The sequence below is a fragment of the Diadema antillarum genome, unplaced genomic scaffold (genome assembly GCF_040938485.1).
Source record: "Diadema antillarum isolate AM-2024a unplaced genomic scaffold, OU_Dant_1.0 seq00002159_RagTag, whole genome shotgun sequence".
In the NCBI taxonomy this organism is placed as follows: domain Eukaryota; kingdom Metazoa; phylum Echinodermata; class Echinoidea; order Diadematoida; family Diadematidae; genus Diadema; species Diadema antillarum.
In genome coordinates this window covers 167,954-240,042 of record NW_027272798.1, presented here as the reverse complement: position 1 = coordinate 240,042, position 72,089 = coordinate 167,954, and the positions used below count along the sequence as shown (strand labels likewise).

General features: G+C 37.0%; 2 protein-coding genes across 2 annotated transcripts; both read right to left on the bottom strand.

Annotated features, from left to right (window-relative positions):
• Positions 1–19,870: 19,870 nt before the first annotated feature.
• On the bottom strand, positions 19,871–37,033 carry LOC139714100 (enteropeptidase-like). The gene is given in 17 exon segments (XM_071625812.1): positions 19,871–22,080; positions 23,000–23,136; positions 25,482–25,747; positions 26,720–26,915; positions 27,997–28,335; positions 29,291–29,398; positions 30,026–30,379; positions 30,968–31,064; positions 31,066–31,100; positions 32,513–32,738; positions 33,222–33,349; positions 33,592–33,699; positions 34,449–34,550; positions 34,893–35,003; positions 35,573–35,799; positions 36,258–36,384; positions 36,921–37,033. Coding segments are annotated over 17 exon segments (2,790 nt in total). The 5' UTR covers positions 36,988–37,033; the 3' UTR covers positions 19,871–21,918.
• A 2,179-nt stretch (positions 37,034–39,212) lies between these two features.
• LOC139714099 (uncharacterized) lies at positions 39,213–69,891 on the bottom strand. Its single transcript, XM_071625811.1, has 12 exons — positions 69,850–69,891; positions 48,969–49,061; positions 47,049–47,520; positions 46,566–46,607; positions 46,005–46,085; positions 45,364–45,473; positions 44,333–44,400; positions 43,622–43,833; positions 42,857–42,955; positions 40,680–40,796; positions 40,197–40,318; positions 39,213–39,281 (listed from the first exon to the last, which is right to left on the bottom strand). The coding sequence occupies exons 1-12, from the start codon at positions 69,889–69,891 to the stop codon at positions 39,213–39,215; spliced, it is 1,527 nt and encodes a 508-aa protein (XP_071481912.1).
• Positions 69,892–72,089: the final 2,198 nt, after the last annotated feature.

Genomic DNA, 72,089 nt, shown 5'->3' with positions numbered 1-72,089 from the left:
CAGGATGTTGAACACTGGAGCAATAACAATGAAGGGATTTTTATATTAAGTTGAAACTGAGCATGCTTTATTAACATATTCTGTACATGATTAATACCAACTTTCAATGCAGTAGCATCATTTTCTCTAAAGTTATTGGAGTTGAAAGAGAGGTGTATAGACAGGGTTTTTTAAAAAAGGGAAGAGGGTTCCTTGAGAAACAACTAATCACACTATTCCCCCCGAAAAAAAACGTCAGAGAAACACTGCTCAAAACGCAAGTTCCTGTTTGTTTAATGGTCCCAAACTTTAATATGATATAGAAAAAGACTTGCTCTTTCAGAAAATATGAGGAACCCAAAATTGGTTAGGTTGACCCATTTCACCATTTCTCAGTCCTCACACAAAATCACTCATGAGTGCGACTTTTGGTTCGTTTTGTGGTGCACGGTCACATATGATTCAAAGAACGACCCAAGTCCATAATGATTCAAAGAACGACCCAAGTCCATCATACAAAATGGCCTCTCGATAATCAATGTAAATGTTAATTGTTATAATACTATATGGTCTAATTTGTATATACAATGTTGCCTTCCCATCACAGTTAAATAGAATATTATTGGACAAATAAAAAAGATATGACGGTTTTTTTTTAGTTTTTTTTTTTTTTTTTTTGTAGGTTTACTCGAAATGGTCCTCCATGGACTTTGGTCGTTCTTATATTCAGATACTCAATTAGCCACCAGGATCTGAATCCTACGTGTGCAATCCCATTCATAACCAGGATGATTTAACATTGCGTCATTAAGGATTAAAACAATTTTCTATCCATTTTCCTATAAAAATTGAAAAATAGTAAGTATATGTAGTGTTTTGCGCAATAATGAACCAAGATTTAAAAAAAAACCGACAACAACAATCTTTTTCTTTATAACATTTAAGTTGAGAAAATTTGTCAAATCAACCAAAAATGGTATCCAAATTGCTGTCCCAATGGTAATCTATACAGGTTATTGATATCCCAATGATGTATGTCTTTTGATGTTTTCGAGCACATTGATATTAACGTCCTTTCTAGAAGATGTAAAAGTCTCACACGAACATAGATGACTGATATTAAACTTCATTTTGCCAGAAACAAACGGATACAAACAAACAAGGGGGTTTGACATTGCCACCAATAAATGGTAAGAATCTCCATCACCATAACTCTTCACGTTTCATAAACCATTTAACCATTAACACATCACAATCCCGGGCAGCCCATGTTGATAAACATCGTTTCAAGAAACAGAGTTCAAGTTCAAATTTTATTCGTTTTTTCCACAATAATGAATAATAAATACAAACGTAAATCTCACTTTCTTGAGTGACAGAACAATGCATGTAAATTTGTACAGAGAAAACAACAATAATAAAAAAAAACTAACAGTATCCATACATTGCAATAGTTGCTGAGGTAACGAAAGTGAAATTAATTGTCAATATGCACTGTGTAAAAGAAAACAACAACGAAGGGACCCACTAAAAAGGCAATGCCTGTAGAGTGTGGGCCCCTCTTGTATTTAAAAGCTCGATGCAAAAAAAGAAAGAATGATTGAAAATAGCAACAAAGTAGCACAAAAAGTTTGCCACAAAAAGTTTGGCAGCCCACTAAGAGACAGACGGACAAACAGTTATATACAAAACAACAAACAAACAAAATAATGAGCATGAGACAAGACTGGAACAGCAACAAGACTGCTTGTAAAAAAAAAAATGACTTGACTCGAGAGGAAACAAGACTATAGCGTGACAAAGAGGTAACAGAATAGACAGGAATATGCAACAGATACAACGATCCTCGGAGGTTTGAGGAAGAAAGAGAAGAAAAAAGAATCATTGTACAACAAACACTTCAACTGCGAAGTATAGTTAAAGAAGATCTATCATAGTCAAAGCTCGGGTCAATAGTAACAATAATAAAAAAATGGCAATGCAGATTTTGCGGAGGGGTATCAAAATAAGCCTATCAACTAATCTGATTCTGGGGTCGTCATTATAAGATTGTAAAAGAAAAAAAAAAATCTCCACTTTAATGAGTATATAGAAGGAGCAGATTTTATATCGTGGTTCAGGAAATTCCAATAAGTTGATCCAGTGTAAATAAGTGTATTCTTTGCTAGAATCGATCGAAGAAGTAGTAAGTGAAACTTGTTAGAGCGTCGGGTGGGGTTACATTATGGAATGATTGAATTTTTGAAACATATGATCAAAGATAGGTGGGAGTAAACTGTTATCATACAAGTACATAAATTGACCTACATTGTAAGTTAAATAAAAAAAATTCGTTGATTCTTAATAGCTTATTGCATTCAAACAATGCAGTTGAATGTGAACGTGTAGGAGAATTGGAAATGATACGGAGGGCTTTCTTTTGCAGTAATAACACTCTATTAAGCAGCGTCTGATGAGTATTGCCCCAAGCTAAAATGCCATAATGAGGTAAGGAAGTATCAAGGAGGAGTATGAAGCACATGTAATGTCTTTTAAGGAATGTACAATTTCACTCTGTTCATAATAACTATATTGCGAGAAATAATTTTGCAGATATGATCAATATGTATTTTCCAAGAAAGTTTATTATCTACAAATATACCAAGAAATTTTGAATATGTCACACTTTTTAAAATGACAATCATCCAGAACTATTTCTGAATTCAAAGAATCAACAGCATTGCTGAAGAGCATGTATTTTGGTTTTTGAACATTCAATGATAACTTGTTAGCTCTAACCCAGTTGGTTACTTTTTTTTTAAATTCTGTATTAACTTGTTGAACAAGAACATCGATATCGTTATGGGCAAGAAAAACACTGGTGTGGTCAGCAAAGTGTATGAAGGAAAGTACCTCTGAAACGGATGAAAAATCATTGATATATATATGTTATGAATAAGAGCGGCCCTAAAAGACTTCCCTGTGGAACGCCACATTTAACATCTCTTATACCTGAATTATTATCTTTAACTGAAACAAACTGTTTTCTTTAAGCTAAATAAATCTTGAACCACTCCAAGGCCTTCCCGCGTATTCCATACTGCGATAACTTGTAGAGTGAAATGTTGTGATTAATTGTATCGAAGGCCTTGGAGAAGTCCAAGACTATACTAATTAAATCAATGGTTGTCAGTTGCATTAACAACTTTATCAATAAAATGAAGAACTGCGTGGATGGTACTATGCTTTTCTCGGAAACCAAATTTTTGAATGATTTGTGTAAATTAAAACAATCAATAATTATGGTGTATATCAATTTTCTAAAACTTTCGACAATGAAGATAATAAAGAGATTGGACGATGATTATTGACATCCAGGTTATTACCTTTTTAAAATATTGGAATTACTTTAGCCAATTTCATTTTATCAGGAAACATACCATTAGAAATTGACAAGTTAAAAATGTGCGCAGAACGCAGAAGTCTAAGTCTTGGAACAATCTCATTTTGGAATGAGGCTATGATCAAAAGGCCCTGTATGGCATAATCAGCCAACTTCTTCATCAGAAAACTCCAGCAACAAAGAAACTGCCACAAGATATACCTGATGCTGACCTTGCCATTGATTTCTCTCACTTCTTCACTGGAAAGATCGACAAAATCCGGGAGTATATGCTGACATATCGACCATTAGATTATGAACAGCATGCCCATAAGTTTATCACATAGCTTGACATTATCATCAGGTAGTATTGATGCTCAAATGTCTGTGATGCCTTAAACTTGGGCAAGTCAAGCGAATAATTCGCAAGACTCATGCAAAGACATGTCCACTTGACCCAATGCCTACAGTTATTGTTAAGCAACATTGTGATCTCCTATATAGCCATACCTATCACTGGTCTGATAAATGCATCATTGCGTGATGGAATAGTCCCAGACAGCCTGAAGGTTGACTATGTTACGCCAGTTTTGAAGAAATCAACACTTGACAACAATGACCTGGATATCTATTGCCCAGTTCAAACCTACTATTCCTTGCCAAGGTGATGGAGAAGAAAAAAAAAATTGCAGCTAGTCGCCTGACAGCTTATCTGCAAGGTAATGATCTCTCTTGAATGCCTTCAGTCAGCACACAGGAAGAATCACAGCGTTGAGCATGTATTTGTTGAGACAGCACTTTTGAAGGGCTCAGATGCCATCCTTACATCAATTGACGACAGGAAAGCAGTTGCCCCTGTTTTACTTGACATGACAGCTGCCTTTGATAAAGTTGGTCATACTATCCTTCGAGAGACTGAGGAAAGATTTTAGAATTGATGCAGCTGCACTCCAGTGACTCAGGTCAAACCTCAACAACAGAAGACAAGCAGTAGTCATCAATAGAAAGCTGTCCCCTCAGACCACCCTTTGTTATGGAGTTCCGTAGGGTTCGGTCCTTGGTCCGTTGCTCTCCACATTTTGGTACATATTACCCATCTTGGCTCTATCGTAGAACAACATGGCCTTGGTACACATTTCTATACGCTGACGACACCCAGCTTTACCGTTGATGAATGTGCATGCTGCTGTTGGGGCTGCTATAGAAGAGATTCGCTGTTGGATGAACAGCATTTTCTTGAAGCCCAATGACAAGAAAACATCAGAGTATCTATTGCTCTCATCTCCACGTATGAGGAATAGTATCACTGGAGCTCCAGTTCTAGTCGGTGAAGAAGCTATATCTCCCAACAACGAGGCTAGAAACATTGGTGGAGTCGTTGACAGAACTGTTACAATGAGTATGGAGAAACACATATCATATGTTTGTCAGTCACCATACTACCAACTACGCCGGATTGCTGAGATCAGACACTGTCTTACACGAGGTGCTGCAGAAAATATCATTCATGCTCCGATATCATCTAGACTGCATTTCTGCAAGTGTCTCCTTGCTGGACTGCCATTGTCATTAATCAAACGCCTCCAGACTATACAGAATGCTGCTGCACGCCTTCTTACAGGCACCACGAATTTTGACCATACATCACCAATACTTCGTGAGCTTCATTAGCTGCCTGGGTAACATATAAGACCTTACTGCTTACTTATAAGGCTCCCCACAACTTGTCTCTTGGCTACGTGTTTGCGCTTATCAGTGTACGTCGGCCACGCGACCAGGACTACTATACGTTGTACTGGACTTACTCTCTATGTTCCAAATACCCGCCAAAAAAAAAAAAAAAAATGTATGGGGATAGAGCCTTCCCTTCTCTTGCGCCAAGTCTGTGGAACTCTCCGCTTCGGAATTGCAGCAGCCTCAATATCTTCAAATCTGAACTGAAGACTTATATTTGCCAGCAACTTTTGAATGATGTGTGACACATTGTGGGAGCTTTGCGCCTTATTTTTTTTTTTTTACAGATAAATGGCGCTATAAATACTGTTTCATCATCATCATCATCATCATTATCAATTGCTTTTCTAGTGAATTTCATTTCTGAACACGAATGAACCACCACCACAACAACAAAGCAAAATGTTTTGCCTCTATGTTTATATATGACCATTTTCCCAACAAACACAAGTACACACACACACACACACACACACGCACATTCTTCTCGAAGTGGTAGCTTGGGTGGGTCGATGACTCTATCCGTCCAGCCATAATCAATTTGGGAATCTCTTATTCAGCCATCTCATCTATCGGATCTGATCTTGACGGTAGTGAGCTATGGACACCGCCAGAATTGTCAGCAACACGGTTAGAATATCGGCCACAGCGCAGAGATTGAACGGAAGGTTGTATGATCCACTGGCGTCAAAAACTGCACCTAATTGGTGAAGAAAATAAAACACAAAACATTGAGCATTGGGTGACTCATAATTTCCTGTAGCTGAATGTGTTTCCATAATTCATCATTTCAATGTTGGCCATGTTTCTTCTTCAGTAGTGATATCAATTGTTGGAAAAAATAGGATTAAATCAAATAACTGGTATCTATAGTAATCATCAAATAATAATAAAATGATAATGAGCATAATAGTGATTATAATGATAATAATAAATATAATCATAGTAATATTAATACTAATAATAATGATAGTAATAAAATAAAAAGGTTACACGGTTTAGTTCGATTAAAATTCATTATTTTTTCATGTTCGGATGGTACTTTGTTGACAATAGAATTGTACACTTCACTTTTTTGTATAAACGGAATAATGTGCACGATTCGTTGTGAGATAAACAGAGTATGAACATAGCGAAACATACAATCGAAACCTTTATTGCAAAATGAGCTAAGCGCCATTTTTAAGCATTTCAAAGTAATTCCATCATCAGATAGAACAAATTTAAACATTTCCAGTAATATCTCACTTGTGACATAACAAGGAATATCTTAGAAGTTATCATTGCAAATATCCCGTATTTTCCTATCATTCCATTCTTTACTTTCCAGCTTTAATTACACATATCTCAACTTAACAAGAATGGACTTTGCTAGTTTTGCGTTTAAACTCTTCAATTATTGCGAAACATTGTAAATGGTCACCCAAATAACATTATGTTTATTACATGTATAAAAAAAAATCTTATTTCTTTTCAAAACTGCATCACAGCATGACATTTCAAAAAGATAATTCTAAGAAAACCTCAATTTTATGTGATAATGTGTATTCGTCTCGAGGTTAGATAAGAGCAAAATTGTACACGAGAATACATTGGGAAGAATAGTGTTTTAACTCACTTGTCATGCTTGTAGTTTTTTTGGGGGTAAATGCGTCATTTTTGTATTTTTAAGTAATTCATACTCATACTTCATCACCGTGCTTCATACCATGTCGATATATAATCACTTACTGTTACATGTTTTCCTGTAACCATATATTTCTTAGCAGGGGGAATTATATCGTAATACCTGTCATTACTCCGGCGAACATTTCCCCTAATCCGAAAGTTAAGTACGCAACAGCCAGAGCCTTCACCTCGTATTCCTCGGACACGAAACCCTTCGTTATGACACATTTCAAGACGGTGGACGCCCCAATAGTAAAACCATTTGCAATGGACAGCACGGCCAGTCCTGCGAAAGAGTCTGTCACAATGTTGAACAAAAACGCAACGGCCGAACACAGGTGAACCACACAAAATATCCAATAATCGGGAAGTATATGAGCACGGGAGATAAAGCCACTCAGCAATCTTCCCCCGATGTTCGCACAGCCGCCAAAAGTCGCAAGCAGCACCGCATGTTGTGGAACAATTCCTTTCGACAGAGCATTTGGGATAACAAAAATAATCCACGAACTGTAAGGAATGGTGCAGACAAGTAAGGTGATTCCCACCACTATAAAAGCTGGATATCGTTGAAAAAGATCCGTGTGAATGAATGATTGCATACATTCCTTTCCTTTTCTCAAACATCTTGTCTCCTCCACGTTGTCTTCATGGTGATTTATAGGATGAGTTGATCTGTCCTCATCAATTCTCTTTGGATCCGGATCCTGGTGTGGAGAATAATTAGAAATCAGAGAGGAAGTTTGATGCCATGGACTCTACCACCTTCACAAAAAAAAGAAGAAGTAAGCAGACAACTGTGAAATGGCCTAAGAACACATCATGGACATTATGCATTTACCCCCCCCCCCCAAAAAAAAAAAATAAATAAATAAATAAATAAAATAAGTAAATAAAAAATATGTATATATATATATATATATATATATATATATGAGGAGTTTGTTTGCAAAAATTGATCAGTCCATATTTGTCAAATGGAGATATTTGCCATTAAAGGTCAAGAAAAACAAAGAGAATAATAAGAAAAATTTTTGCTTTTTTGACCATAACTTCAAAAATATAACTTTATAATGAAGTGACCAATATATCATCAAAAGGTATTATTTTGTACTTTATGACAAAGACCGTACTTCAAAATGTTCAAAAATGGACTTATCGGTTTTTGCAAACAAACTCTTCATATATATATAATATGATATTACATGAAACACAAAAATGCATATATAGTATGGCTTTAGTAAAGAACTAAGGGAAGAAAACATACAATGCCGTGTACATGTATCTCATTGGGCAAGATTTCGGAAGCTATAAGTATAAAGGCTTCTGAACAGTACCCTCCATTTCCGACATCTTTTCCTTGATACGATACCGTTACAGCTTGCTTATGCATTTCCAGAAACTACGTCTTACTTTTTGTCAAAAAAAAGAATATAATAATCTGCATTAATTTCGCATGAAGATGGAAAGGTGGCAGGTCACATTATGATTATACTCTAGATTTTTTAAGTCACCGCCTCAAAGGATCGCCAGAGGCATTTTGTTTTCGGGTTGTCCCTCCTTCCGGCCGTCTGTAAAGATTTTGTGGCCAGCGTAACTAAACCCGTTTGAGGTATCCTATATAAATGAGACTTGGTATGTTTATGCATGAGTGGACGAAGTTGTGCCTTTCATTTTTTTGGTGCACATGCTCAAGGTAAAAGGTCAAAGGTCAAGGTGAAATGCTCAAAATTTCACCCTTTACCCCATATCTATGCAATATGCCTGAAGGAATTTTCTTGAAACTAGATTTGGCGAGCATTCTTGACTGGTCAGATGTACTATTTGTAATAAACTATGTTCGTACACAGAATGTGATTATGGTAGCAAAATAGCAAATAACTAGGACGTATTAAACACGGCGTTTGAAGGCAGACAACGCTCTCACTTGTACAAGTTCGTTTCCGAGTGGCCTAAAGAGGGCGCAACAAGGAAGGAGGTGTAATTCAAAGCCACCCAGGACGAGCATGGCTCCCCTCCATCCGTACGTCAAACGGAGCTCCTCGGCCGCTACTGGGAGTGTCATCATACCTAGACCTCCAGCAGTCAACATCACGCTTGTTGCCACATCAAACATGTCGGGAAAATAGCTTAACAAGCTGGCATGTGCGAGGTAAAGTACGAGCGACATCCCAATTCCTAATTTGACATGATAGGTAAGGAAAAAAAAGAAACACATATTCTTTAATATAAGATATATCAAAAGCTATTTGAAAATCTTGTGCATTGCTTTGTTTTGAAAATATAATGTGCAAAATAGATGATCTACAGATGATCTACATAGTGATGACATTATTTGACATAATAGGTAAGAGAAAAAAAAAACAGGAACACATATTCTTTTCATAAAAAAAAATATATATTTTAAAAGTTATCTAAAAAACCTGTGCAATGTTTTTCTTTTGTTTGTTTGTTTGTGGTTTTTTTTGGAGAAAATTATTATGTGCAAAATAATTTGGAATTAGGACAAGGTGATCTACATAGTGATGACATTATTTGACTTTTGTGATAAAGTAGCAAAAACCATGTGAGAAGAAAAACAAATATAGACATATTTTTAGACCCCTACAGGCATTAATAGAGTATTCAGTCATAGTATTCTTTCAGACAAATATATAAGCATGTACTATGGTATCAGAGGGATTACCTTAGTCTGGACTTCAGAATTCAGAATCTTTAGAATTGCATGCAAGTGTGCATGGTATGATAAGTGTTAATTGACATTCCTCTGAGTCGTTTACCGTCTATCCATCCTGTGTACCTCTGGACTCAGTAATAGGCTCCTTTGCTTTTTATATTGTATTTTTGCGATCTGTCATTTTCCAGTAAAAAAGTACAAGACATTTCTGACCCGTTACAACAAAAGGATACGCCAACAACAGAAATTTGGTGATGTTGACCGATATTGATGATTGACTTCAAACTCGATTTTGCTCGGTTAAGCTGTCAGCGACTTTCGGATCCTTTTGTTGTGGCGGGTCATATCTTTCATTTTGCAAATAACTGCAATGTGTTTTATTGTTTTTTGTAAATGTTATTCTACAAACGCATTTTTTCGCCTTTACATTATTATTATTATTATTATTATTATTATTATTATTATTATTATAATTATTATTATTATCATTTATCATCATGTATTATGGTTATCATACAGCTATTTCCTCGCCTTGGCTTTTGTCATCTGAACCTTTTGTACCCTATAACGTTTTCTGTTTACTTTGTAATGTGTGTCGTGTCTGTGAATATGAGTTGGCTATGAGTGGTTCTTTTGAACAAGTCATGCCAACGTACATGTGATTATCTATTAGGTGTGCATTTACAAGCGATAAGAAAATAAAAATACCCGTGCAGCAGATTTTGAAATACGTTCTAATATGATAAAGTAAGAATATTGCGTGAGCTATAATACTGGCAGCAGGACAATACAGCATGCTTGTTTGTCATATCAATTCGTGCTTTACTCACCAGTAATAATCATGCTCAATAAAAAGTAGACTCCGTTTGTCGACATCGATGCTGCAAGATAACCTGCCACTGAAAGGGAACTACCAATCAAAGTCAGCTTCCTCAGAGTCAGAAACCGAAGCAACACTGGACACAAAGTAACTAAAATCATTCAGGAAGAGAGGAAGACAGAGAAGGATTTCACAAATAAAGTTTGAGAAGTCATTACTATATTCGTTTTATATTTCTTTGTCTCTATCATAGTATATTACATAATCTCACAAAATGACGTACAACGTGCTTATTACTTTGTATACGTGGCAATAATGACAGATAAAGTGATATTAATCGGCTGATAGAAATGTGTCATCTTGGGAGTTTTTGAAGAACTATTGTTTATCAGTGTGTTTCTAGCTTAGAAAAGCAATCTGAGCTATATGCTTCCATACCAGTACATCAGATATCTTGTAAATATAAGTCTGAACTATTATTTTGTGTATGTGTGTCTTCTTGAGCGATTGCAAAAAGTTCACAAAAATGAAATATCTGCTTAGTATATCCCTTCATTGTATCTTTGCTAGTAAGGAGTTACTTGAATATTTGAGAAAAAAAAAACGCAGATAAGTATTTCAATTGTTTGTACCAAAGAAATGGCTTTATATCGTGTTGAAGTAATAATTATGTATTTCATCCATCTTCTGTATAATTATGTTGCGTCGAGAAATCAATAAGTTCTATCATTTGAAAAAAAACCCAAACATCTGCTCGATGCTGGATTGCCACACATTTATATCTTTTATTCTTTTTTTTTAGTCTTGGTCAAAGAGCAACTAACGCCGAGGACAGCCATTTCTCAATAGTGGATAACTACATCAGTAGTAATAGCTTGGCAGCATATAATATAAATTTCAAACACTTTCCGGTTTGAACATTTCCTTTATCCATTTGGTTATTTTCTTTTTCCATCAGCGTGTTATTCTTGTGAATTAACTGATGCTCACGTGGTTCTCTTCCTGTCGCGAAATATCAACATACAATCACGCGAGACATTTTTGCTCTAAAACATTGTAAAAAGTCAGGGTAAGGGCAGGTTGCCTATATCGTCAACGAGACTGTTACACAGAGGGTGGGGAAATAGTGTCCCTCCAATCTCTTCAAACACGTACATCAATTTCCTTTTCAAAGAGATTTGAATTTAATGCTGTAGGTCTATCGATTTTTTTTTTAGACATAATGATCAATTTATTATACTTTTATAGAGATAAATACATTAATAGTATTATCATTATCATCGCCATCATTATTTTCAAAATTACTATTATGATTGTTATTGTTATTGTCATCATAATCATTATTATGATCATTATTTGGCATTTCAACATGAAATACAAATAGAGTCATTGATAAAGATCTAAGTTATTCCACATAATATTAAAAAAAATGCAGATAAAGATATGTATATAACTCACAGACAATAGCAACTCCGTGGGAGAGAGCAAATGCTAATCCAACTATTGTGGTAGATGCCTGAAGATCTCGCAAAATATTATCAAGGAACACTCCAGATGCCTGAAACCATGACCGTAAGCAATATCATGGTTGAAGTTGTCAGACTGCAATGCATACAGATGATATACAAACCAAATCATATGCAAGTGCATATATTACTATGTTTGTCTCCCCGGTAGTTCACCACTCGCTGTCATTCTATTCTTTCACGATGATTTCTTTATAGATCATAATTATGCAAAGTAGCTCTGATTACACGAAGCATCAATTCACATGTTTTCTTAAGTGACTTGTTGGTTTGTACCATACAGAAACAATCAAATCTGTGGCGTTAATCGCTCATCATTCAATCCTTAAAAGGGGAATTCTGCCAAAATACATTTTGATTGAGTCAATGAAATAGCATCAATAGAACACACATATGAATCGAGTTTCAGGAAAAATAGACTGTCAATCCAAGTGTGGTATTATGAATTTACATTTTCCCAGAAGTTTCGATGTCTCCATCGCCGGATAGGAAGACTTAAACAGTTTTTGACGTCACTGCAGAATAACAATGCAAACACAACTTAAAGGACAAGTTCACCTTCATAGACATATAGGTTGTGTGGATGCAGCAATATTAGTAGAACACATCAATGAGAGTTTGAGGAAAATCGGACAATCCGTTCAAAAGTTAGGAATTTTTGATGTTTCTGCTCAGTCACGGCTGGATGAGAAGACTACTATATCTTATGATGTCACTGTCATGTGTACAACGATATAAAGAAAGTACATGTACACAGAAAATTCAACGTATTTTCACTTTTCTCGCATAACAAAAGAAAATTCCACTTCTCTCTTCCAGAAGGCAGGGTAACAAGTAGAAGAAATGTGCGCTTTATTCAAAAAGTAAAGTTTTGTGAAATTATCTTTTTATTTTCCTTATATCGTTGTACGCATGTGCATGGCACCATACACTGTAATAGTGTTCTCATCCAGCAGTGATTGCGCAGATACTTTGAAAATTCATAACTTTTTAACGGATTGCCTGGTTTTCCCCAAATTTTCACGGATGTGTTCCACTAATATTGTTGCATTCACTCAGTTCACATGTATAGGAAGGTGGACTTGTTCTTAAAGATGATTCAGCTAATCTTTATTTTCTAGCATTATGAGAGAGGGCTTGACTTTCCTCTTTCTGAAAGCAGGCATACTGATACTAACCTTAACATATTATATCAGTATGTCAGACTTAGTGCTTTGGACATTATTTGCTATAAACAGCAATAGTTATACAGTAAAAAAGTAATAATAAAGAATAATGCTATCGATTTTTATTTATTTTTGTAATATGTATTTAAACAGGAAAGGGAAAACTGACCAGAAACAAATAAAGAATAGTGAAAACTTTGAGGTCAGAAGGTATAGTGTGTGTAATGGTGCCACACACATACACACACACACACACACACACACACACACACACACACACACATTAACCTGACGTAAATCTAAAGGATGTAACTTTGGTATAAATGCGAGGGATCGCCGAAGCGATGCAGCTTTTTTTTTGTAATATAATGTTGAAACAAGAAAAGACAAACTGACCAGAAACAAATAACAGATTGTTTCAATACATACTTAATATATAAATATATATATATATATATATATATATATATATATATATGTGACCCTGCACCTCAAAACAAACAAAAAGTCGCCAGACATGAATTTTTAGTTAAGACCATATTCTGAAAGAACAGACTTTAAGCTTTAAAATGATGTATAACTCAAATCAAATGGACTCTCCTAACCTATCTAAATATTGGAAAGAAAGCACAAACTCAGGAAAAGTGTGAACTGAGAAAAGAGGCTCTGAAGTACAGTGTCTATTCAAGCGCTTAATCTTTACCAAACCGTGCTGGCTGTGCAATGAATGGGACAAAAAACAGGAAGTAAACCACCAGAGTAACAACAATGAAGAGATTCTCAGATTACACTGAAATCAAGCATGCCTCATTAACACATTCTGTCCATAATTAATGCCAACTTTCAAAGCAGTAGCACTATCCTTTCAAAAGTTATTAGAGTTGAAAGTGAAGAGTGTGGACAAGGTTTTTCAGAATGAAAAAGGGATTCTAAAGACACACCTAATCACACTATTCTACCAAAAATGTTCGAGATGAACTGCTAAAAAAACACACTTTCCTGCCCGTTTTATGATCCCAAATTTCAACATAATGTAAAAGAAGACCCGCTCTTTCAGAAAATATGAAAAAGTCAAGTTCGGCTTGGTTGACCCATTTCACTTATTTTTCAGTCCTCACGCAAAATCAGTGTGTGCGATTTTATGTTCGTTTTGAGGTGCACGATCATATATATATATATATATATATATATATATATATATATATATACTATACATATGTGTGTGTGACTCTGCTTCACAAAACAAACAGAAAGTCGCCAGACATTAAATTTGAGATAAGAGCATAATATTCCGAAGGAGCACACCTTAAGCTTTAAAATGATGTATAACTCAAATCAAATGGACTTTCCTAACCTATCTAAATATTGGAAAGAAAGCACACACTCAGGAAAAGTGTGAACTCAGAAAAGAGGCTCTGAAGTACAGGGTCTATTCAAAGTGTTTAAACTTTACTAAGCCGTGCTGGCTGTGCGATGAATGGGTCAAAAAGCAGGATGTAAACCACCGGAGTAACAACAATGAAGGGATTATCAGATTAAAATGAAATTGCGCATGTCTCATAAACTCACTCTGTCAATGATCGATGCCAACTTTCTAAGCAGTGGCATCATCCCTTCAAAAGTTATTAGAGTTGAAAGTGAAGAGTGTGTAATTTTTATTAAGAAATGAAAAGGGGACTCTAAAGACACACCTAATCACACTACTCTACAAAAAAAAAAAAAAATGTTCGAGATAAAATACTAAAAAAATGCTTTCCTGCCCGTTTTATTATCACAAATTTTAGCACAATGTAGAAGAAGACTACTCTTGCTCTTTCAGGAAGTATAAAAAAGTTAAGATCGGGTAGGTTGATTCATTTCACCTTTTTTCAGTCCTTGCACAAAATCAGTTTGTGCGACTTTCTGTTGGTTTTGTGATGCACGGTCACATATATACGTATGTTTTATCATTTATATATATATATATATATATATTTTTTTTTTTTGGGGGGGGGGTGGGGTAGCTCTTCATACCTTGAGAAGTCCCATTTCTAAGAAGGAGACTGTCGAACAACCAAGCAGTATGAACCATCTGAATCTTCCCTCCAAGAAATTTCGATCCATTTTCTGTTAAAGGACTTAAAATGAGCAAACGTCTTTCACTTGTGCAGATTCATAATAAAATCAATAATCGTGTAATCATTTTGTCATCATTGACGATCAAAATGGTCAAATTTCGAAGGCTGCAAAGTCAAACACTTACAGAAAATAACAACAAAAACTCTTTCAACCTAATGATCAGGTCGATGGCATTTGAACTCTACCAATACGAGTTTACTATCCACATGCTTTGTAAATACCTCAGTAGTATCATGCAAAAACAAAATAACAAGAACAAAAAATGGATACTTTACCCGATATTCTGTAAGTGAATGCTGACCAGCAGCCTGTGAATGAGTACTTGGCTGTGGAGCTGTTGAAAGATGGTATCATCACATCACAAGAATTAAAGCTTCACCCGAACTTATTAACACGACAGATAAGCCCGTTTGTTGTGATCCAAGGTGCAATAATGGCGACCCTTGCAGATTTTATACACTACACTTGGGCATGCAACGAATCAGTTCTTGTTAAAACGCTGGATTAGGACTAACAAACGCTTGAACCACGGGAGGTCCACCTCCCTGCTTGAACTCGACCCGAAAACCCGGTAAAAAGTCTCTTACCTCCCAGGTCTCTTATATGTACTGACATCGTTTGTAGTTGTGCATTGGGGCCTTGCCTTCGCAGACTGAGAGACCTTTGAAGCACAATTTGCTTCTATACAAATGCGTTTATACCAGGCCTGAGAGGATCTGGCGTATGCACTTATGGGCTTGAGTTGACATCAATACTTCTCTTTTCTGACGGGAGCAGCCCTGAAGAAAACAGTGCTATCAAAATCACCCAAGGCATTTTTTTTTTTGAATAACCAGAACCTCGAACAATGGCCTGGTATATTTGCTTTGTATCCCTCCCAATGAATGTTAAGGGTAACAACAAAGAAAAGTGAGTAATTGTGCCGATCTAGACTTCTCTGATTTCGACACACGAAATTGCAAGTACAAGTGTGTGCATTACTGACTTTTCTTTATTGGCTTTAGACGCCGTGCGTGTGGTGGAAAAATCTAGAGTTCTATGACAACACACGTTGTGAGAAGAGTGGTGCACAAGTGCTTTGCAATTATGGCTAAGCCAGCTGGATTTATTTTTCATCATTTTTAGCTTTTTTTCAGGATAGTTGGACTAATCAAAGAACGGATTAAGAACTTTGTGCTGGATATGGAAAGGCAATGTTTCGTAGCAAAGACTGTACCAGACAATTATGATAATAAAAACATGATAATTTACGAGAGTAACAAAAGTAAACATTTATGAGAATAATGATAACAACAGCAAAAATAATAATAGCCTCATATAAAGCGCTATTTCTACCTGAAGAATAAAAGCCATACTGTGGAATAGATATTACTTATGTTACGTTACAAAAACTCTAATTATACTAGATACAGAATGAGAACAATAAGCAATTAATCAATCAAACAATATACACATCATTGATAACCATATACATTTAAGTGGTTGTCAAGGCAAATTGATTTAAACGTTAGGTTTTGAAGTATGAGGTTTGTGTTTTGATTTTGTTAGTATCGACAGGAGTGCTTGTCGTAGAGATATTGGAAGGTTGTTCAAACGTTATGACCCCGTGCATTCACGGGGATGTTCTCTCCCCATGCCCTAAAGCTAGCTGCCCTTGTTCCAAAGAGAATTCTGCCAACAAGGAAACAGTAACTTTTCAGTTCTACACTTTCAAAAAAGAAAAGCAATTACGTACTCTAACCTCCTTCATGCGTATTAGTTATTTTCCTGGAAAATTGTGCTTTGGAATCCACAAATTGTTCTTTTTTATAATGTATTATTTCAAGGTTTTATTCATCTATTTTTTTTTTTTGATTGGCATTATTTTTTTTTTACAAAGGCAGGAACGACAAAATGTTTTATTTATCACACTGCAAGAAAACAATAGATGTCATAGACGGGAGTCTTTAAGAAACGATTTTATACTTTAATCATGTAAGTATTCAGGGCTACGAGGAGATGAAGACTCACCATTGAGTAAATATCAGTAGGTGCATTGTGGTGTATAAAAAGAAGTCATTGTACGAAACGCTGATAAGGCCCTGCCATTATCATTACCCCAGCAATGCCTGGTGCCCATTTATACACCCGGGTCGAAAGGGACACAGTGGGTAAAAACATCCTGTCCAGAGCACCGGGCGGGAATCGAACACGGGTCCTCCGATCGCGAGTCAAGAGTATTATCCAGCGTTTCAGAATTTATTGTAATTGGGTTGCGGAATGATATGTTTTTCAAAATTTACAACACCTTGCAATGAACAAGGAGGGTGACATGGTAACCTCACCGTAAGAATGCATGAGTTGGGGCTCAAGGAATCAGAACAAAAAAGATGGGATGCATACATTCTACATAGGTGAATTTGTTAAGCAAGTGGTATTGTAATGGGATTACACTGCTACTTTACTGAAACATGTGAGGCTCCTATGTCATCAACACTGTTCAGTGTAATTTGTTTAAGATTTTCAGAGTATTGTTTCTCTGCTCAGGAACCACAATAAATTCCACAAATCTGTACATGGAGCTCTTGATTTATGTACTAAACCATATGGAATTATGAATATCGTCTGGAATTCCCCTTTAATTTTTCTTTTGCCTTTATATAAACACAACAGAACGAAGACCAACTCCACAACTGCAGGAGTCTGCTTCCCATGATAACATGTAACTGAACACTCCACAAATTCGCATATCCAAGGATATTTTATGAGAACACCCAAACACCAGTTATCATTATTTTTCGTTATCTTTGGATATTCTAACTTCTCACTGCAGATGGGAGATTGATATGCATGTATTTATTAAACGGTGATTGTGAGCACGACAACGTCTGATAACTTCTGATAACTTTCAGTCGTGTGGGCTGCAGTCTGCAATTCTATTGTCCACTACATGCTGACAAAAAGATGAGTCATCGAGGTAATCAGAGGCACATTGACACCGACTATATTTTTTGCTTTGTATAATGCTTTCTTTATTACAAATAGGCACCTTTCAAAGAAAAGCAACACATTGAAGGGATATGTAGGACCGTGATCTGCCACAGTAATAACGTCAACTGACGCCTGATGATAACACATTATAGCGTCTCTATACTTTGATCATTCACATACTATTACCTTTGTCAGTGCATCACACTCTTCACTTTGTCTTAGTTTGCATGATTTCAATCCACCTTTACAAAATAAATAAATATAATGACCTATAATATGATATAATATATTCTTTTGATTATAATTTTGTCACATCGCTGCTATTCTTTCCTGTGCTTATAACTAACCAACAAGAGTGGACAAAAACATTTTTTTTTTCAACTTTCAACGTGGCAGCGTCCAATACCAGCGAAGATCGATTTACATAATTTTGTGAAACATCAATGTTCTATCATTTTACATCAAAGGAATAGCGAATATCCAACGAAATAGTAAGGCACAAATATTGTTCACACTTTCTTTACGTAGTTGAGATAGTAATATAAAGTTTTCATTGCTCTTCAGAGGAAAGACTAGAGTATACATGAATCACACAGGTGAAAGACGAAGCGAAAGACAAGGAAAATATGAGATTTTAAATCTCCATGAACTGTATAAAATACTTGTGTCTCAATTGTAGGAATTATGTACAACACTCTGAAAAAAAATATTTGAACAGATCGTACGACCAGTTGAATACATTTCTTTCTTTCTTTTTTTTTGAATCCATCAAGCTCTTAGACAAAGGCCTCCCTTCTCGTATAATCAGAGCTAATAATATGAAATAACATCACATACTTACAAGATATTCTATTTTTATCGTCAAATTTACAGGGTAGGTATACCATACAGCTAGGAGCCTATATACTTGTGTAAAAAGGTTTATTACAAGAGGAAAGAGTATAAGAGAAAATGGAAAGCTAGGAATTACCATGCAAATTATAGCTTTTTTTTCAGTTTCTTCAGCTCCTATACCTTTTTTTTTAGGCTTAAGCTCACGATATGTATTCACATTGTAATTTATGCCTGTTGTGTTAAAAATAACAACATCAACAGAAAACTGTAATTCCAAATATTTACAACTATACGGTGAAATATCTTTAGAAAAAAAAAACCAAACAAACAACAAACATACAAACATGTAGCGATATATGGCACGGTATACAAAATCCTTACATTATTCCCCAGAGCTTCAGAACCTCTTTTCATACTACAAACTTTTGTATATGACATGAGTTGAGAATAAACAATCAATCTGATGCAGTACAGTGAGTTATTCTTGGGCATAAAAAAAAGACTTTTCCAAGAAATAGGAAGACACGTAAGGCGTAAGACACGGTCTGGGTAACTAGTTTTGTGTTTCCGATACTTCGGAGGGCTACCAAACGTATACTATACTTATGTTTACTGCATACATAACCAGGTATCATGTAACCAGTTATTGATCAACTTTCTAAACAAACAAGTATTATGTACAATGTAAAAATTACAAAATTATATGGACGTAAGAAGGAATATGCAAAGTTCTAAGAAAAAATTCCATAATTATTATCATCATCATCTAAATGGTTTCGAAAGAGAATAGTATGTATTGCACTAGAAAAATGAACATAATTTAGCTACATTAAAAAAAAGTAAATAGAACCAAAATAAAAAACCATAATGTAAAAACAAGAAGATTGAGTTTTTATTATAAACAAAAACAACAAATCATTGTAATAATTGCGTAAGAATCCAATGGGCCAGCCATGTTTCTTTTGTACACATTTTTTTTTTAAATTATAAATGTATTACACCACATGATTACAGGTATAGAGGTGTTTCATTTTTCCCCATTTTTTTTTTTCAGATTGAAAGAAACCCCAACAACTTGCAAATATGGCGAAACCTTATAGGGAGGTGTACATTTGCATACCTGAAGTACGATCCGAAATTTAAATGTTATGAACTTAAAATTATTGTTTTGCCTTGAATCAACATGAAACTGAAAATGCATATTACTCGAGAGATACAGATTTTATAAATACAATATGTGTTCTATGGAAATAGACATTTTTTCTACGAGTTAGAAGAAACAAATAAACACGTCAAAAAATTCACTATTCTCCCCTGAGCAGAAACCCACTAGTAATCTGCTTGCTTTGCCGTTACATTGTTACCATAGTTTATTTGAACTCCGATTTACATTCTGCAAAAGAGCTACATGAACACACAGTTGGGCTTGCACGGCTTCAATATTTACTTAATTTCTTGCCAATAATATCATTGCTTCCAGTGGGTCCAACATTATTTAACAGAGCTCAGAATCTTTTTGTAAAAGCAAGTTAAATGGCGAAGGGCCTACAGTGTTTTTTGTACTGTGTGCATCAATTGGATAGATTAAGTCTGTGTTCTAGATCTGCAGTTTTTAATAGGCGTTGCAATACATTGTACAGAAAAGACATCAATGCAGATAGAGACAGACACAATGTTAGTCACAAAGGCTGATTTGGCAATTCGCATTTCGTTTCACATCAAAACGAGTGGCATAGTCATAAGAATACTCAGCAGTAGATTGACAAAATTCGACAATCTCATACATAGCACCAGCCGGTGCGAACATGTAGTACCGGTGAGACTTTAAAAACGTTTCTACGGCAAACAAGACAAAAGCCTGAAGGTTCCTGCCCACTACATCAAACTTGTTTGAAAATAACTATCCGTCAAAACTTGCACTGCAGCAAGGGAACATGTTTTCATTCATGAATAAAAGGCAACGTTTGTAGAGGGTCTTCGATAAAATGCCTTTTTCTTTTTCTCCTATTCCCTATAAGTCATCTACCTTATCTGATCAATAGTACGATAGTTCTAATATTGAAAATAGACTAAGAAATGCCACGACAGCATGTTATACAAAGATGTGATTGTCATTGTTGGCGGTACATTTGCCTATTCTATTTAACTACATCAAAGAGTTAGATATGTTCATTTGTCGCACATCATAAAACCACTCTTGATGGACATAGCACAAACAAAATAGTTGTCACATAAAAACAGGTCAATAGATATTTAGAAAAAGGAACATACATAGAGAAGATAGTATAAACGTACAATTCATATGTAAGCTGTGCCAGTTCTAGATTGTCTCTTCTAACACTGCCTTAATGTCCTTGTGTGTAAAACCATCCATCACATGATTGAATGATAGGAAGTCCAAGTACAAATCGTACTATGATAACTGAAATGCACATTACTAAGTATTTTTGAACTCTCACGTTAAACACTAATTTTGACGAATAGGGTGCTTTAACTTGAATCACGTCCAGGCAACATTGGATCAACATATTGCCATCACACTAAGAGTTGACGTTCGTAGGTTGCCGCTTTGAAATTAGCCATTAGATCATTGTACAGCAGTATTTGAGTTGAAGTACGTGTGATGCGCACGGAAAAAATGACTCTTCTTGTTTAAGATTGATTTCAGTAAATACATTTTCGAATAAAGAGAGAAAAAGAGAGAAAGAGACAAAGAAAGAAAGAAAGAAAGAAAGAAAGAAAGAAAGAAAGAAAGAGAGTGATGGAGGGTAGGGGATAAGAAAAACACTGAACAAAACCTCCATCTCAAAAACAAGCACACTTTATATTAAATCAAATAAACTTATGTATGTCATTGTGACATCATAACGGAGGTACGTCTAGATTTAAAGAGAGCTCAGAGTGTCCATGTATAACTTTGTCTGGTAAAGTGGTGGTAGTAGGAGCACTCGCGGTGCACCTGTAAAATCCCGTTCACCGTGTTATCAATCCACATGATTTCACACAAATTCGTCAAATAGGGCGCTGTCTATGAAAATAAAGTCACTATGTTGCTTGCTTGTCTTTTAGCTGATGGACTGCTGGATGAAACCCAGGTAGGACGAAACCCTGGTGTACACGCCGGGGTAGCCCGGGTCGCCGCACCCTTGGTTTCCGTAACTTGTGATCCCTACCAGGTGCCATCGACCGTCATCTCCTTCGCACGCCAACGGACCACCGCTGTCACCCTGGGTGGATCAAAATATTTAGCAAAGGCAAACAAAATGAGATGATAAATACAGATAGATACAGATATAAATAAATAGCTTGACTGGTAGATTGGAAAATAGATAGATAGATGGATGGGTAGTTAGATGGATGGCTGGATAAATACATGGGAGAGAGAAATAAGGGATGGTAGATAGACAAATTAGTATGTCAGACAAAGGGAGAATGCGTATATATGAATGGGTGCACGTATTGTGTTCGTGTGTGTGTGGGCAAGGTAAGGAGATATTGAAGGAGAAATAGATGTATCATAGTTTTATGACTTTGATAAGGAATATAGCTATGTAATGATGGTCATAATCTATTTTTTATATTGATTCATAAATTTTCAATCATTTCACTTATATCATTGTTCTAAAAATCGTTTTGACCATTTCAACTAAACGCAGCGAGCTGTCCTAGCTCAGCAGATATGAACAATTATTCGTTCCCTGGCAGCAGCAGGTGTTTTCGTAGAAAAGGCGCTTCATCGTCATTGACTAATCCTTCTTTTCAGATAAAGGCCTCAAGTCCCGTAGCTGGTTTGTTTTCAAGAATTAATTGCTTTATAATCAATTACTTGAAACAAATTATAATCCACTCCTTTTTAACATTAACATCCCCTTCATCATCATCATCATCACTACCATAATCATCATCTTCATCACCGCTGGAGCAATCATCATCCTCATCAGCACAACCATAATTATTATTATTATCATCATCATCATCATCATCATCTCAACCATCGTTATCATTAATACCATCATCCTAACATTATCACCTTTTTCACCTTCACCACCGTCACCACAATCAAAGACACCATCATCACAATCGTCATCATCAAACAGGGTCAACATTATTTTTTTTTTCAAGCAGCGATGGTTTCCGCAGCCATACCTGACATGCATCGTAGCCGCCGCCCCGGTAACCGGCGCAAATCTTGGATGGGATGATGTTCTCATAGTTTCGGCTACATTCATCGTTCTCCATGAGTGGTAGTAGGACTTTGAGCAGTTCGTTGTTCGTCGTGCCAGCTGTTGTGAAAGACAACCAGAGTCATAACTTAGGGGGGAATTATAGTGAATTCTACCTAATTCGCTTGGAGTTAATAGGGATATGCAAATAAGCAATCAATATTTCCAAGTTTTCGCCTAGACAGCTAGAGACAGCTGTTCTTCTTCATGACAAGCTACAGAATACTATCTGACTATGTTCGTCTGTATGAAAAGCATAGCAAGTTACGGTGTAGAAAAGCAAGTGGCCATTAACCATCAAGAGATAGAGGAATATTGGTGAAGTATTATCGTCATCCTAACGTCATTGAATTAACACCTGTGATATTTACTCGGTGTTCTTTGCTACAAGACAATTATAAAACATCTTCGCTGTGTTAATCAATTCTGCACCAAAATCAACCATATTTCCAGGAATATTATCTATGCAACAGAAAAGCAGGATCTTTAATCATCTTCTTCAAGAGTTACCAACGTAAGGATCTGCTAGAATTGCCGCTCTTACAAGGTTTTTGAAATTCTTCAAAACGAAAACAAAACAAAAACTAGAGAGGGGCCGTCAAAGGCGGCAGACCCACGCCTAAGTACAAAGTCGGGGTAAACATAATGTGCATTCGGTCATCTACCAGAATTCGGCCACTTAATTGCCAGTGTGCTTTATCACCAGCCAGTGAGTTCTACCAAAGATCGTACACTGAAGTGTACGATCTTTGGTTCTACAGTCACATCACACGCAAATCACATAATTACACATACGGTATTAACACTCATTCACGTACAGGAAAGTCCTTAAGTCTCCTCCAAAAATCCATCGAAAATCCCAAATTCCACCGTCAAAAGTGCAGAATCGGAACTTTTCCAAGCGCGCGCGAATTAAGTCCAGTTTTAAGAGTATTGTCTACGCGACGGGTCGCGGAAAAAGCGCTAAAAATCGAGAAATACGCCGTTTTCTTGCGGGATATTTTGATTATAGCAAGCCGAGAGTGTGATGATATCAAAGGTCGTATGAGTGTACGATCTTTGATGGTATCCACAAAAGCAAAAAAGAAAAACAAAATTTACGTACCCCCTAGGCAATTACCCCTATGATTAGTGTCTACGGGAATTATTCAATGCAAGGGTTGAATGCAAATGTCTACTGCACCAGTATTCGGCCACCAACGAGCGCCGCAACGTCCCCGGTGCAATTTTGCACCAACAGTGTAGAGCGCGATGCATTTTCAGCGGCCTTGCACACGCATTGACATTGAGCACGCATATCGTGCAGTGTGACTGCGACCGAGCAAAATGCTCCTCCAACGAAAAAAACAATCAATGTTAATTTGAAAAATCATCAAATATCAAAGGTCGTATGAGTGTACGATCTTTGATGGTATCCACAAAAGCAAAAAAGAAAAACAAAATTTACGTACCCCCTAGGCAATTACCCCTATGATTAGTGTCTACGGGAATTATTCAATGCAAGGGTTGAATGCAAATGTCTACTGCACCAGTATTAGCCCACCAACGAGCGCCGCAACGTCCCCGGTGCAATTTTGCACCAACAGTGTAGAGCGCGATGCATTTTCAGCGGCCTTGCACACGCATTGACATTGAGCGCGCATATCGTGCAGTGTGACTGCGACCGAGCAAAATGCTCCTCCAACGAAAAAAACAATCAATGTTGATTTGAAAAATCATCAAAATACGGGCCAGTTTGTGATGACGGAGAACGAACTTTCATAAATCTAGAAGGACATAGTCCCTCAAATAGGCCTAAACGTAAATTTCGGAATTCTTACGAACATTTGAGCAGCGAAGTCGGATCGTTGGGGAGTTTATGTCTTCGTATGGTAGCGGAAAATCGCAAAGTGAGAAACGGGAAATTTTCGGAATGGTCACTATACCATGGGGTCAAAACTTCAAGGTCACACAGAATTTGCAAGGGTCAACCGATTATCACCAAAATCTAATCGATTCTTTCCTGTCATTATCCAAACATTCCCTGAACATTTCGTGCAAATCCGTTTTCCCGTTCTCTTGTTATCTTGTACACAAACAAACAAACAAACAAACAAACAAACAAACATACAAACAAACAAACAAACAAACAAACAAACAAACAAAAAACACAAAAAAACAAACAAACAAACAAACAAACAAACAAACATACGGAACCCTTTACATAACCCCCTGCCGATTTTCATCGGCGTGGGTAACAAAAGTAAAGTAAACTAAACTAAACTAAACTAAACTAAACAAAACAAAACTAAACTAAACCAAACTTATCTAAGCTAAACCGTACTAAACAAAGCAGTCAATAAAAACAATAGTTTATGAACAACGAAGGAGTTCTTGTGGGTGTTACATTGAAACTCAGTGCGTACCTTCGTAGACGGTGGCCCCCCAACCGGCGGCGTAGCATCTTCTGTAGGCCATGGTCTCACTCACGTTTGGCATCGGTAGGCAAATGGGCCGGACGTACTCCGAGAAGACGATGGGGGCGCTAAACTCGATGAGACTGATGTCGTCACCCTCGAAAGTCGACACGTATTGGGGATGGTCCCGAATTCGAGCGATCGTCGGGGAAGCGGTGTAGTTGCTGGCCACGTCGATCTTGAGATCGCCGAAAACTATTTCGTCATATTCACCACTGAAGGATCGAAAGAAAACCCAATGGCATATGGTTAGTACTAGGCATTTCAAATGGGATTGAACATTCACACATTAACTGTGTGTTGCCAATATGACAATAAGTTACTAACTTATTTCTCCGCAGGGATATGGGGGGGGGGGGGGGATGAGGAGGAATAAGTTGATAGATGACCTATGTGAGCAATGATGCAATCAGTCTTATAATATGAAATATATGAGTATATGAATATAAAAACGACCCAAGTCCATGGAAGACCATTTCGAGTAAACTTTAAAAAACTTCATATCTTTTTAATTTGTCCAATAATTATTCTATTTAACTGTGATGGGAAGGCAACATTGTATATACAAATTAGAACATATATTATCAAGACAACTAACATTTACATTAATTGTGGAGAGGTCATTTTGTGCGATGGACTTGGGTCGTTCTTTGATTCATAAGGACTTGGGTCGTTCTTTGATTCATATACATGATATTCTGCTATAGAGATGAGAGAAGGACGAGAGAGGGCGCTATAATATGAATGTAAGAATGACCCAAGTCCTTCATTCTTACATTCATATAAAATTTAACTCATTTATTTCAGGCACTTCCGGGGGTAATTATGATTTATCATTTACACACAAGATGAGTCCATGCATAAGCTACAATTTCCCATGTCAAACTGAATTTGGCCAAAAATTGGACTTGGGTCGTTCTTATGTTCAGGTCTTCATATGTTTTTTTCTCTGCAAAGACAGCTGCACTCGACGATGCATGTGTCTGCTAGTTCACGAACTTAAACGAGTGGCTTTGATGGTCAGTATACTAGTGATCACTCTAAGAATAGCCATATACATAATTCCAGGCTAATGAATGACATATTTCATTATATTATTATAATTGTGTCGACTCGTAGGGGGCGAGCCTCTTGCAAACGGAAGAACAAGAAAATAAAAACACTAAAAGTAGTAATATTGTACGCACGTGCAATGAGCTGCAGTGATGGCCCAACGCTCATTTACCAGCGTGGCGCCGCAAATGTGATCGCCCTGATTTCGCAGCGATCCGAGCCAGGGGAACTCTCCCGCCTGGGCGTGTGTGCCGCCGATGATACGAGCTTGGAAGTCGCCGTCGCCGTCGTAGGCAGGTCTTGTGCCGCAGATCGATGTGTTGAATAAATCTAATCAAATAAGAGAGGGCAGGACGATTTAATTACTTTTCCAAATCAGATTGAAAGATGGTATATATTGTTGTGTTTACCATGCCGGCCGGAGTGGTGATGCTACACACTGTTTGATGGTGGAATGTGAAGATGGTAATCACTGTGATACTGTCAATCATGGTTATTATCTATTTTCTCTCTTCATATTTTCAGAGCAAATGGGTTAGATCATTCTCCTCCATCACATTTTTTTCTTTACAATTGATATCTGATATCAGGGGGCATTTCATGAAGCGTTTTGGTTGGAAATTTTTCTGACAAATTGTTAAAAGCTACTGGAATCCTTGCATCTGATTGGCTGAGAGCAAATTTGTCCGACAACTTTGTCGGACAAAATGCTTCATGAAATGCCCCCCAGATGATGGGTGTCGCACATATGTATAAACGGATAATTTTGCTACTAAAACTGAGGATGTCGATTTCGATTTTGAGGAAGAAGATGTTATTAAGGGCAACTGATCTTGAATATCTATATACATGTAATTTACAATCATCGTTACATCATATCATATCGATGACAATGATTATGATGGTGGTAACGAGATATGATGATGATTATCATGGCAACAACGATAATAATTACACTAAAGAATATAATATAAAGGTTGAAGATAATGACAATGGCGATCATAAACATGGACCTGTGAACTTAGGGGGAACTTCTTCGGTGACAGAAATTTTGTTTTGATTTGTTTTGTTATTGTTTTTTTTTTTCACAAGCATGTTTTTAGCTACATTGATTTTACATAGCTGCATCCACGAGGGACCACACTAATAAAACATCTGGTGTTGGAACAAGATATGTACTCAAGATGTACTCATTAGTTATCGAAATACTGCATCATTCGGTCACTGGACAGTGATAACAGTAATAATGATGAAGATGGCGATAGTAACTAGGATGATGGCGATTATAATGACGGTGATGATGATGATGATGGTTACACCTACAATAACAATGTCCAGTTTTTAAGTGATCTTTTTCGTTATCAGTATTCTTACTAAAATGTTTATTTGTTATTGTTACATTTGAACATACCTCCACCTCTAGCTTCACAGAGAACAGTGCCGTCGACCGTTTCTACGACCGTATCGCCCGAGCATCCGTCGACCACGTCCTGGAGTGCCTCGCACCCACCACCAAGCACATCGTCACAAACAGACAAGCACACAGTCCGGGTGTTGCCGTAGTACGGGCATTCCGGAAAAGCCGCCGCGCACGCCAGAAACCTAGCGGATGCGTGACAATTGAAGCTCGGGGTGACGTCGGCGTAGTACTGGATAGCTTCGGCCTCTGATGCAAACCGTGCATTTGGAAAGATGGTGATGTTCCATGGCAGTATGTTTGAACACTCTGAAGGAACTGACGAGCATGTGGCTGAGAGAAAGAATGAAACAAATTACAAGAAAGAGATAAACATCCATTTAACGTTTCAACCTCCTTAGTGGTGTCTGGCTAAAATGTTCGCTAAATTCTTCTTTTAGTATCCTTTTGTGTTTCGCTCAGCTGTTTTATGCTCTAGTTTCACCGAAAACATATAACTCTTTATCATAGACACAACCACGGATAATGTAAATCGGAAATATCAAAGTGATACTGAGTTCAAAGGCTGATCTAGAATTTGATATTCAAATTGACCCGCAAAAGTTTGACCCATAACGACGTAACATTTAATGAAAAGACAGCAAATAGCCTAGGGATGAAAATTGAAATGCATGAGTATTATATTTCTTGTTGTTGTCTTCAAGAATAATGTTCAACTAAGATCAACATTTTACAAGTAGTCCGTATTAGCAACATTTGTTCCTTTGGAAATTAATGTAAGACCGTAAAATTTTCTTCTACCTATTAATTAATTGGTCAATGTGAGATTGAAGCACAGTCATTTTGTGTGCGATTCTGTTTGCTTGTTTCATCTTCGATTGATGGCTAAAATTAATAGTCCTGAACTGCACTAGATAGTCTTCCATGGGCCAGTTGAATATGAGGAGGGCCACTAGATCGTCAAGTAATGCACCCTGCTCTTTACGGTGAATACATGAATGAATAATTAAAGCGGGATCTTTTACGTGCATGAGTTGTGACTCTCTCACACATGGAACCTCCATTTAATGTCCTATCCGAGGGACAGAGTGGTTTGCCTCTAGGATGGGCTGTCTACACGCAGCATTGCTCAATGGGACTCGGAAATCGAACTCGGGTCCTTTGGATTTGGAGGCAGACGCTCTACCGTCTGAGCCAAATCACTGCCCTTCTACGAGGGCGTCAAACAAACACACAAACAAACAAACAACAAACAAACAACAAATAAACCGCTGGAAGTTCGACTTACGACACAATTCTTCGTCCGTAAAGTCGATGCAGTCTATCAGACCGTTACACTCTACGCTGGCAGGTCGGCACTGTCCGTTGCTACACGAAAACTCGTCATCTGCGCATCCTGTATTATAAAGGCAATCATGTGTATTTATACCAGCGTCATGTGTGTTTAAAAAATATACGGGGTGGTAGACATTGTGGGGAGAGAAGGAGAGAGAAAAAAGAGGGAGAGGGAGAGAGCGGAGAGAGCGAAAGAGACGAAGAGAAGAGGCTGAAAAGAGAGGGAGAAAATTGAGACACACAGAGCAAGATAGATTGACAGGTAAAGAGATAGAAGAACAGAAATGAAAAGTACTTATAGAGAGGGTATAATGAGAGTTAACCGACTCTGATCTAGAAAGATAATTAAAGCAAAAGTATGTGCTTTATAACATCTGACACCGATCACTATTTTCCTTCTGCAGTAAAAGTAATGAAACCACTTTCCTAATTAATTCCTCCCTCATGTCTTTTCTTACAGAAGCACGTATCATAAATGTCTAAATGTCTATGTCTATTCTATAAAGGAGATAGTGGATTGAATCGAAATAATTGAATCCATTCGTCCTTTCAAACAAACACTTTGAATTTGTAATAATGATCATGTTCACGGCCACGGGAACTTTTTAATGTTTTTTTTTTCTGAGTCAAGTCGATAATAATTATATATCTACACCAAAATTTGGAGAAAGATGTTGACGATATCTACCTGAAGTATCTTTAGCCTCTATTTCCATCCAGAAACCAAAGTAGGCCTGAATCTCGTCGGATTCGAAAACTATGGTGATCTCGTTTCCCGTTGACACGATGACCTGGTTAGCCACCAACCCTGTCAGAGTAGCGAGGAGGTTCTCCCGCCCATGGCCTTCGTAGATGCGGACAAAGTCGTAGTCCCCCTCCACGTCGAACTGGCGCAGTGCAACGAGAACGCCCTGGCCTGCCGGCGCCGTCAGGTACAGTGTGGCGTCGATGAGGCTCCCGTACCTACCGGGGAAGTTTTCGCTGAACAAGCTGAGGAATGGTGACGTGATGCTCACGTGTTGAGAACCGATTCCTCCAAGTTCTGAAACAGTCGAGGGATTTGTACAAAAGAGTATCATTGCAAGACAGAGATTCCTTTGCATGTCGATGAACAAAAGCAGGTATAGATGATCGACGCCATTCATTTTCGATGCTTTGCATAAAGTCCAGTCGTTCTAATCAAACAACAGATAGTAAAATTTGCTTTTAAAGAGTGCTTATATTATCAAAGATTGTAGCAGAAAAAAAAAAATGTGTTTCTTAAACAGATTGATAACATAACTGATGGCTTAAAGATAAAAAAATTAGAGACAAAGGGAAGTGAAAGAGAGGACCGGAATAGAATACAGGAAATGTTAACAACAAGGGACAAATTGAATGATTTCATAGCATCTCATGCAGTGGGTGATTTTTCCTGATTTTCATTAATTGGTCCATTTTAATTTGGATATGGTATGTCGATCTTGCATGAAATTATTAGGGAAAAAAACCAGGATTGCAGCGATTGAATACTAGTCAATGACTTCCCTTCCGTCAGCTCACCCCCCCCCCCCCCCCCCCCGCCACATCACCAAGTTAACGAATTTACCATTACAAACTCAAACAGCGCCACCTCTGCATGGTCACTCACCGATGCGAGCCGGACAGCCCGGGTCGAAGTCTGGCAGGACGCAGTGTGGGAGAATATCACAGAGGTTCTCCGCTGATACACCACACTGATCACCGCACCCTCATGGCCGAGTCCGCACACTGCCCCAGAGTGTCTGGAACAAGAAGAACAATGAATGAATACATTGAAATTAATAAACGAATGAATGAGTCAACCAATCAATCAATAAAAGGAATAAAAATGTCGAAGTTGTTCTGAGTGAAGTAATAAAATAATACAAAAAGTTTGAGCGGCAACGCAGAGTCAATGGTTGCATGGAATAACGAACGAAAGCTTATTTCCAGAGTAATGAGGACAGAAGATTAGGCAGTTTCATTTCCTGTTTCCATAATGCTTGCCATAGACCTCGTATTTTGCTGATGATAATACTGCATGTCACACTGTGTACTCAATTTTGCTGGACTTTATGCAATGGTCGTGACACTGTAAAATAGACTCCGTACGCTGGATAATCATTTCGGCTAAATTCGGGACCTGCACACCGATGTAAAGCTCGCGTCGTACAACCTTGTTCTTAAAGTTTAGAAAGTTCATTCAAAAGCAAGCAACCTTCGTAAGTGTTGTGTGTGTATGTATGTATGTATGTATGTATGTATGTTCTTGTATGTATGCATGATTTATGTATGTATGCGCGCGCGCGCGCGCGCGCGCGCGTGTGTGTGTGTGTGTGTGTGTGTGTGTTTTATTTTTAACTTGACCTTGAGAAAACAGATCCGCCGCGTGTATCATTAAGAACAACGTCTCCTGCAGATATTCGTATGCTTTCTCTAGTGCGTTGGTTATAAAGATATCATGTATGCCGCACAGGGCTCGACACTAACGGTGGCCCGGTGGCCCGGGGCCACCAAAACTGAAAGTCGGGCCACCAAATTTAAAAAAAGGACAAATTTAGTGTCCCGCCTCGGGCCACCAAAATTTTTTGAAAAGTATGTCAATAAATTCGTAACTTTTTGCGAAGAAATTAGCAGTTAGATTTGTTTGAAGGATAGATGAGAAGGACTGAATGAGTGCCTGAGAGTGAGTGTTGCAAGTTTGTTGAAGTTTATTTATGAGTAGATAATTATGTCCAACTTCTAATTCTTACTATCATAAAACTTAAATATTTGACTCATTAAAAAGAAGAACTTTTAATGTTTTTTATAGTTGTTTTTTTTTTTTTTTTTTTTAGGGACACCAAATTTTTCTCTCGGGCCACCAAAATTTGAAATTTATGATTTTGGTGGCCCCATCGGGCCACCAAACAAAAAAGTTAGTGTCGAGCCATGCTGTATGGTCAAGTGGAACAATGTTTAAGGGATTGTTCTCTGTTTCATTTAACTTTGGAAATGTGTCAAATGCATAAACCTGTAAGAAAATTTTCCCATCCGTTGACCAATCTGACAAATAAAGCATTAATAATTGATTATTATATCTTTCACACGAGGTTGCAATATGTTTAGCCAATACGATTTTACTATCATTGTCATTCTTAAGAGGAAATGTAACAGTTATTGTCACTTCACTTACAGCTTGATGGTACTGTGGAAACATTAGCCCTGAACCCGTCGGACACGAACGATTCATCTGTAACCATAGTGATCCAAAGCGAGGTCGACTGTGACACAATCTTATCTGGCACGAACGCGCTGCCATAGAGTCGCAAGAAAGGATTACTGCCGGCAACAGCGCCATCACCGATGAGAACGAAGTCATTGGCGTCGTGTGTTCGGAATTGAAGAAATTTAATATGGACCTGCGATAGTCAGATACATGGAAAATAAACAAGGACATTTTAGCAAAGTAAAAAAGAAAAAGAAAAAGGAGTCAACCTTTCACAACGAAAAGTGATGCTTGCCTTTTTATGATCTTCGTAACAACGATGCGAATTTGAAATTGTATAATCTCTGCTTTATTCTAATTAAACATAATACAGATGCTTGAACAAAATGTCTTATGCAATTTTTTTTTTGTTCTTTCCGTTTTCAACGCAGTATAACAATACATGTACTTTGTAGTTACGATTAATGTGTGCCTTCGACTGTCCAACAAATAGAATGGAAGAAAAACACGCAGAAACTACGGGAACCACCAACAAACGAAATAAAAATGAAACCACAATAATTCGGGCACTGATAGCAAACGTGGTAGGCAGTTATTATTCATTTCGCTTTCCGCTATTTCGCAAAAAAAAAAAAACAACACAACACCTCCATCTCTTGTTTTTGTTCTTACGCACCTTTCGAGCAGAAGCAGCATGAAGTATCCAGGTGTAGTACACGTTGTTGTCATATACTGCCGGATATCCGAGAGAGGTTATTTCAATCACATCGCCTTCTGACAGCGTGACGTTTTCCTCACCAACGGCTGAAATGACAATAGGGTTTGATGATGCAATTTCAGCACAAATACACCATTCAGTTTGACACATGTAGTTTGTATACTTTAGATGCGAATAAAACATTGCATCTTGGCCGAAGAGAAGCGTATGAAAGGCTACACTTGAATCCTTCTGTGGATTTGATTTCCTTAGCTTTATCAAATAACTTCAGCTAAAATGAAGCTCAGTTCCGCCTTAAATATTACGAAATGAGGGCTGGTTTTCTTACGATAGTTGCATCCGAATTCGTCTTCGCCGTTGACGCAGTCGTTTACCATGTCGCAGATTGACGAGTTGTCGATACAGATGCCTTCGAAGCACAAGAACTGGTTGCATTCTGCAGTGGTGGACAGGTGAAAGAATCATCATAAAATAATTTGAAATCTTCAGTAGGACACGAAATGCGCGTTCAGCATCTTTGTATCTTGCCCTTTTCTCCTCTATATTTTATTTTGCTCTCTATTTCTTTCCCGTCTATTCTGCTCGTGTTTTTTTTTTTTTTTTTTTTTTTTTTTTTGACAGTACATTGTCCTTCTTCCCATTCTACTCTTTTTCCTAGTCTCTTCTATCTGATCTCATTTTCAGGCTCGACCCATTATCGCTATCGTCATGTTCTCTTGAATATGTTTCTTCTTTTTTTTTTTTCATCTTCTTCTACTTATGTTTTGTCATCTTCCCCTTTCTCAATTTTTTTTTCCTTTCTATATTCTTCTCTTCGTTCTTCTTTCTCTTATCATTCATTCTCTCAGTCTTCTCTTCAGTCTTTCCGACCTTTCCTACTTTTACTTTTTTTTTCTCATTCTCCTTCTTCTCTAGCTTCCTCTTCTTTTTATTCTTCATTTTCTCTTTCTTCTTTTGGCATTTCTCATTGCCCTCCTCCCCGTCGTTCTTTTTCAGCTTAATCCATTTTTTTTTTTGCTAATACTCGTATACACGTAGGTAGCTTTAGGTAGATTGTAACATGCAGACTTCAACTTTTTTTGACTGAAATTTTAATCATAACCGCCAGAAAGTGGTATCAATTTTCCTGATAAAATTGTGCAAACTCTACATTGCAAAGTTACAAGGATGTTTAGTCAAACTTACGGATTGTGCAGTTTCGCTCGTCTTCCCCAAATTCGCACTGGCGAGTTCCGTCGCACTGTTGGCTAAATGGAAGGCATTTCCCACTGTTACACGGGAAGCAGTCTAGCACAAAATGAGAATATAGAATTCAAAAGAGAAAATTAGAAGTAAACCAAAAATGAGAAACGAAAGGGTCAATGAACGTTTAACGTTAGATGAAGTGATAGTCATCTATAAACTTAAAAAAGATTAAAAACTTTGGACATCGCTGTAAATTAAAAAAAACACACACACATTTTTAAAGCGAACATAGTTTTTCCTTTCCCTTTATATGCCACTATAATCCGAAAGTAACATACTGAATCAGAAACTGAATCTGATAATGTTTGAGAGTTGTTGTGTTTTTTTTTGCGTATGAAAACATCCATATCAGCTATCAGTAGCTAGACTGTCAACATTCCATACCTGTCGGTGTGGTGCAGGAAGCGGGCTGCACTGGGCAGGAGCATTTCTGGTCACTGGGCATACAGACGCTTCCGTCCCCACAGTCATATTGGCCGGACATACACGCCAGTGCTGCAGAGTGGTAAAAGTGGTGAACAGTATGATTAAAAACCGCTGGTAGCAATGCGTGACCAATACAATTGTTCATCGTTGCAACCGACATCGATCCATTGCGGGTTATGCATAAGTTATTTATACCGTTGTTACAAAAGAAACCTGACTTTTGATAGCACTGCTACAACTTATAAATCTTACTGAGGACCTTGTTGTTCTGCAGGTAGTGAAATATGAGTGAATTGCTATGTAAACATACATTTGAAACAGATATTTATCACTTTATACTACTCCAAAAGCGCTGCGCAGTGCATATCCGAACTTTAAAAACTCGTTCTACGAATCTTGTTTCAGTGAGATGTATATGACATTATACTCGTTTGCCATTTAAATATTTGAGAGTAAAATAAGTAATAGAGAAAAAGAAATATAGGAAAGAACATGAAAAAAGTAGGAAATATAATGCAAGTTGTTTTTAAATATTAGTGTATTAATCATAATCAGATGAGAGAATAAAACAGCTTTGAGTGTTGGTCGACTAGTGAAGCTCTTATAAGTCAAGAACACGGTCATGATGCAATACAAACCATTGTTCGCTGATTCCGATGTGACTATAGCAAGGAATCCGCGGGCGGACACGGCGAAATCAGATACGAATCGCGCATACAGAGATTCATTTGACGACAGGTAAGTGATGGTGCTCGTACGAGTGAGCGCCCCGGAAAGCACCAGGGGGGCTTCGGTTGGACTTGACGACAAATACAGGACGTCCAGATTTGGTTCCGTGTACAAGTCCAGAACATCAACACGAGGCCTGTGTGCATTGGGGAAAAAATAAAACGATGTCTGCCATTATGACTCTACTGCCTTACCTGGTTATGATAACCATGCAAATAAAGATTTCCTATTGCTCAGGAATGATTACCCCAAAAAGGCGTTCAGCTCAAGATGAAGCATAATGTCGCACATGATATAAGTATAGACACGTACATGTTATTATATATGTGTAGACGACTTATCAATATCTCTTCTATTCATCTATCTATCCATGCACATGTATTTCTTTCAATCAACCTCTCTTTCAACATAATAGTATACATATCTAATCATGTACTATGTATGTAACATGTACTACTATCTATCAGTCTATCTATCTATCTATCCATCCATCTATCTATCTATCCACCTATCTATCCCTCTACTTATCTATCTATCCACGTGACTATTTAAATGCTAATGCATATAGAGGTAATAGCACCCGAATTGACGTACCTGAAGCCATCTTCGGCAACAATCAGCCAGGTCCTCTGGGCGTTGAGAGGGTAGTACTCGGGGTAGTTTGGGCTCGTCAAATTATACCCATTGGGATGCTCCCTCAAATAGATGGTTTGGTTTCCCCCTATGATAGGACGAAAACGACACGAAAAATTCACATCCATCTTGATTCTCAAGCTGTCTTGACGTATATCACAGAAAAGAAAGGAAGAGGCTACCAAAATTACAGGCAAAAAAAAAAAAATGAAAATGGATTGGTATTGAGGAAAAAAAACAGGAAACAAGAAATATAAAGAAATGAATTATTTCATGACTGTTCTAACTTTTCCATTAGGCTAATTCTCCAGGTAACATGCACATGTTATTATGTTATTATGAATGCAGAATTAAAGAACATCATTATAGTCAGCTATGTAAAATTTGAATTGATTAATATCCTCACGTCCATTTGAGGACTGTTGTGTTTCATTTACAACGAAAGTCATAAAAAGAATTAAGAGCAAATACCCGAGGACTTTCAAAAAAGAAATGACCAATGATTTAAATTACTGCAGAGTGTAACAAATACAAGACAATTTCTCCCAGCACATCCTCTCCAGGGTTTTGAATACATCATTATTTTCTTTCTTTAACGACATAAAAGGTTGTTTCAAGAAATACCTTCGGTACAATTTGACTCGTCTGACTGGTCGAGACAGTCCGAAACTCCGTCGCAAAGCTTGTCCATCGAGTAACACTCAAGACTATACACACACTGAAACTCTTCATCTGAACAGGTAACTGGTAGTGGAGAGGACCATGAAGCATTAAAAAATGATATGGTGAAATCAGCAGAAGTGTTTTTAATTACATAAACAGCTTTGTATATTCCACTTCCAAATCAACAATGACGACAAAATCAGGAACGTACCGCGTATAAACAAGTCTGATTTTTGTCAATTTTTGAAGTGAGTAAAAAAATGTAGATGAATGTGTGTCTGAGAAAACTAAAGGATTTGCATCTATTGTTAATTGGAATCGCATTTACATTAGTTGTTTCGCACTTGGCTGTCAAATTTGGATCATTGTCGTAATGTACTGTATGTGACATTTATTTTGTACCTGAATTTTTATATGAATACAATTTCTTTGTGGAAAAAAAAGTCTGACCTTGCGCAAGAATTTACTGCATTTGTAAAGTACGGATAATCTACACCACTGTAACGATTAAAAGATGCAAACCATTTAAAACTATGCATACTTCATGCAGACACACACATAAACAGACACGAGCATTACATTTGCATATGTAGGGATAATGTTTGTGAATCCTTGGAACACCATGAAGAAGATGGAAGTGCGTCCGAACCACCAAAATGTTGATTAATGAATAAGTAAGTAAATTATCAATATAAAACAATGCAGTCCTTGTAAATCGGGTTTTTTGCCAGTTTATTTTTTTTCTTAAATATCATTAAGGGTCGTCTAGTTCTCCTCATACACCAAAATGATTTTAAGAGCAAATAAAAAAATACATATATATATAAATATTTTTTTCAACTTACGGCAATACCACTCATCGGATCCGTCCGTGCAATCATGTACCCCATCGCAATGCTTTACCGCCGGATAACACTGTGTCTGGTCGAAGCAATTCAATTCATCATCTTCACATGGAGTTGCTGTCATTAAGGTAAAGATGGTGAGATCTTACCGTGTCTTGCCATAATTTTCCGCGATTCAACAAGTAAGGTGTGCAAAATAGAAAGGAATTACTACGTTCGAATTCTTCTTCTTGTTCCTCTTGATTGTCTTGAAATTTGTTCATTCATTACGCGTTGATTCGATATTGACACGTAGTCAACACTGCCATTTTTTTTTTGTCCATCACGAACACATCTTGGTCGTAATCATAATTTCAATGTACATGAAAGTGACAACTCCTTACAGCCAGATGATGCCACTGTTCAAGATTCATTTTCTCGTCTTGGTTCTGGTATTTTCCAAACCACGATGTTCCATCATGGAATTAGTTTGTCCCATTTGCTCCCCAAATACACACCAATTTAAACGTTAAGAAACCCTTCATCTATACAACCGCAGTTATGAGAATTTAGCTTTGTATAGCTTGGATGTAGTCAGTGAAGCAGGAGAGTGGGCAACTGAAAAAAAAAGGTGATTCAGTTCCAAAAGAAAATCATTAGGACTTGTATCTGAATATCTGTGAGTGCTTTTAATGCCGATTGGCTTAGAAAAGGCTAATGCTTGTTACACATTGTACAGCGTACAGTCCCTCATGACTCATGAATGGTAGCACTACACAAAGACTCCAGTCTCGACTTTTGTGGACATGAATAGTCAGATGTCGAAGAAGAACTTAGGATAATATGTTATAACTTAAAAATTAATCTTAAAACAAGTCGTTGTCGTTTTCTTGAATGCTATATCCACTGAACTGTTAGGTTAAGATCAAACGATTCGCATTTGTCTTCCATAAGCTGTAAAATAACTTACTGCAAAGCCATTCATCCGATCCGTCGTTGCAATCCTCAACACCGTCGCAAACATTGTCGGCCGGGTAGCACTGGGTGTAGTCGGCACACATTTGGTCTGTTCCGTTGCAAATTACTGTTCATATTTTAAAGGAAAGGTGGTTGAAAATTGATATCATTTTTTTTCTTTTAAATGTCTACCTCACAACTCCTACAAAAACCTAAGCATTTTTAACTTTTAATCTTAACTTTAAAAAGAGTACCTCACCAGCACACATCCATTGGTTCTCACTCGTCCATACCCATCCTTCTGTCTCTACTACAGAACGTCTAACAGTGTGCACACTCTCGATTTTGAACTTTGATTTAATGTACCTCTTGTGCACCCTCGTTTTCAAACCTATAGTACCACAGCCCCACCCAATATTCGAACTTACGACAGAATTCTTCGTCCGCCCCATTGATGCAATCCAGAACGCCGTCACAAGTCTTTTCGAACGGGTAGCACTGGAAGAATTGGAACACGGCAGGTCGGTTCCATTGCAGGTTGCTATCGACAATTTAATGAGAACATGGCGGGCAAAAATTCATGTCAGTTTCGAAAATGACTGATTCTGAAAACGATGGACATTGAAGTTAAAAAAAAATAACACTCGGTTGTTCCGATGCAATTTGCTGATATCAGAAGTAAATTGTTTGTCAGTTTTAGTTTTAGTGAAATCACTATCCATTATTTTGACAAGGGTATCCTTTTTATCACAGTTTTAAGGAAAGGGTTTGCCGAACCGGAGGTTGTTATCCTTGTTAGATTCAGTTTGGTATTACTTCCGAGATAAAAATGATATCAACGAAAGCTACAGGCAAATAAGCAATAGAAAGTGATCATAATTATGTCCTGAAGGGGGCGTAAACCTGACAGTTTTTGTGTCACATTGTACACATTCTATGACTCCTATTATTACAACAATGATACTCAAAACGTGAATACAAGAGTAGTTTTCATGAATAGTGCGATGACATTGAGCTTAATTGTGCCCAATGCACTGATGTGCATTGCTCATTTTCCATGTCCAAATTAACAAGTGATAGAGATAGATTTTTTTTTCGCCAGTATTTTTCGTTAATTGCAGCCAAATTCCAAGTATTCATTGGATCTGCTTAATCGATACTTGTTGCTTTTTGAAATAATGGCAACCATTACTTTGTTGTGCAATATTTGGTAAAGCTATGGATAAAATGAAGTTAATTTTGTATGAGATGCTAGAACAACTTACAGAAAGAGACAACAGGAAATCTTCTGAATCAGTGTACATGCATATTACACATAGAAAATGCAAAAGACTCATTCATGACAAAAGTCTCATTTCACGGCACACAATTGGTACTTTATTAACTTTGACTGATTGTAACATCAGTGTAGCGTAATTAATCAAGCGACATTTTCTCCAAGTATGCCTATACTCACAACAGAAAGACTCATCGGAACCGTCGTTGCAGTCCAGAACACCGTCACAAACTTGTAATGTGGGTAACACTGCGTTTGGTCGTCACACGCATATTCAGTTGTGTAATTGCAGGGTGCCAAGCCTGGAGCAAGACATTATGTAGAGAAATGAACTTCCGTTAATCAGTGTTAAGTTTTGAGTGATTCTTTAATCCCTGCAAACGTGAAAACTGTGATTTCATTTTTCCCCTAGTATTAATTGAAATACAAACATTACTCATTCTTTTCTTCTCTTTTTTTTCCAACATATGCGTACTTCACAACCCTCACCTGTAAAAAAAAAAATAGATAAATAAATAATAATAATTTGTCCTCTGCGTTGAGAATAGTTTGACATTGAAAGTAGCACTACCTATCCTTCTCCGAAGCAACGGTTTAGCCTGATTAGAGCAGATGTCGTAATTATATAGGTACAGTTTCGAACGAAATCAGGAAGTGGCTTACTGCAAAAGGACGGTTCGTCTGACCCGTCGTTGCAGTCTATCAGACCATCACAGTACTGCGAATACGGGATACACTGCGTGCCATCCAGGCAAAGGTAGTCAAACAGCGTGCAGTTCACTACATTGTAGAAAGGGAGGTTGAAATTTGAATTAGAAATAGTTGCGAAATAAGAGAGGAAAGCGGGTACATAACGTGATTGATATCTATCTTCTTTTTTTATCTTTTTTTTTTTTTTTTTTTGGTTTAGAAACTTTGTAGACCACCATCGTAATTGGTCTGTGGAAGCATATCCCGGTTCATAGGTCGCGGCTAAACACTGATGATGACTTTGAGATGAGTTGAGTTTGAGACCAAAAGAGTGAACACATCTAATAATTGCAAATAACGCATTGATATAATTAGATTTCAGTGACAACGATATGACAACAAGGCGCCTGCGCGCGCACACACACACACACACACACACACACACAAAAGAAAACCATCCAGAGAGTAAAGATATAAGCAAAGGAACACATAGCACCACAAACACGCAAAAAATAATGTTTGAGTAGCGTCTAATGATTTGAGTTTTCTTCCAAATGTTAAGGACAATAATGGTAACAACATTGTATTTGTTAACAACCCTCATTAAATAAAAATAATGTAGATAGTCAAAGGGTTTGTACAGTTCTGGTCGAGGTGAAGCTTTAGCTTTTAACGTTTTGCGAGATATTCAGAAACCACGTACTCTATAAGATGTCAAAGAGCATGCAGTTTTAAGAGGTATCAAAAGTTTATATGATGAAAATTGGTTTTTAAATGGCTGAGATATTCAAAAAAAAAGATGAAACAAAGAGATCCTAATTAAGTTGTGGCATGTCGCCTTTTATTATTAGCACTTTTTTGGATATCTCAGCAATTTGAAAACCAATTTTCATCAAATAAACGTTGAATCTATTTTAAAATTACATGCTCTTTTATAATTATTTCATAAGAGGCTTTTCATTACCTCACTTAGGAATGTTCAAAACATGAATCCCTACCTCAAACAGTACTGTACAGTCCCTTTAAAGGCATCTTAAGTTGACTTCAGAATAGGTCCGAAAAAAAACCCACAAAAGGTACAAACGAACAAACATACACACATACAAACCAGAAATAGAAAAAGAGAGGAAAAGAGAATTGAAAAACCGTCACCAACTGGATAATCTTAATTCTATTATCTTTTAAACGATATTCAAATGCAGTGTCAAGATAAGAAACCCAGCACCACGCAGAAGACAGATATGCCGTTGTATTTAAGGAAGGCTTCATCTAGGGAAATGGAAAAAAGAGGTAAGATCACGTTTCAGCTTTTCTTCACACCTGCGTTTTCCTGGGTGGACGTTTCCATTCTTGTTGAAGTTTCATATTCTGTAATTTCAGTTTGTGTTGTTGATGGTATTGCTGTTGTTCTGTCAGGGCTCTCTATAAGGGACATCATTTCATATCAAAATAACCATCAAAATTAATCAATTCAGTCAGTCAGCCGGGCATAACAAAAAAAAAAAGGAATATATATCGTAATTTTGAAATACTATCCTTATAGTTGTAATATAACCCATTTCCTTGTCACTCTCTACCTCTTTCCTACTTTCAGCAAGTTTGGATTGAATTTTCATTTACATCCCTACGAAACACAGAATATGCCTTTTGTATTTTTAGAACTAAATTACGCCATAATTATCAGCGTTCTTTTCATTACTAAAAGCGTATTTATTATAATACATGTTAAACAAAACCAACTTTAAGAGCTGCAGCATTACCGGGATCGAGCATAGACTTATAGAGTCAGACTTTACGGTCATCAAAATCTTCCGTTAGAAAAATTTGTTTTGGACAGTTGTGGAGACATCATACTGTCTTTTTTTTAATTCAAACTTGTATAGATGATTTCAATCAGTAGACTCACAGAGCTCTTATGAAAAGAACACAGCCTCCCACAGTGTGTTCACAATGTGTTCACATATTCGGCTGTTTTAACAGTGTGAAGATGATTCCGCATTGTGGTGTGGTTTCTTACACAGTATCCACCAGTATGTTTTGTTTCACACTTATTGTCTATGAACTGATGACTTACAAACTACTGTACAGTCTATCTTGTTGAGTATAATTATTCTGTATCTGAGAATTCACATAGAATAGTGTTAATTTACCAGTTGTTTCTTGAGTCGTAGCTAGCTGAGTTGTCATCTCCTGCTCTGTTGTTTTGGGTTGATATGTCGTTTCCCGTTCTGTTGTCATCTCAAGAAGCTCTGAAAGACCAAAAGAAAAAAAAAAACCCGACTAAACGAACTAGAATAACGAACTCATATTTTCCTTTCAAATGTAATTTCTTTCCAGCGCAGGAAGTGATATTTTGGATTTGTCTTTAAGGTACGTATGCATACTGTCTTGTCACATTTTCTTTGAAATTCATTCAAGCCGACAGTGGAGTCAACGGTGTAGTCATCAAATGTTAGATGGCTTGGTTAAAAGAACGATTAAAACTGATATTTTATTGTTAATCTATTCCCCTGAGCAATATTACTCTTTGCTATCGTTTTTTTTTTCATCCCTGATGTTTTCGATACGGAGAGCCCATGAAGTCCATGAAGTAATATCTGAAAGCTTAGGGTAGTAAGCTTAAATGCATTTTTGCCTTGGAGTGTGTAACCACCTATCAAAGCTTCCGGCAAGGTAGAAATGGTAAGATGGGATCTCGTGGTTTGTCAAAGAGCAAACAGGGTTAAGCAGCTGGTACTCTATAATAGTGAATAGAACGGTCGTAGCCATGGAGATGATGGGGAAATTACCAATTACACCCTTCCTCTCAAATAATTATTTTGCACTGTTATGTACATGTAAAGTTGATGATCACTGAGTATGTTTACTAGATCTCTTTATGTTAAGGTTTGTGTTGATATCACTTGGCCTCTTACCTGCGCTGGTTCCGGTCACGTTGACGGCGGCTATTGGCAAGCTCGAAGAGTTGTCCATGCTTACTGCTACCAATACGTTCGTTACCTGTGCCTCCACTTCGGCTGCAACGTAGGCGATCTCCTGGGCGGGGTCGCCATTGGGCGGGGCGTTAGGAAGCTCCCCTTGGTCTATGGTGATTAGAATGTCAAAGTGGACGAGGATACTTCCTGGTCTGTGATGATGTGAAGGAGGAGGCAAATGACATGAAAAAAAAATAAGCCAAAAAAAAAAAATCAACCTCAACAACAAATCAAAGATAACCTCAATATTCGCATGGCAGTTGATAGTAATCTCGTGCCTGCTAGTTTTTCGAAATTTAATAATGTGCAGTTAAACCAAATCTTTTCAACGGTAATGACAACAAACAAACAAGCAAACAAACAAACAATAAACAAATATACATGTGAGTTGTTGACAAAGTGTAGATTTGAAATGTGTTATAACACTCAGACATTGCTTAGATTGATAAAATGAAAAATGCTTTGATACTTTCGATGAAAATTCCCATGCAATATTAAAGAGGAAAGCGCATAAAGGATTTTATACTGTAAAAAAAAAACAAACAAAAAAAAAACGTATTTGTTCTTGAGAGATGTTTTGGTTGTCAAAAATGGACAAACAATATTTGATAATACTTGATAGATAATCCAACCATACAATGCCATACTTACGAAAAACCATTTACTATTACTCCTTCGTATGTTCCACTGATATCGGAGTTTGAGAAGGCATCGTTCATCTGCGGAAAAACAAAAACAAATACAAAAGTACGATGAAATGCATGCCCACATAAAAATGTTGACGTATCTCCCCATGATCTTACACTCAAAGCTCTAAATCAGAATGTATTTGAATGTGAATTGAGTACTCAACATAGAATTTTATTTTTCTCGCAGCCACGAAAAATCATCTCATGGAACAGTCCAGACGCATCATAAAACAAACAAATGCAACATATTCGAAACATATTACCGTTGAAGCTGTGTATTTTCGCGTTTATGAGAATCTTTAAAAAAGTCAGGTATAGATGTCGTTGTATTTCAATGGCTACATGAAGATGAATATGTTGACCAAACAAAACCAAAAACTAAAAAATAAATATATACAATATTCACATAGATTGCCCACACTCTCTGTCCTGATACTGGATTGCTCTGAGGTATATATAACAATAGTTACAAAAAGTACCATTTCTTTTAACAGGCAGATAGTTATAATTCATGAAACGTTCAATATGATGGACACCCGTTGCCAAACTGTGTATGTGGGTTTGTATATCGTTGTGTTTCAATGTTAAATCTACAAGCAGATTACTCGTTTGACAGAAAGCTGTCGGGGTGTTGCACAACCGCTGTTACCTTCGGCAGGGGTAAATATTGACTCAGTAAATACACCGTGTGAGAACCTTAAATATTAGCCTACTCTATCGTAATTATTTCTTGTAGAGATTGTCAACAATGTCGACACACCAATGGAATTCCAACAAATATGTTGGGTAAGACAAATCAAAATTTGATAAGGTATGATAGGAAATGCCCATCTTTACAGTGCAGCTTTATTTTCTTCAAAATTAGATGTACACAAGAAAAAGATCTTTTTCTTTTTAGATTCTAAAATGAAATAAAGCAAATAAAGATAAAAGACGTGATTATAATTCTACTATAGATTGCTAGAAGACAAAGCTTCGATAACAAGAACTCACAAGATTGCTAAAACTGCTTTCCAATGCTTGGTATTCTGGGCTCGAACTGTTGTCCAGAGATGAATCGTAGGGCATGTCTATCGTTGCGACAGCCGAGGACATTACGCTGTCTGTAAAATGAAAATGAAACTACTGGATATGTGCTCTTCTTTCCTTCCAAATTCACAAACTTAAAATGATCTAATTCCATTATATTAACTGTTTTACTTTGGTATTCCCTTTCTTGCCTTCTATAAAATATATCCATACATAAAAGTAATCATGTACATACAGTCATGAAGACATTTATATTAATGACGTTATGTATATGGGGAACGATAATTCCTTTAAGGCATTGTAGTTACGAAAATCATCACAGCAAGCATTGTACTTAGGAGACATGCGAGTCCCCTGCAGGATGCTGAGAATAAAGTTTTGAATAAAGATTTGAATATGACCCCACTATCCATTTTTTTTTATTAACCAATATGAGTCTTCCTGGCACCGATTGCGGTATTTCTGAAGTCTGTAAAATACAATTTTAACTTGCAATCATTATGTTTTCATGGAGAGGTTATAATCGTTAAAAGAGTGAACTGGCAAGTAAAAATCGCAAAGATGTTAGAATCTGTTCGCACTCTTCCTTTCTACTTTATACCAACGTAATTTTCGTATATAAAAGCAAAATGAAATAAAATAAATGAACTTACACGAGGGTTCTGGAAATGCGACTGTTGTAACCACTGAAGTGTGGAGAAAAGGTTACAAGAAACACAATTGTTTTCATGGTAATTCAATGTAAAAGAAAATGTGGGAAATCATCAATGTCATCTTAACAGAATAAACAAGGATTAAGGCGAAAATCATGGCATTGGTTCTGCATTAGCCATATAGACTACAGAGCTTGTATTTTTTCTCATTTTCGCATCATCAAGCTCTGCACAAGCATGATATGTATTTTTTTTAATTTTGTATCCGTTTAGTTGCTTATTGTCTCGCTTTATCATCTGTTTTGTAATTTTGCTTTGCGTGTATCCTTTGTGTTAGCCTACAAAGTGTTTGTTGTGTTAATTAGTGTTTGTGTTATTAACGTAAGCTTGACATTTGCATGAATGACCATGTGACTAGTTGACATAGTTTACAAATACATTGTATAAACTCAGCTCTGCCTGCTTTCAAACAAATGAAAAGAGTCATGGTAGTAATTTCTGTGGAAAACTTACTGTGTGTCGGTCGGGTGGTGGTGACCTGCGGTGGTTTATTGACTAGATATGAAGATTCAAAGAACAGGAAAACATTAACGTTAATGATTAAACCACCGAGCTACTTCAAGGGCTGTTATGACATGAAAACTTTGCACTTGGAATTCAATGGCGTCACTCATCTCTTCCAAAATTGTGTATCCATACATTCCAAAGCCGCACGTCAGTGGGGTCATAGAACGATGCACTTGAACCATAAGGGCTGTTGAAACGTACGCTGCGAATAATACGTTGTACAGATAAACATATTTGATATGCACTTAATATGTAGAAATAACAAATATAAATACACGATATTCCCTCGGTAAACACACGCACAGATACAACACACAAAAAGACTCAACTTAAAAAAAAAAAAAAAAAAAAAAAAAAAAAAAACTCTTACAGTAAAATATGACACCTCAATAAAAAGAGGAGTGGGTTTCGATCACATGACTAACTTACAAACGAATTCGAAGAGGAGAAAAACGGCAACGCCGATAAGAGCAGCTAGGAGGAGGATGAAGAAGATCACAATGAAGCAAGTTCCTTTTGAGCACGTCTGTCTCTTTTTTGCCTCGTTTTCTTCGTGCTCAGTTTTTCCTTTGAATTTATAAGAGGCGGGGTGGTTGAAACCGTACGGTTGATTCTGTTCTCCTTTGTGCCGCAGAAAGTCCGGATTCTCGTACTCATTCGCTTCGGTTCCAAGGTCGATATCGTAATATTTGTGATCGTCTATGGAACCGTTCTTTTCGCTTGGTCGGTGGTTTGAGGCGCCGTTTTGTGTCAGCCCCTGATACTTATGGCGGGAGTTTTCGTCCAGGTCGAGATAACCCGCATTGCTATGCTGTATGTCCGGTATTCTTGGAGCTGGCTCTACGTATTCATCGGATTGGAAGGCTGCGTTATCTTGGCCGCCATTTTGCGTAGAAAGTTTCTATATCCGAGATAGAAAGAAAGAAGAATGGAATAAAGAGGGAAATAAAACAATTCCCGCAAATTTACAACTACGCACATAGAATACTAAATGAACTACAAAAGTAAACAAAGAAATGACATCAATTTATCTGTTTACACATTTCTTTCTCGTTGTAAATATAATGTATGTATGCATCCAAGTATCTATCAATTCATTTATCCATCACCTCATTTATCCGTTGATATCTATAAACCTGCATGTATAACACAGAGAAGTATGTGTATTTTTACTATCATATGCATAATGCGTATACATAGTTATGTGCATATTATGTACATATATGTACGTGAAGAATGCATGTGTGTCTCCCTTACAATGTAGGTATTTCATTTGCTGTTCGGTATCATGACAGCTTATAAAATAATGTTTTCTGAGACGCACTTGCACTCGATTGACGTAACCAAATTGTCAAATCTTACAGTCACATTTTTAAAATAAAAAGAACCTGTAAAAAGCACATCCATTATCTTGTTCATTTTCACAGTTTTAAGGTTTATATTCAACGTATGAAAGGTAAAACATTTCGAGTCGTTAATCATGCAATAAATTGCCTGTTGAGCTACATACCACCTACACTAGAGATAAAGACAGTGTTGCGTAATGATAATAAATTGTGCCACTACAACTTCTACAACTTATAAATGTGTATAGATAACTGAAAAAGGATAACGTTTTAGATAAGTACGGAAATCAGTCAGCGATGTATAGCTGGGATATCTCTAGACATTTTCTATTCACTTTCATCACAAGCATAGAAATTACGCCGCTACTCGATGTTCAGGATATGAATATCTCTGTATTAAAAAAAAAAAAAATTGAACAAGGGATGCTCGGTGAACAAAAGGCTTCCTCAGAATATACGATGTAGTGAATGTGTAACTTGAAAAAACATAACAAAAACAAAACGCATTGTAAAATCAAGAATTACACATATCCCCCTCACAAATTTGATCGTGTCGCATACAGCTTGTTGTGGGGCTGCTGCGTAATGCTCTGACTAGCTATTCTGGGTATTCTCTGCGGATATGTGTACAGGAAAATAAGCGTTTTGCATGTTTGGTAGAGCTAGGGGCAGAGCAGGATTCCAATTGCCAATCATCTTCCTTGAACTAACCACGTCATTTTATTTCCTGTTGTTTATTTCAGAGCCTGCGGATTGCAAGCTGCATAATTTGCAATATTTCCTCAAACAGTCAAAAGAAACGAACATATGTCATGAACATACAGAGAGAGAGAGAGAGAGAGAGAGAGAGAGAGAGAGAGACGCTGAATAAGCATATGAAACTGCGTGGTGGTTGCAACATGTGAACGCTTGCAATAGTTATCGATCCCAGGAAAATGTGTTTCAAAAGTTCCAAGCATTTGTCACTAAACCTCACTGTTACACTGAGAGATTACATAATCACCTGTGACTTTCCGTCAACTTGATCTTGCATGACAGGGTCGACGTGGTCGACGTCTGCTTCGTATGCGGCATTCTGATGACCACCGCTTTCAGGCTATAAAGATAACAGAAAGATCGTTATCATATGCACAAATCATTTGCGCATGGTCGGAGGTTCGTACAAGAGGTCAAATCCGATGAGGTGCCTGTCGCAGACACGTAGGCCTACCAACATCCATGTGTGAAGCACTTGTATGTAGCAAATTTTGTGAATAAAAATGACATCACAACTAGTGAATGCATTATACAGCATTAAGATCTTGCTAATGATAAACATCGTAGTCAGCTACATGGATTTACAAAGTAACTTATTTTACTGTTCCCATGCTCTCTCTCTCTCTCTCTCTCTCTCTCTCTCTCAGTCCGTCGGAGAATATCAAGCGAGCAGTCACAAACGACTCTAAACATTCTCAATGTTTTCATGTACGGGTAAGAGTCCCAAAGGATGAAAATATTCGACATCAACTGCACCTCAACACCCGCATTTGTTATGCAATAATTATTTATTATGATCAAATAAAGTAGGCAAAAGCAAGGTTTTTAGACAGGGATCATTATATGGGCTTTTTGGCACATTGAATGTTTGAGGAAATGAAAAAGACATAACAAGAAAACATGAATACTGGGCACGCCTTCTGCATTCCATGTTGGAATCACATTTATACACAGAGGGCACTGATTGTAATTGAGTTGCTGAAATCAATGCTTTCTCCACTCGCTACTGTGATATCATAATGGGTAAGGGTGTCGACGCTTTGACATTTGCACATACATGCCGAGCTGATGAGAACATTACATCTGTCTTTGTATTACTTGCCCTTATCGCTTCCGGCTTCATTTAACCTATACATTTTGCAAATTGCACATGGACGTAAGTAAACTGTCTCCACCGCAGCAGTACGTGTCTCTGCTCAGCAAAATGAAAGAATAATTGATTGCCTGTTTAAGGAGCAAAGTCCAAGAAACCATGAAAAGCGTATAGCTTACGGACGAACGGGGTCACATGATTTGAAATAAAATTCCTGGTATAATAAATGGCGCCAATCAATACAAGGAATGTTGCACAATGTTCCCAGCCTAGTGGTTTTGTGAGTGCACGGATACAGACAAAGTGTCGTTTGTGTCATACTTAACTTGAGCCACTTATCTTTTACTTCCCGTACCTATACGCTATCAAGAAGTACACAGTCTCTTTTTTTTTTTGCAGAAAACACTGCAAGTTCTCGCGAAAAAAACAAACAAAAAACACTGCTCTTAGCGTGAGGACAACATCGTCATAACATCCAAGAAGTACATGGACTTGAGTATGACGGTGAGTGTTTGCCATGATGGCCATAAACATACACATAAAGTAACTTGTCTCCTAGCTATCAGCTGAGTCCCCATGCACAGGGTTACATGACACACACAGGTCCAGATAGAGCAAAGTGTTTGGAGAAAAAATGTTTAGATTTTCTCTTACCCCTGCTTAACACTGTAACCCACACAGCTTAGTGTATACCTTTCATACATTCATTGCTTTGTCTGATTTTAACAAAAAATATCACAAGTATCATTATTCAATGATATTGCGTTACGCACTGAAAGAATATACAAACTTGTAGAGCAAGACCCCAAAAAGCTGGTTTATACGTTAACTGATTGGCATGGATATTATACAACATAGTGAAACATTTACCTCTCACATAGTGTAGGTCTGAAAATGTAATACAAGGCGCCATGCCCTTTATACGTCGAGTGCTTCTTTGCCGTATACATTGGGTTGGGAAGACGAAATTAGTGTGTCTTGTAATCGCACGTAATATTTACACTGCAATAAAGTGTATGGCACCATGTTTCCAAGAGGTACGCTACAAATGACATCATTGATTTGATTCTATCGGCAGAGGTTCATGAAATAATCGAAGGGCATGTCACTGTAAAATGAATGAATGAATAAATAGATAAATAGATAAATTACAAAAATAAAACAACAATGTCAACTTAAACTATCAGACTTATCATTATTATTGAAATCGTTCTTGACAGAGATTAATGGAGTATTTTGAGGGTCGTAATTACGGCAACTAAAATAATCAGACGTATGATTATTATTGATTTCGTTCATATATTTGGTAGATTAATTATTGCAGGCGTACAATGTATTACCATTGCTATCATTGATGCGTTATATCGCTGAAGGCGCATGAGTGTCGGGAAGGTCGATGATGATCAGTAAATTCATTTGACTCCGACTTAAGTCACTTCGATAGGAAAATTGAAGAGTCACCTTTAAGTGGCAGATCTTGAGTTGCTACTTTGCAGTCCTCAAATTGTATTTGTGAAGATTTTCATGCGTCAATGGAGTCCCTGCAGTTTACAGAATTTCGCAATCTTGGCTAGAGGATTTCCCTCCACATGGTGTTTAAATAATCTCCCTGAGAAGGGGGCTTCTACACAATGGAACGCCGCTGGTTTATCGACTTCTAAGGAGTCTCCCCTCTCACGATCACCCAACCCTCTTTCTGCTTGATCAACCTGGCGAGGTTACACCGTGTATTATTCAATGGTTGGATTTTCCCATTGATGTTTTAAAGCAACCAGGCCCACACAATGGGACACTTTAGGGTGCGCAGCCGTAACCCCTCATGGGCATAAATATGAAATGCTTGCATTATCTCAACACGCCGGGTGATAACAAAACATCTTAACATGAGAAATCAAGCAAATGAATTTGATGCAAACCAAACTAAACGTCGACAGTTTTCGTCAGATGCATTCCACCGTGGTGATAACGCATTCACAGTAACTTTTTGGACGAGCATAATCCTTGTACATGTCAGAGCAACAGTTCAGTCACATTTTAGAATCTCGGAAGGTGACGTTTCCTTCAAAAGGTTTTCTTATTAGATGTTTCTATCACTGATCATTCCACATCAATGGATTTATCAGCAACATTACATTATTACTTTATCGTTATCGTCCAAGTAGTATGACAGGTATGACGCAAATTAGAATCATTTCACAATATTCAAGATAATAAGCTTATACAACTGTAGTTACAGTATGATTACGGCTATCGACATTACTATTCAATTTTTAAGCATAAGAAAATACCATCTGGTTTGCGATATCACAATTTGTTGTCATGGCCTTACATTACCTTGTAGCCAGTTTAAATAGTAGTATCATTAAAAGTAGAATTATTCTCGTATTAGCCAGGAAAAGCCACTTGCCGCGTGTACTCGCTGTTTCCGTTTGTTAAGGGTGGGGACCACATCATCTGTCTATTATTCGCCAGCAGGTACATGTACAGACTTTCGCACCTTGGCCAAAAGCGACATTATGAAGTGTGAAACATTAGGCTGTGTAGGATTTCAACCGAAACCGGGCTCCAGAGCACTAGCTACTATACAACAGTCACTTCACTTGATAGTGGTCTTGATATGTCCATGACACGATGAAGTCGAATCTTTAAAGGGATGGTACAGTTTCAGTTGAGATGGAGTTTAAGGTATCCAACATTTTTAAGATGATTTTTTTAGATGATCAGTAACCTCTTATGAACTATGAAAGGACATAATTCTATGAGGACTTAAAAGTTTTCTTTATGAATATTGGTTTTGAAATGGCCGAGACATCCAAAACAGAGTAATCTTAATAAATTGTGGGACAAATCTTTTATCAGCATCGCTTTGTTTTAAAGTGAGTTTGGATATCACAGCCATTTCAAAACCGATTTTCCTCAAATAAGTTTGGTAATCCTCTTGGAATTGTAGGCTTTTGAACATTTCAGGAAGTGGTATATAAATATCTCGTAAAAAAAGTGAAAGTCTAAATTCTCACCTCCACCTATCCTATACCATCCCTTTAATGAGAAATTATCTCTAATCTTCCATACATTACAGACACCAAGAGAGGAGCAAAATGACATTTTGAAAATTAGGTCGTTACAAATAAATGCAAAATTATTTTTTTATGCGGTATATCATTATTCTCGAACGACCGAGCTCTTCGACCATTATACCCTCCTGAGCGTGCCCATGACGAAGAGTCCTAACTATATCTGGCAGTAAATACACTTGTATGGATTGTATACTGTACAACCAAGTGTGGACATACTGAATAGGCGAGCCCGTATAAATTCAACCAAGGAACGAATTTGAAAAGCACAAGGCAGATGTCAGATCTTGTAATACACTCACGGGTCTATTCAACATATTCGTAGTTTCAGTCCAAACGAATCCGCCAATCAAACTTCACGCTCTTAATTCTTCTGGTTAAACAGATATTTTGAAGATAAGTGATCCAGAAAACCATCCAATGATTCATACTGTGGCCTTGTCAACATTTCACAAAAAGAGAACAAACACACAAACTTAAAAAAGAACTAAAAACCATCAAAAATCTTGTTTATTTGTTCACCATTGTTATCACACTAGTTAAAGGATAATTTCCGTAATGTAAGGCCTCCATATTTACAGTGCTCATTTTTCCGTGCCATTTGCAATCGTAGGTGTAACCCCCGAACTCGAGATAATTATTGTAGGCCACCATAAACCATGGAAAAAAAAAGAGAGATGTGCAATGTTATCTCTACGACGCATGGACACTTGTGTATGACTTGCCCACATGATCCCAGACACAGAATGATGACAAGGTTTACGGGAAATAGACTGCTTAGCTGTTCTAGCTTTGTGTTGGTGGATCCCAAGATGTTTACAAGGTATCTATACCAGTCTCAAGGCCTGTAAAGTAATCAACTGTCACGTGACCGGTCTTCAAGGCAGCTGCTGTAAAGCCTGTAGACTAATCCTCTCTAAGGTCACGTAAAAACACTTTATTGCCTTATTCGGATTCTCACCAACTTCTGGGGAATTCGAATGCAAACATTGTCATTTAATTTTCATTACATTGGCAAATCCGAACATGTACTCTGATTGAGGAAAGCTATTAAAATAAACCTGCCCCCCCCCAAAAAAAAAAAAATAATAATAATAATAAATAAATAAATAAAAAGAAAGAAAAGAAAAGACACTTCACAATGTTTGTCAAATCTAGATTGAAATGAGAAAAGTAATCGTGTAAAATGGGTTATCAACGGAAGAATAGTATACATTCAACAATTAATTAAAAGGTTTTTTTTAACATTCTGTAAATGACACATGGTATTTCATGTTAACATTGAAGGGCCAAAATGAAGGCAAGTTGCTACTCAACTTTACATTTGCACTAGATATAAAAGGTAGAATAAAAGACATAGCATAAGTCACTCTCAGGATTACCATCACCATTAATTGTACCCCCCCCCCCCCCCGATCGTCTGGATCCAGAAAGCACTGATGCACCTTACCCTCACACGGTCACAGGACATAATTTTGGTATGTAAAATATTTATAGGATGCCTACAATAATCTAAAGACGATAAGAATATGAACGACACCAAAAGAAGATAAGAAGAAGAAGAAGAAGAAGAAGAAGAAGAAGAATTTAATGGAGTAATGCGAGACAGCATGGGTTAGGATACACTGTAACATGGCTAATCAAATGTTATTTGGAATGTCTCTGACAATCATCTTTTTTTTTTGGACGGTTTCAGCATGCAAGCTTTCAAACTTTACACAAAAGTATTCCATGCGTATAATGCGTCTCCTCCTTCTTGTACAAACATTGTAAGCTTACAACTGACACAAAAATATAGATCTAAAGAAAATACAAGAATTGAAGAGCATGGAATCTTTTGATCATCTTATGCTTCTCCGTTCTCATTCAATAGACACATTAGGATGTCATGGGTCATTTGATAACGGTGAATTAATGTGTATCCTGCTTCCGTGGTTTTCATTCATTTCGTGCATATTCACGACTTTTTTTTCATTGGAAGTATGTGCTTACGTATCAAAGTACGAATACACACGCATACAGTGTATAATTGTCTTTATACATAATAACTTACTATGTAGATGTAAATATTCATCGTTTCTGGATCATTCTTTTTTTTAATTGATTGACATGACTACATTGTATGTCCGTTCCGAGTCCAGTAAGATATCCGGGGAACCTGTTAATTGTATGATGCGCGGATTGGAATGGTCCGTTCTTGTCATACATTGTCATAGTTTTATCACAAACAACAATCTGTTTATTACTGAGAACATGTGAAGTTCTAGATATTGCGGTGTCATACGAAGTGGCCTGTGTATTAATCATGGAAGGGCTGATACTTCTTCTTTTTGTATTAATCTGAGGATAACTTTGAGTATGTGTGTATGGGGGGGGGGAGGCTGATCACTGTCTATTCCCATCGGCTTCAAACAACCAATGAGTGGGGTTGCAGCTATTCTATTGATCGATCGCGGTAGGTTGGTCAGTGTATAAGAGGTTTGGTCTTCACGAATGAATTGATATACACAAGACAATTAATCTGTGAGAAATAATTCCTCAGGAAGCGGTGCGATGACAGAAGCTTAGCACAATCACGAGATGAACAAAGAAATACAGAAGAAACCATTCCTGATAAATACTTCTCATGTGAGACGATTATGTCGTGAGAAGTCTTACAATTCATCGGCACGTTTGCGGTTGTCCTTGAAGTAGTCAGAAATTCTGTTTAGGGCAAGTGTGTAATTCATGCAAATGGTATGCTGTTATTCAGCATCCATGCGACAACTTAAAAAATATTTAATCTTAATAGATTATTTGCCTTTGTATTGAGGTACATGCACTGTGCCATGTTCTATCGTTATAACTAAAATACAACTGTGTGTATCATGTGACATACGACTATGATACTAGCAATAACATTTTCCATGAAGAAGTGTCTGCGTACTCGGTATGATTTAATTTGTGATGGGACCGAATGATATGGAAATGCTTAGATTGATTTTAGTGTACACATCCTCACGTATATCGTAGCGGTGAAAGACCACTTGAATTATTTCTATAACAGAAACACATTGGTGTCACAATTTTACCTAGTTAAACTCATGTCTCGTCCAAGCAGTAAGCTACACAATGATGTACTTGATACTATACGAATAACGGGTATAAATGTCTTGTACAGTTAAGTGAAGTTGTACAAAACATACATTCCTAGCTTCTTTCAAATGCATTGGATATTGCAACAGCTGTTTTGGACACCCCCTTAGTTTATTGAAACTGAAAATCAAAATAGACTTTATGTTATTTGCAAATGCATATGTTTTGCTGGGTGATATAGCAAATATAGATTTATCGAGTGAAGTATCGAAATCGCACGATCTTCCGGCTTCCAGCGCCAATGGTTAGTGTACGTAGAACATACTGTACTCGTTTCTGTTCGTTTCTGTATAGAGTGCATATAATACAGCTGAACTTCTGACTTCATTGGAGGCGATATGCTTTATAATCATCACGTATCGCTGATTTCAGACAAACAATAGGGAGAAATAATGGGTCTTTTATTATAGTGGAGTTGCCTTTATTGAGCACCAACCAACCGTTTCTATGATAGTGTACGAATGAAGGATGTTGTATGCCACCTATGGGACCGGTGACACACAAAAGCGCTACCAGCGCGGTATGGCGAACTAGAAGCTTATAAATTGCACATTGGTGATTTTTATCATGGGCGGAACGAAAGAGTGCAACACGAAATCGCAAGCTGGATTTTTACCAATGATCACTCCTAAGAACAAAATATTAACAGTAAATGTAAGGTGTAATGTTTCTAAAAGGAAGGTCTTCAGAAGTATTACTGACATGAACAGAATATGCAGAAGTTTGTTGTTTTTTTTTTAATCAATGGCATATCGTGCAATACTTCATACTATTAACATTATATTATGTCATATTGTAGTCTCAGCCACCAGCGTAAACCAATTCAAGTCGGCACTAGAGAGACATTGGGGAAGCCACCCACGGAAGTACAACCCATATCAGAGACCAACAGTGACGAGGGGCACATAAGCAAATACTTTACATCTAAGTAAACCCAAGTAATTAAGTATATTGTATGATATCATGTCACGTATAAAAACGGAAACACAGTGTTTAATGCTATAAGTAGAGAAAGAATGAGACAGAATTTACAGTATATTACATTTCGGAAATTTACTGGTGAGATGAATTTCAATCAAAGAAAAAAAAATGTATTATGTGTAGTACAATGCTTGATAGGCACCTTTCTCATTACAATATACCGAGAATAGGCCTACAGTATTGTATGATATACAATTAGTAATCTGCATGGGTAAGTAGAAAGAACAAAAATCAGTGTACAGGTAGACCTACAATGTTATATATGCGCACAGTACCAGTAACATCTCATCAAAGCGATCTGTAAAAGTTTGAATAGATAATTAAAACATTTTCGATGTATGCCTGCGTATATGAGGTCTTTGCTTTAAATGTTAAGATTGACATTTCAAAACTGTACGGGAGCAAATATTCAGTGTGCTTTAGAAACCGTCGCCTGTTTATAGAATAATCGAAACTCCATTTTCACAAATCAATAACTGGAGCACGTCCTGACGCTAGGGAGGAGAGAGCAGCAAGCAATTAACAGATAAAATGTGTGGAGTCGATATACATTTAGAGAGGACAACCCAGAAAAGATTCATACTCTGTAGCTTACCGGTGATCGCACTGCTGATCCGTTCATTTTCAAGCCAAAAGTCTCTACTTGCTTGCTTGCCAGAACACGCCTGATCGCCTGACGTAAGGTCCCCCTGAATGTCACTGTTTTGTTTGGACCGTAGAGTCTTTCCTTATCCGTCTACTGCTGAAAGTAGGAAAAGAAACCCTTGATCCAATCAACCCCTATATCCGTATGTTCCTAAGAATCGCCGACATCTGATGTAGAACATAATACTTCAGTGCGGGACCAGTTCTAAAGACACCGTTCGCGACGTCGAACCTGGCTTTATTGTTCGCTTCTTTTGACGAAATGACTATTCCGGTGTCGTCACAAAATTCTTTTGGTTCCGGCACATCTCTTTGGACTGGGTACGCAAATAGCTTAGACAGTTTGCGGTTTTTCACAATGCACTCCTGGTCCTCGTTGTGTGTGTATGTGTGTATACATGTTTGTGTATGCAAGTTCGATTCATCCGGATAGTGCGCGTTTTTAATGGAACTGTGCCGCGTGCAGTGTGTATGTGCGATTGTATGAATTGCATGCTTTTTTGGCGTCTGGAACCGTATTGTGTCAACTTTTAGTGACGTACGGATCGTGTGTGCATTCGGGCGTGTACAGATGATCAGTGGTATAGGGCCAGGGATAATCACTACGGTGAATCATGGCATTGGTATGCTAGACCACTCGAAAGGTATGGCCGACATTCTTGTTGTTTTTGGTCTTCCCTCATTGTCTAGGCCGAAATTTTTGAAGGTTAAAATGTCTAATTATCTGTTTGTACAAATAAGGTAAATAAGGGTACTTCATTAGCCGGAAGTATTCCCTTAGTCTTTCGCGCAATAGTAATGTGATTTCTCCTCATGCATTTAATGAATTTCATGAACAAATGTTTGCAAAATGGACATAAGCGTCATGTTGATATAATAAAGAGCTTGCTTCCCAAAGGCGTTAAATCCATCATTTTTCAATGGATTTAGCGCCTTTTGTAAGCAAGTTCTTCATTATATATAATATGGTATACATTACGTGCTTCCAAAAAGCGCTAAATCCATCATTTTTTATGGATTTAATGCATTTTGGTTGAGATAGTTTGTCATATTATAAATACATATATATATCAATATAAAGTTATGTATATCTGTGTATACATTATGTACGCAAGAATAGGAGAATTGGGTCAACCTAGTTAATCTCAATTTTTTTTTTTTTCAAATATTCTGAAAGTGCATGTTTTTTTTCTTTATTGTTTTGGGGGGGGGGGGTTCGGGTGTGTTTTACAATCCTCTTTCATTAAAAAAAAAAAAATCTTAATGTTTAATTCTAAAATCCTTTAACAAAGGTGATACCGTTGCTTTTAAAGTTAATCCCAGTCATCGATGGAATGTATACTAATAGGGCATGATCGATTTTAGGTCAATCAGATAATCCATTAATCACTATTGTTGCTATCAAGCTTTAAATCCTGGTTTTTTTTTCCCAATTCATCACACAGAGCGCGGCTCGGTAAAATTAAGCGCTCTAAAAGACCTTGAGAATGAGTACTTTCTTTATAACACTTAGGTTAGAAAAATCCGTTTGATTCGAGTTTTAAAGCTTAAAATTTCGTTTTTCAGAATCTTCTCTTTTGAAAAATCTATATCTGGCGACTTTTTGTCGGTTCGTGATGCAGTGTGACATAATTATATACCTTATTATAATTCAGAATAATGCAGCCATCAACTATGACATTTCACATATTCACAAAAAAGGACAGGAAGGAATAGGAATAATGATGAGTTTTCAAACATGAGACAGGAATCAACCACATACACATTTGATCATTTCGGGGATTTCCCTCTGAAAAGGCTCGGCTACAACAATGGCACAAAAAGACATAACCACAGGAATTTTACACGAGGTGACGTCAACTTCTAAATTGCAAGGGAAGGATAAAGGATACTGAACTGGGCAAAAGACAAAATAAGGGCGACGATCTCTGTTTTGTCAGTAACCAAGTTCTAATTTTAATTCAGTAGGGTTTTGGTCTAACAGGTTGGGGCTACAGTGCAACTTTACTTCCCAATGTATGTTGGAATGTGTGGCAATTATTGATAACAGGACATTGACACACACACACACACACACACATACGCACACACACACACACACACACACTCTCTCTCTCTCTCTCTCTCTCGCTCTCTCGCCCTTTATTCCTTTGTCTGCTTCCGTCTGCATAGTTTAACTATTTGTGATTTATTCATTTTCTCTTCTCATAAATATCCATTCTTTTACTATTCCGGCATGCATAGAGTCATGAATCATCGGAATTCAGAATGTTCTTTCAATAAAATTGTTCACGTATTTCCATCAGTTAAAGTAAATGAATAACACCGCATGCACGATGATAATTTTTCAAAACAATTCGAAAGGGCAGTCTTTGAGCATAATACAAGTCATATGTACGAAAGATTATGCAGCGAAATGAGAAGAAAATGCCAATGCGCTTTGTAATTGTAATAAGAACAGACAAAAACAGCGCCGAAATCAGAGTATTGTACTGAAGAGCAAAGCATCCCTAATGACATCTCGTACATATACGGAAAATTTCCCGAAGATAACAAAAACGACCGATATAGCTTTTACTGGTAAAAGTTAGCTCAAAAGCTAACTTGTTGAAAGTAGGGTTATAATCAACCCATTAATCAGTCATATAATCAGTAACAACCAATTCCATTTTTTATTAATTATCCCGCCAATGAGTTCGCATGATATCATAACCGTTTTATAATATCAGAGTTCGGCCTTTTTTTTTCTCTCTCTCGTGGCCCTTTTGGCTAATGAATCCTTCAATCTGAAAGTTTCCTGTAGCGCAGTGATCTGGAAAAACAGGAAAAACAAAATTCAAGTTTCAATCTCAAGCAAAAATGATACCCCTTTTTGTACGTGAGGTGGCCCGACATCAATTTTAGTGGCCCCGGATCACCATCCCAACGGTAGTGTTGAGCCCGCGGGAACATAACCCTTCTTCATGTTCATAACGAATGTGAGTCGCCATGACACTCATACAACTATGTAACAATACTCGATTCTACAATACGTATGAAATAATTATAACAGTAAAATTGCTATACCAATTTGTCAATAATCATTCATCATGCATATTACAGAGATACACAAATATCTCGAGGCTTTGTGCAAAAACTGTCTGAATATGATATCATCGATTTCCTGAAAAATAAGTCAATTAACTCTCTGGCCCAGCTCTGCCAGTGTACGGTGTAATGAGAATCTGGCGTCACGTGTCACGAAACGAGTTCGAAAAAGAAAATACGGAATTTGCCTCGGTAAGAAAATGAAAATAGGGCGTCTTAGCTAGAAACTTAAAACAGTGCGTCGTAATCAAATATGTCAAGTTAAATATTTCTGATTTTGTGTTATTGTGACATATAGACCCTATTTTGTGCTGCGGGTTTTCAGTCCCACAATTATTCGTTTTATCTCCTCGACGACGTTTCACTTTGATCGTAATTGTACTTGTTGCCAGTGACCTCTAGTGAAGCATTTTTATGTGTATAAGCTTAAAGCAAACACGTGGTTTGATGATTTCGAGTTGTCAACGAACGGCTACACAATAATTATCTTCGTTACAGCTATCATCAGAGTTTACATATTGCAACGAGAAAAAGAAAAGAAACAGGAAGAAACTGGCTAGGCCTCTTGTGAGCACCAGTAAAGAACAGCTATAGACGATGAACCCACCATCGTTTATTCGATTTTAATTTTTATTTTGCAATAATACTACACTTTTTTATAGTCTCTAGAGGACGCTCAGCAGCAGCAGCAACAACAGCAATGGCCTCCAACTCCGATGTTTTTGCGTTTCTCGTAAATATTTCTTTAACTGACTCGAACAATATTGCTGTCTTTCAAAACAGCACGACCCACATTTACAATTATGGAGAAAAATCAATGCTTGTACTCAATCGTTCATATCAAGCAAAATTTTAAAAGCACAGCAAAATTGAATAGATCGAACCTAAATAATAAAAAATATGTCTATAAACACTCTTTCATAATTCCTCACGAAATATTGAGAGGGATTTGTAATATGCGAGAGAAAGAGTAAAGAAAAGAGAGAGAGAGAGAGAGAGGGAGAAGAAGGAAATAACACTTTACATTTTCTGCTACTATCCCCCCCCCCTTTGTCTTCTCTCTCAAACACTATACAGCACAAACAACACGCATAAACACATAATTAATCTGAACGCATAAAGATACTCTATCGAAATCTATGATCTATTCGTGACGTATGTAAGATAATTATGAACTGGAACCAATCCCAACATCTCACCAGATCGTTATTAATGATGTGAGCACTCGGATTGCATCTGTAAATTTCTCGACTGGCACCATTCAGTCCTCAGAAACTCAGAGTGTTTTATAGGTGGTTTGATCTCCTCCGTGCAACATTAATTTAAAAAGTCAACGTTAATTCGGAATTCTAAGCTAACAGGATAATGCTTCTTCTCATCCATTTTGCCGTAGAAAGAAAGGATTGTTCTCTAATCCAATTGATGTTTTTTTTTTTTTTTTTTGTGCGTGTTTGGTTTCAAAATATTTTGATGAGACGGTGTAGTTTTCTCTGAAGCCACAGAAACGTCGAGTTGAACAAGGACTGACGCTGACCTGCCACTTGACGGAAAGTCTTCGTCAAACTTAGCACATTGTTTCAGTTACATAGAGCTGGGCATGTCTTCTTTGAGTCAACAAAGTTCCTAGCTATTCAAGGAAGACAATGGTAACTATTTCTATCTGTTAACTTATCCCTGAGATCTGGCAAGGATGATTTCACAGCGCGTTCCTTTGTAATGGTCTTTGGATGATATTTTCCGGTGGCCATGTTTGAACGTGTGCAAAATAAAAGTCATTATTTATGGGCTTTCAAGAAATGATGTTGTCATCTTAAGGTTGTGATTACTTTATGATTGGTGAAACATAAGTAATGTCATGTATCCCATTCTAGCAAATAGAACGCAGTCACAAAAAGGAACTACAGAGGGTGATTATAAGGTAATACGACAAAATTAAATTACGTGTGTTTTGGAAAAAAAAAAAGTCATGTACGTGTTTACTGTGTATATTATCATTTCAGCGACCTAGTTTTTGCTATCTTTTCCACTGGCTACAATTATGTGCATATGTATATTCATTATATCTGATATCATGTTTTTTTTTCTTTGTCTTTTAGCTGTCACTCTTTGGAACTGCCTTCTTCTATGCTTTTCTGGTATCAGGTAAGGGGGCCTGAGATAGTTGTACCTCTCTAAATATAACATTTCTAATTATTTCATATGATATATCACCAATATTTTTGATGATTTAATGTTTTGATTGATTTGGTTTTTTTGCTTTCATTTAGGGATAGTAAATTATGTTTTCTATCTGAGTCTATTTTTAAGTGGTTCACAATATATAAAGCTTGCACTGCAAAAAGTCCGGTGTTAAATATGAAACACCGAGCTGATGTTAAATTTCCGGTGCTCATTCGTGGTGTTAGATTAACATCTCCGGGTGTCATTTCAAAATGTAAAATTGTTTTTTTCAATAGTTTCTTAGTTATTGTACTTCTTGTTAATTTTGAACTTCAACAAGACGATAAAGAATTTTCCGATAAAGTACTTGATTTTTGAAAATATGTGTAAACAAATTTACGCCACAGTAACACCAGTTGGTGTGGTCCCATTGAAGCTGGACGGGTGTTATAGCATTGCAATTAACACCACCAATATTAAATCAACACCATGCGGTGTCATTATTGAATTAACTCTAGCGCAGTGTCAAAAATATTACCAGCCACAGTGTCAAATGAACACCACGAAGTGCCAGGCGAATATTTTTAACATCGTCACAATACATTTTCAACACCTGTGAATGTGGTCCTCTATTGAAGTTTGATCGGTGTTAGATTTAACACTCATGGTGTTAAATCTAACACCGATGTTTTTACAGTGTGTTTTTAAGTGGAACTCTCATTTTTTTTTTTTTTGTTTCTGAACTGAAGCATAACTTTGTGTTTCTGCCAGTATGCGTGCATGTGTTTATCTGTATCATTTATCCTTTGCAAAGTCAAAATTAATGTATATGATGTAATTCCTGATTTATTCTGTGTTATGTCTTTTTTTTTGAAAATTGAAGAATGAAAATATAATTCAATGAATGGAATTGAATAGAATCTGCATCTTGTTAGACAGGTCATCTTGAAAGTGATTGTCATACTCTGGGTGAAGTAACCTAGACAGAAATACTATGATTTGGGTACAATGAGAGCATAGTATGACCAGTGACCGAAATGTAAATACGCTTTACACGATTGCAATATTTGTAGAAATCACAAAATATTGTAGGTGGTATAATAAGATATGGTGTGATGCCATGGCTTTCCAAGTTTGCCATCAGCCTTGTCATGAATTATTACGTATTACATGAACTGTGTCCTCCTCGTCAGTAGTTTCTGTCTTTACGTTCTAATATTAAACTATGTATGACTCCAGGGGAATACTTTTAAGAATAAGGGTGAAAAAATGTCGTTTCTGATTTTGTTTTGTTTTGTTAGCACTATATCATGGTATAGGACGCTTTGTTTTGTCATGTAAAAATGATGAAGTATTCTTCCTTCTCCCCCTCCCCCCCCCCCCCCCCCCCCGCCCGTCCCCTCAGAGAGAAAAATCTACCGTTTATGCGCAATTACTTAATTATACAGGTTTCTGCTTCTGGCCAGTCAAATTGTATTGACATGTTCATTAGGTTGTCTGTCAGTTAATTCTATTTCCATGAATGAATCAGTAGGGCGTTTGGTTGGTGTATTTTGTTGCTGTACTAATCATGAACTGTTTAGGTATGAAGTATATGCCGAATTAAAAGAAGACGATGTATTTGAATGATGAATTTGAATTTGAATATTGTGATGATTAAAGAATCGAATCACTAAAATCATGTGATTATCTTATTCACATTAATCTGTAAATAATGTGTGTGTATGTTTGAAATGATTAGAGAGATTAACAAAACTATATTTTCTCCTCTTTTCACAGTTTTGAAGTTTTGAAATTTTGGATTTCGACTAAGGCTTAGTACATTCTTAAAATAAAGAAGAAATGAATGCATCTGAATTGAAAGTAATGGACGAATATGCTTGTTTGCTGCCGCTGCCATCTCTGCATGGAGATAGATTACATGGAACGACTAATGGATATACTATTGATACCTTGCTACATTCCTCTCCCCCAGCCAGATATTCTGAGCCGTGCAAGGACACTTTGAATGTGAACTACACTCTTCCATCCCACACGCGATGCAAGATGAAAAAATATCACGGATATGAGGTTCAGCTCATCCCAAAGTTAATACCAATGGCGTTTTCACAATCGAGTTGCTATGGAAACTCGCAAGGAAATGTCTCATCTGGCTTCATCATTTGTCGTATCCCTGGTATGTTTACTTCTGTATTTAAAAGGGAATGATGTCCAAATATTCATGTAGCAAATGATTATGTATTTTGACGAATAACCCTATCTAGGAATGGCGGCATGTATTGGATGTTTTCCAGAGGCCACGGGGTCCACTTAAACATGTATGCCCAACTTGCTATGTCACCGAAAATACAATCCTGAAATTATAAGCATAGTAAAAAAAATACTTAGCGGTAGAAAACATTGGACATTTTGCCGAAGTAATGGAAAGATAAAAATTAAATGGTAATATATATATATATATATATATATAATATATACATATATATGAAGAGTTTCTTCGCAAAAACCGATAAGTCCATTTTTGAAGATTTTGAAGTACGGTCTCTGTCATAAAGTACAAAATAAAACTTTTAAATGATATATTGGTCACTACATATAAAGGTACATTTTTGAAGTTATGGTCAAAAGACGGAAAAACATTGTTATTATTCTCTTTATTTTTCTTGACCTTTTATCGCAAATATATCAATATTTGGCAAATATGGACATATCAGTTTTTGCGAACAAACTCTTCACACACATATATATATATATATATATGAAGAGCTCGTTTGCAAAAACCGATAAGTCCATTTTTGAAGATTTTGAAGTACGGCCTCTGTCATAAAGTACAAAATAATACCTTTGAAATGATATATTGGTCACTACATATAAAGGTATATTTTTGAAGTTCTGGTCAAAAGAAGCAAAAATTTTCTTGTTATTCTATTTATTTTTCTTGACCTTTAATCGCAAATATCTCCATTTGGCAAATATGGACTCATCAGTTTTTGCAAACAAACTCTTCATATATATATATTAATCGAATATCAAAATTCAGCAAATTTTAAACCAGATTGTGCTGAAATTTATAGTTTAAGCAATGACTTCTAATAACATTAATGTAAACATGATAAATGAAATGGCATGCATGATTTTAATTTCTGAATGAAAGCATTCATATTCTGAAATGTTATGACATACTAATTAACAGTTTCGAAATAAGAGCTAGGCATCACAGCCAACACAAATGTTGTAAAAGAGGCATATTAAAAGATCAAAGATACAAACAAATCTTTACTCCATCTCCCAAACTAAAAAGAAAATGGTGCAGTATTTTTTTCAGCCTGAGAGGTCTGATATCAAAATGTTGATATATTGGTAATAATCATTGTAGATCCTCATCATCATTATCATATTCATTTCTTTTGTTTATTGTATAACTACTATTCCTTGCTTAGCTTTAATCAAGAATCTATCCATATTGACACTGTAACATTACAAGGTGTAAAAAGAAATGAAATATATTATGTTTCTTCCAGATTGCCTAAACGGGTCTTGTATACATGGTCACTGCGAGGAGACAACAACAAGCTATGTGTGCCATTGTGACGAAGGATACACCGGAGACTTTTGCCAGTACTGTGAGAGAAGAAATGTTTACATTGTCTTTTATTTCAATGATATTGCCCTTGTCATCATACTTCCAATTCCGATTTTTTTTTCTTAATTGCGTTTTGTTTTCATAATTATTCCCAGGTTCTAGAAGGAATTCTTTTTACAGGTTGTGATGAAAGTGGTGGAAAAGTATCGTTTGGCTTGCCACTCCGCTCATATAATGAATAGTTCAAAGGAAGGCAGCGTTTGAGAATTCCTTGCAATAAAGAGTATTATTACATGTACATCAGGCAGTGCTTAGTATGATGCTGTCCAGTTGCAGTTAACTGCTAAGTAAATTGTTGACTGGGAGCGGCGCACAGTGGTCCAGAGAGATACCAAAGTGCGCCAAAAGTCATTTTGGGCACTTGGGATTTTTTAATTTTTGACATGCGCTCTTGAGAGGCAATACTTAAAAGAATATATCATTAAAATATTTAAATCAGGTATGTACATTAAAGGGGTATATTTCCTACCTGAAGTAGCAAAATACAATATTTTAAGAGTTTCAAAGCAAATTGTAGCCTCAATATGTGATTTCAACATGTAGTTTTTGAGATATCAACCTGTAATTTCTCCCACATATTTCTCAGAGTTCATTTTACGTTATGAATGCTGTAAAAATGCAAAGAAATTTAATTTTCATGAATATTTTACGCTAAATATCCTGGAAAAGAGGCTAATTATTTGTCTTTTTAATATACCCTAATGAAAAGTTTAGATTGCCACGGATTTCCGACTAAATTCTATTACCACCACATTTCCTGATGTCTCAGCTTTAAGCCGATACCAGATTTGGCTGCCACCTTTTGCCACTTTTTGTGTTAGAGCCGATTTTCCGCGACACATTACGTCTATTTTGGACCTTGCAGCCGCTTAGGAATGCTGTTATATCATACGGGGCCGCATGAGGGCGGCATTTTTTAAAATTTATTTTTTCTTTCTCGCACGTTAAAGGCACAGAAACATGAATAACACTGAATAAGTGTCAAACAGAGTTATAAAATACATGTATAGGGCTAGTCCGGCACCTAAAAGACCCCTCCTCCGAAGATAAAAGAGTACATAATTGCACATAGCCAAGGTCATATAGCCATATTGTCGATAATTGTCATAGCCACTACTGTATAGCATAGCTATTCCCACTGCGATACATATAGTATGGACACCTAAATACTTCGATCCTACTCTTGACATATGCAGATAGAACGTTATACACCAAAACACAGAGATTTTATTCTCATCGGTTACTCGTTGGAAGCAAAGTCTGTTGCTTTCCGGCCGCTCAGCAAAGTGTATAGGATCGCAGTTTGTGAATCCGATAGCAGGTCAATGTCAGACATTGCTCGCGTGATCCTCATCGGACGATCTTGCCTCATCGGATCATGCCTGACATGTCTGACATTGACCTGATAGGCGACCAATACAAGTCGGATTCATCGGACTGTGATCCCGTACACTCTGTGGGTTGTCGGAAGCAAAAAAAACGTTGCTTCCGACGACTGATGAGAAAAAAAAAAATCATTGTGGAACGTGGATGAATTTATGATTTCATATGATAGTGATTCCGATAAATGTTTCATTTAAAAAGAAAAAAATCTTTTTTATTTTAGCTTTTCCAAGTAAACTTTTATACACGGCAGACTCATTCTTAGCTGCTAAGCCATAACCTTTCATTTTCTTGATTACTGACCTTACAATTTGTTATCTTTCCATTAGAATTAGACAAAACGGTTTTTGCGCTTGTATGAATTGATATGGCATAGGCCTAAGGTTATATATGAAGTAGAGAGATAAGAACTATATCGGAGATTGATTCTATATCGCACATTTATGTCCTGCTAGAATAAAGTGAATACATGCACCCAAACGTACAGCGTACTTCATAAAATTATATTCTAACTAGTTTACACTGACAACAGTATCATTTGGCAGTACGTGTGTAATATGGAACTTTCAGCATAAATTCGATTCTTTTAACGAAACCCGAATGTTTATACACTTTCCATATGACATGTAAGCATCGTGTATTCAATGGTATTATATAAGCAGTGTCAGTGAATGTGAAAAGATAAATTAATCTTTAAAGAAAAAAATAACAGCTTAGATTTGCATTGCTTTATTCGTCATTTACAGACAGATCTTGGGTAGCCAATAAAAAAACAGCATCGCAGTCACGTCATATGACTTTGAAATTATGTTCAATGAATTCTACGCCCCCAATTACCCTTAGACACCAAATTTGGGTAAAAAGAAACCACGGAATATAATTTTGGCGCACTTTGAGCTCATTCTGGCCCACTGTGCGGCGCCATCTGCTTAAGTGACTTATGTTTTGTTTCTCTGTTTTAAACGACAGAACAAACGAGGTTCTATCCCTGCACATTGTTTCATATAGATACACGTTAAAAACAAAGAGAGATATATAATTGAGATATTAAATGCAAGAACCATTCGCTGTCTTTCGTGCAAATTTATCCACTCCTTTGGTGTGTGTGTGTGTGTGTGTGTGTGTGGTGTGTGTGTGTGTGGGGGGGGGGGGGGGGGGGGAGGGGGGGGGGGGGGGCAAACAAACGTCGCTCAAAGAACCTCCAACCTTCGCCGAAATAAAATGAGCTCCCGAAATTACAGGCAATAATGGTCTGCCTCTAGATGGGGTATATTTGAAAAGGTATCAATCCTCATTAACACCCCTAAATGCAACATCGTTCTCTCTTTTTTTATCATGTATGTCGGTGTCTTTGGTAGAAAATTTGATTTTTTTTTTTTCTAGAGCTGGCACACCATTGCAGATGTGAGATTTGTAAGGTAGTTTTCCACCTTGTCTAGTGCTTAATACTCGTCAGAAGATGGCACTGTTAGTGTTCGGACAGATAATTAAGACTTGTATCCGATTACACCTATGGCAGTCATGTAATCAACAGTTGTGATTACTTGCGTGAGGCTGTCGCAGAGCTCCGGAAAGAAGTAGACATTTTTAAAACTTTAGGTTTTAGAAAGAGACAATACAACATTGAATAACTAGAAATTAGTATTGGTGTCTTTATTAGCACAAACATAATGTTTGTAATATTAGTTTAACAATTAATGTATTAGTCAATCAAGTCTGCCATAATTGTACAAAAGGATTTCTTTAATGTTTCAAATCGATGAATAAATCATTTGTATAAATCTATATCAGTCATGACATTGTAACTGAAACGATCGAGTTCGTGGTAGTAAAGTAAACGTTGAACTATTTCATCTACACCTGAAGCTATTCGGATTCAGAACAGCACATCTGGCTCACTTTCGGTGACAAAGAAAAACCCTCTCACCCCATCGGTCACCGGAGCGTTGTCCACGTCAGTCTCTCTCATGACCACCAGCTCGAGCACGGAATCCCCGGAGAACAGCGTGGGAAGACCAATACTATATTCGAATGGAGCCAACTTTAACAGAGCTACTTCTTCAACCCAGACCTTAGCAGCAGAAGACAAAGATCAGAGTCACTCGTCCATGTCGGCTTCGCAGACTGCCGCGAGCATCGCGTCGAGCTCGATGATCACGCCTACCTTTGACAACGATGACGGGATGAATATTGATGATATTCAATTTGACAGTTTTGATGTAAAGGAAAGCTCTTCGGGCGTTACAGCGATGAAGGTGACAACTCAATCCCTACCACAAATACCGACCAACGCTACTGTTAGCGCCCAAGGTAATCTTCATAATTTATGATAGATACTACTACAAAAGAAAAAAAAAAAGAAAATCTCATAGATATGAACGATCATTTAAAAAAAAAAAAAATGTTTTCAGGAAAACACCAGCGCTTCCGGACTCCTTGCTAGAAAAAACAACAACAACCAAACAAACAAGTCATTCTACTTTCCTCTTTCTTTTATTTTGATGCTTTTACCCTCTAAGGAAATAACATTCATATTCTTCGTTCAAATTTCATCTAATGCATGTGAATAATTTTAAACATGACGAGGACATTAATTCATACCGAAAATAAAATCGTTGACGATAATAGAATTTGTTTCGAAAAACAAAAAAAAGTAACTCAAGCCAGAGTAATGCAGTAATATTTTTTCGTAAAGTAGGCGTGATTAAGCGAAAAAAAAAACCCTTTTAAGAAATTACATTTCTGTCATAATTGTGTTTGTAATGAATTGTAATTGACGACAAAGAAAATGAGACATTATGCTTTTATCTCGAATCGGTAAATTAAGCGTCATACTACGTCGACTGCCAGATGAGAGGGCGAAACAATATAGGACGCATCTGCAAAGAGCGCGGGAAAAACATACCGCAGCCCCTTCACTACTCGTACGTTGCCAATTTGGTTGAGGTGGCACACAACGCTTGTGGGGACCACGCCTACATTTGGCTCCGTTGTTCGTGCTGCTGGCCGCCTGGCAAGAATTGGTACGATACCAACGATCGGGGTATCGATGGGGAATGGCGTTGTGGTTACGGGAGCTCCAGCGTCTTGCTTGAGGATGTCTACGATGGCTTGAATCTCAGTATGTCACGTGACTACCATATATGCTATATTTATATATCTCTCTGTCTGTCTGTCTGTCTCTCTCTCTCTCACTGTCTTTCTCCGTGAAACAAACATACACGCATAACTTTGCTTACTATGATAAAGAGTTAGGTTATAGCAGCAGCAATCTCATTAAATATAATGATTAGATTATAGCAGCAGCAATGTCAATAAATGATAATGACTATGTCTATCTCTTCTTCATTTCTTGAATGTATGGATGCCTCTTCCTTAATACAGGTAATTCATCCAGAAAGTTCTAGAGCTCAGAATGCAACACTTCTCACAACTTTAGAGAACACATGGATAAGAACTTAAAACGCACTCTAAAAATTGAATTGATTTAGTGTTAGTTGTTCATGATTTTTTTTTTTATGGAGGATTTGTGACTTGATTTGCTGTGTTATTTTTTTCCAGACTTGCAAAACGAAGACAAAACTAGGGAGAGGAATCTTGCAGTGTCTTTTGCAAATGGAGATCTTCAGTTCGCTGCCTTGCCGTCTTATTCATCTTCTTTACCGAATGGTGAAGCCCGTGTAGTTTGCGTTTGACATCACTGTCTTGTAAAGTTGCAATTTCTAATGACAATTATGGACTTTTGTTTTCAGTAGCTTTTTGTATATGCATTTTCCACTCGCATATTTATGAGGCCAGACATACACGCTCGTAAATCACGATATGCTCTTCTTCTTATAAACATAATTACCCAACTATATGCTTACAGTTACAGTACCCAGGGATGTAGTGGTAGTGATGGTGTTAATGGAGGGAATAGTTAAAGATTCTGTCGCTCTATATAGATCAGACTTGTCATAGTCAGTACCGCTGTCCTCAAATCGACATTCTTCGCTTTCGATCCACATGAGCACGAAAACAAATGTCCACATAAATCAACCAGACTCTATGACGTCTGAGGTCAAATATCAATTTCCAGATCCCAGCAAGTCAGTAGTAAAAGTCCCTGATACATGTACGTAACAAATTAAAAAAAAAAACCGACAGACTGCTTCTTAGTTCTATCTA

Excerpts from the sequence above, each read along its gene's own strand:
- LOC139714099 (XM_071625811.1), bottom strand. The coding sequence starts at position 69,891 with ATGAGAGAGACTGACGTGGACAACGCTCCGGTGACCGATGGG. Across the intron at positions 47,521-48,968 it reads AAGTTGACGGAAAGTCACAG|AAACTTTCTACGCAAAATGG; the intron begins GTGATTATGTAA and ends TCTCGGATATAG. Across the intron at positions 46,608-47,048 it reads TCTCCTCTTCGAATTCGTTT|TCAATAAACCACCGCAGGTC; the intron begins GTAAGTTAGTCA and ends CTTCATATCTAG.